General features: G+C 42.2%; 1 protein-coding gene across 3 annotated transcripts; it reads left to right on the top strand.

The window, feature by feature from the left end:
* Window positions 1–19575: 19575 nt before the first annotated feature.
* ankrd50 (ankyrin repeat domain 50) lies at window positions 19576–57703 on the top strand. Of its 3 annotated transcripts, XM_085789220.1 has the most exons (5): window positions 19576–19984; window positions 21495–22670; window positions 36646–36878; window positions 52026–55555; window positions 55874–57703. In XM_085789220.1, exons 2-4 carry the CDS (start codon window positions 22138–22140, stop codon window positions 55550–55552), a joined length of 4293 nt encoding a protein of 1430 aa, XP_085645346.1. In that variant the 5' UTR covers window positions 19576–19984; window positions 21495–22137; the 3' UTR covers window positions 55553–55555; window positions 55874–57703. The 3 variants fall into 3 exon arrangements, with proteins under 3 accessions (XP_085645346.1, XP_085645343.1, XP_085645345.1); XM_085789217.1 differs by having other exon boundaries at window positions 19640–19984; window positions 52026–57703; XM_085789219.1 differs by lacking the exon at window positions 19576–19984 and adding an exon at window positions 20147–20374 and having other exon boundaries at window positions 52026–57703.
* Window positions 57704–72089: the final 14386 nt, after the last annotated feature.

Here is a 72089-nt window from a genome sequence, read left to right as displayed (position 1 = left end):
CAATTTAGTCACAACCTATAAACTTCTTAGGTTAGGTCTCATGCAAGTTCATCAAATTTTCTTGAATAAAAAAAGTTTTGCAAATAAACTGCTGAACTGAACCTGCGACATCCTAAACTTTCTATTTGTGTAAAAATAAATAAATAAAAAAGAATAAAAGCTGGGTGAGACTTGAAATGTCCCTAAACAGTTTCTTTCCCATTCTATTTCCTCCGTCCCATCACTGAGACAACAATGAATGAAGACAGGCCATGGTCTTGTTTGAAGGAAAAAAAGTGTTTTCCACTAAAGCACCAACAATGTCGGTCCACAGGCTATTTTTTTTAGTGCGGCACTATACGAGCAAAAGGAGTTAACATCAATATACTGAATAAAAAGCGTTCATAGAAAACACAGTCTTTAGCACCTGGTGCGCCGTGGAGCCACTTTAGTTGATAATTGCGTATCGGTTGTGGAGGGGCAGAAGTGGCACACAGTGAATTGTCACCTTTAAAGAGGTTGACAGAGCAATCTTCTCTGAAATGCACTGAGAGCTCAGACAGAGAGAGGGGGAAAGAGAGAAGGAGAGAGAGAGAGAGAGGAGGAAAACGAGTGTGAGTGATACAGATGATTTGTATATTTCTCAAGGCGGTGAGTCCCTGAAGTCTCGCTATTGTGGTTCCAGGTAAACACTGGTAATGTTTCCTTGTTACTGGAACACAGAGTCGACGCTGCACCGCTGGATTAGCAGCAATTTAATCAATTTTTGTGAGGGACTCTCAGGACTTAAAGCGTTTATGTAAGATTTAGAAAGCCTGTGTTATTAGTGACACCAGTGGCCATTAAGTGAACTGCAGTGTAGTTGTAGCAGCGGTGTGGAGGAGGCCGACACTTCCTGTTTATGTTATCTGTTAACATTTTACACACAGATTTATCATACAGATACAGGATGTGTATCTTCTATGTGTATATAAGCTGTCAAAGTTATAATGTGCATTTGCTGCATTAATGCAACTTCTTTTCATTTTGGCATTGGACGCTGACCCATAGTGTGAATCAGATGCTGGAAATGAGTCGGCTCACAGTCACAAGCTCATAAGCTAAACCATCTCTGCTAAAAGTTATCACTCAGATGGTGCCGCCATGTTACTATTTGAGCATTTTTCTTGTCTTTTTAAAAAATATATCAAATGCAACAAGGCCTTTGAGGGTTTCTGCACAACATTTGTCATTTTTGGTTAAAGCAGAAGTAAGTGGTCCGGTCGTTTTCGCTAATGCTGCGTTCCAGGCAGGCTTTTGAAATCGTAAATTACAGCTTCAAGTCACAACTTACGACTTTGTAGCGTTCCAGGCAACCCACTCGTGTTTTTCCAACCTGTTTTACCGGTGAAAGTCACTATAACGGCCACTCGTAACTTCCGACCGGTGAACTCGTACCAGATCGAACTGGTACCACTTCACGGTCGGAAAAATACGAGTTTCCTTGAACGCACCATAACAGTCCTCGTCCCTACGTCGCCACATTCATGGCGTCCCTTGGCTGCACACACAGCCCTGCATGCCGTTCTCTCTCCTCATTGGATAAAAACTGTAGGATACGATAAATGTTTTCTCTTCGGCTCAGAGCAGAGCAGAGGGACTGAGAGACCTGTGTTTCGGTCCAAACACTCTATGTAAGTGATTGCTGTCGGAAGATATAACTATTTAAGACTTATATTAACACAAATATATCACTTACTTCTGCTTTAATGTATAATAAAGTTACATTTGCACAAAGCAGCACAATTTGTCCATTATTTATCCCTTCAATTAATTTACATTTTGAATAAATGAAAAAATGTGCAATTAACTTGTACTCAGTCGTGATTAACTATGGACCCACATACGCTTAATCGCAATTAAGCAATCCTAATATATATCTTCATGTAACTGTGACCTGACTCCAGATAAACAGAAGATAATGAACACTGTCATGCTTAATGCACGATACAGATTTGATAATGAATATGATGATGCATTAGTTCAGAAACTCAAGAAATGTAAAGTTTCACACAATAGGCTGCAGGTATCAGACATACTATACAGACAATACCTGACTTGAAGCCTTTAAAAGCAGACGGGTTTTGAGAAGACAGATGTTTGTTAATAATTGATATTTTTTCCTTGGTAACCTCCTGGGAGCCCATTTTTTTTCCACAACCCTGAGCTCCTGGGTGGGTCGCAACACACAGCCTCTGAAACACATCTTCTAATTTCAGCATTAAGTTCAAATGTGTAGAGGAATGGGATGAGATTAATCTTACTTTTCCAGCTGTCTGTGTGTTGCATATTTACTTCAGATTGCGTTCCTCATTATGTAAATGGATTAAAATGGTTTAGTTCCCTGCGTTCGCCCTCATTTCCATGTGTTTACATTTGCAGTTAAAGCATTTAGCAGATACTCTTATGTTATTTACAATGAGTGTGGAAAGTGGTATCATCCTAACTCCTAGATTACCATGATTACAGTACACAGTCTGTGAGAAATAGCACTTATCTCTGTTAGAATAAAAAAAATGATGCTCAAAAATATTGCAGTGACCCAGACAAAGATGTCCACTGTCCTTCCTGCACGTCCCAGAAGAAAAAACAGCCTCCATGGTATAAAGAGATCCTTTTTTCTTTTACTGTGAAGGGTCTTTATGATGCGTTTTATGGTGTCTATACAGTTAAGTTGGCATTATGGGGCTGTTTTACTGCATCTGACTTCAGCTGCCCTTCCTATAACTTTGTGCGAGTCCAACTCCTCCTGCGAGGCGGTGGTCATTAAGTCAAACAAATTAGTCCGAGTGGAAGAGAGAGGAGAAAAGCAAAGAGTGCGGTGACCTCTGAACTCCTTGGCCAGTGAACACTTGAGTGAGTGTGTGTGTGACTGACTGTGTGTGACAGCAAGGGGTTAACCAAAGAATGCATGAAGTCTGCTGGTACCTCAGGATAATTGAGCCATTTGTTGCAAGGTCACTGCAGAGCAAACTCCCCCTCCGAAAAAAAAAAAAAAAAAAAAACCTAACCTCCTGTTATCTGACCAGAGCAACAGAGTTATAGCCTTTTGTAACTTCAGCACATGGTTATGCAGAAATCTATCCATATAAACTACAAAATGAAATGAAATAAACATTTTGTCCTATATTTTTATTATCTGAAAACACATAAGTAGCTATTGTGTGTTTTTCGTAACTGTATCCAATATAAAACAGCATATTTTAAAAGCAACATCTCTAATATTGCATCTGCCATATTATAAACATCCTAATCCTGTTTGTTTTTAAGAAAACAGCAGAAACAGTAGGCCCCTATTGTTGTTTATGAGTGCTAAAAATCACATAATTTGAGCTGTTTGATACTGTAGAGATGGTTTAGCCTACTCATGATAAGTCTCATGCATCAGACTGCACAGACTCTCTTCATCCTAAGAGGAAGTAGAGCAAACTTGGAGCTCCTGGTGAAACCTCACTCTAATTGACTTTATGGCCACCGCAAACACAAATTGCAGCTTCAGCTGAGTGTGTGTCCTTTAAACAGCCGGTATCATGGTTGTAAAATGCACAGAGCGGAGCTAAATACAGGAGGAGGAGGAGGAGACGATGGATGGAGGTTTAAGAAACATTAAAAAAAACAGGCAACAAGAAGGAAAAAAAAACATGTCCTTTGTTTAATTTCACAGAATCATCATCATCTAATGAATCATTTTGTTTCCATCAAGTAGGCTATCACAATCAGCCTTTTCAAGTTTTTTTTTTCATAGCAGCTGTTTCTGTTTGCAATTACACAAACCAACCAGTTCTGGGATGCTTCTCGCAATATTTGCTTTTTTATTATGATGGAAAACAAAACAAGGGAGTCATTAAGGCACACCACTGTATTTAACTGTTATGTTTATTTATTTTTGTACTATATATTTTTGGTGTCTGTAAAGTTTGTTAGCAGTTAGTCCAAGACTGGGTTTGGCACCAGAGAACTCTGTGTTCGTGTTCGTATCCGACAAAACAATTACATATAAAGTTCAAAATCATTGGCAGAGTCTGGAGAATATCATTGTAACCACATATTAATGGTTTTGTTTAAGTATTTGCTGACTATCTGCTCCGTCTAGCTAGCTTAAAGCAGAAGTAAGTGGTCCGGTCGTTTTCGCTAATGCTGCGTTCCAGGTAGGCTTTTGAAATCGTAAATTACAGCTTCAAGTCACAACTTACGACTTTGTAGCGTTTCAGGCAACCCACTCGTGTTTTTCCGACCTGTTTTACCGGTGAAAGTCACTATAACGGCCACTCGTAACTTCCGACCGGTGAACTCGTACCAGATCGAACTGGTACCACTTCACGGTCGGAAAAATACGAGTTTCCTTGAACGCACCATAACAGTCCTCGTCGCTATGTCGCCACATTCACGGCATTGTAGGATACGATAAATGTTTTCTCCTCGGCTCAGAGCAGAGCAGAGGGACTGAGAGACCCGTGTTTCAGACCAAACACTCTATGTAAGTGATTGCTGTCGGAAGATATAACTATTTAAGACTTATATTAACACAAATATATCACTTACTTCTGCTTTAAAGAGGCTGTTTGGAAGTTTTGCTATTTCTACAATGCTAGCGTTAGCATAATCTGTTTAAGACAAAATACTGTGACCTGAGCATAAAACTTTATTCCTTTACTCACAAACAGCTGCGTTGGGAGGGTTACTTTAAAAATGTATTCCAGTACAATTACAAGTTACCTGTTAAAAAATGTAATTAGTAACTTACTCTAAGTATCACAAAATTGAAGTAATGTAACTGATTACTTTTAGTTACTTTTGGATTACTTTAATACCAAACATGCAAATTAAGTCACGCAGCCATCAGGCATCAATCCACGTAGACTAGATCACTCAGGAAACAGGAAATGAAACGCACCGAGCATCCGGTAAATTTCAAAATAAAACACAATGGATAAACTCTTGATTGTAAATCATCTCTTTATCAACATTAGTCACAGCCGCCGGCACAAACCATGAGTCACCGGTCAGTCAGAGGATCCTGAAGCTACAGGACCTCATGAAGGTAGGAAAAATATTGGTGGAGGTGGAAAACCGCAACATTTTTATGATAGAATACATCCGTTCTACAAAAACACAAACAGAAAATAGAAACACCTGTTCCTGACCGTGAACCAGGAGGACACACCTGTCTCTTGTTGTTGCTGTTTGTACTGGCAGTAGATGGACGCTTTCTATTAAAGGGATAGTTCACCCAAAATTCAAATTTCACTCATTGCATGTCCATATGACGGTAGCAAACAGGGCTCACTTTTCTTCGTCCAAAAAGACACACCAAAAAAACATCCAAATACCTCCATAGTGCTCGTCTGTAACTTTTAACTGGATATGCAAAAGTCTCTGGTTTCTGTCTCTGTAAGCACATGAAACCATCGGTGGGAAGATAAGCTATTTCTAAATAGTGTAACTCTTTACCTTTGGGAGGCAGTGGTCGGGTTGGTCCACCGGACGAAACGATTTACGGCACTCTTGTACCTCTATCATCGTCAATTTTGACTTGTGTTTCCAGCTCTGTTTTCTTAATTTACCAAAGTCTTGAGGAAAATATTTGGCTCATTAGCCGCTAAATGCTCTATCACATTCCCCCACCAGCCGACCCACCACGTGTGTCTGTGGGCCATTTTATGCTGGGCAGGTAGTGTGGCTGTGGCTGACCTTCAGGACTGTTTCAGGAGTCTTGGACAATTGATTATTTTCTGTGGTGTTTAATGTCTCATCTGCACCGAGAGAAAGTTCCCATTCTCATTGACTGCAATCTCAAGTGGATTTACTCTTACTTAAAAATGCAGCACAGTGTGTAAGGTACGCGGAGAAGGGAGGACAAGTTGCCCCATAGCACGGTGTATATCTAAATATGTAAAAATTTGGATTTTTCTTTTCTTGAGTCTGAACTGCCTCCCAAAAAACACACACACACAGAACGGAATACAATGAATATGCATGCATTTACTCAATCTTTGTTTCCAAACCTGGATCAAACCCAGGCAGTTTCCACATTTTACCTAAAATAAAAAAAGCAAACAGCTGTGTCGTGTCATTGCCCACACACAAAGATGCTGCCATTTCCATTTTACAGAGCTTAGCGGGTCAAACCTCTGGGCTGCCAAGTAAAAAGCAGTTGGAAATAATAATAGTAAAACAACAACAACTGAACCTCATGATTTAGAAAAGAAGAGAAAATGAGCGGAGACCGAAGCCTCCGTCTTATGTTATATAACAGTTTAAAAATATCACCCTGTTGTGTTTCTGAGTGCTGTTGACAGGTAGAGGAACAAACATCACACACCTCGCTCACCTCTGTCTTCTTCGTCTCCTTCTTCTCCCTCAGCAGGTTTGTCATTAATGATGCACAGGGCTCCGTGAGCTGTTTTACACCATTCACGATTCGATTGCCACGATGTCCTAGATTTTCCGGAGATGACATGTAAAGTGTAAGATGCCTTTCAATGTTAGTTTAGAATCAATTATTCAGAGGCGTTATGAATTTACAATGAAGATTTTGTGTTGAATTTGAGAAGGGAAACTGTAGTGATAGTATTACCCCACAGCTACTGAGGAGCTTGTTTTAACCTGATCAAACATATGAAGACAACAGAACAACACAATCATTCATTAAATCATTCATTCATTCCTTATTTTTAAATATATTTTAGTATTTGGTAGCTATCACAGTGATTAAAGACAGTAGAGTATCAGAAATGAAGCTGTATTATAGCGTGACAATGTTAACAATGATAAATAATGTAGCCCAAAGCTTTCTCTTTCTTCTTCTCTGGCTTGTTTAGCACCTGAGTGATTGAGTTTCTCATCTGCACAAGTTCAAAAACAACACCCACGTTGTCATAACTTGGAATAATCCTTTAAGGAATTATTAAAATGAGCCTTGAAACTACAGCTGAGACTCATGAAAATGAAAATACTTGGGATGTAGAAGTCCTTAAAGGTCTCATATTTTAAAAAACAAAGTCTTGTCTTTTTGATTATAAAGCAGGTCTACATCTAGATAAAGTGCATATTCAAAAATTAAAACGAGCCATCAAGACCTCTATAACTTTGTGATATCACAACAAAACTAGCCACGCCCACCTAAACTGGTTGGTCAACATGTGGACCTCTTGTCACTACAGAGATAAAATAAGTCTTTTAAACTAGCCCCATATGCCCTTGGTGTTTAAAAACCTCAGCTATAACTTTTCTATCAATCAAAACTTTAAAGAAAACACCAGAAAAAGTGTCAAATCTGACAACTTTAAGACCATAAGAGAAAAATCCCAACCTTTCATGGCAGAAATCTGAAGGCTGCAGGGAATCCTGATTAGTGTACATGACACACTCAGAAGTTTTTGGGTTGTCAGGCTATCGTTGACAGTGACAGAGAAGGGAAAAGCCTGAAGGCACACGGGGAGAAACCTTTGCTTTAATGCAGTGCACACTTAAGCTTGGATGCTTACACACACACACACCATGCAGACACAAAGACACACACACATAAATATTTCAGGGTGTTGTTGTTAGTTCCAGTCTGCTGGGCCGGACAAGCCCGTAGGAAAGGGGCAAATACCAGATTCTAGAGAAGAGAAAGACATGAGTTCATGGCCCGTATAGATAAGTTAAAGTCAATAAAAGCAATCTGGCACCATTATTTGATAGTTTGTTGCATCTGGAGGACGTTTTCTGTGGAGAAATTTAAAAAATGTAGAGAATAAATAAAAGACAGCAGCTCAGGTTTCTGAAGTTTTCTTTCTTTCTTTTATTCAGTGTTGACTGTGGATTGTCTGAGATTCGCTTCAGTTTGACCTTTTCCTCAGTTTTTGCCATTATCTCCATGAAGATACTGGATGTTGAGTCAAAACTTTCACAGGACGAGCAAAAAGAAAAGAGTTGGATTTATATGTCTTATAAAACAAAGCTCGACCAGAGGGCTGAGATGAGTCCCCTGAACACATCTCAGGTGTTTTATGGTTATTTCATTCCACTTCTCCCAGTGCAGCTTTATTTGTTTTATACAAATTCTCCCAACAACACAACAAATTGCCTTATAAAATAACTTGTGAGCATTTCCTGATTAAAGCAGCACAGATTCATGTTTTTAATCTAACAACAGATTAAATGACTCTTTAATGTGAACTTTAATGTAAAGTTACCCCTCATGCTTTTTTTTGTTGTTGTTGTTAGTTTTTGACTTTTGACTTTTATTTGGGTTTCTATCTGCATCATGATTGTTTTATGTCACTCTCACAGCTTTCACTATTCTCATAAACAGCTACAACATTTGGTAAAATCTCTCTTAAAAGATTTAAAATGTGCGGATTCCTGCTCAGTCCCACAGAGACAGTGAGCAGCTGTGAAGAAAGTGGGTGGAGACCAAAACAGAACCAAACAGCACCAAATGAAAGTGTTTATTATATATATATATATATATGTGTGTGTGTGTGTGTGTGTGTGTCTGATTATATTATCAGCCAGAGGAATTCAGAAACATAATTAATTTTCTTCTTCTTCGTCTTCCGAGGTTAACGCACTTAATAACCAGTTGGTCTCTTCACTTTCCGATACCAACTCACTGTGTAGCCTCAAATCTGCCAGTATTATCCCCTCATGTCTTGTAAATGCTGTGGCAAACAAAGAAAACTTTATTTAAAATTTAAAAACAAACAAACAAAAGCACCTCTTTTGCAAGAATAGTTGACAACTGAAGCTGCAGTCCATGCAGTCACCACTGTCAAAGAGACTCTGTCTTCCCAAACCTCCCATGCCGACCTCCTTTAATAACCCCAGATGTGCCACAGTTTGACCTTTGGCTCCCATCAAATCAATTATCCTCTTTTCTGTCATAACGATGCCAGATTCTTCTGTATTGACTTGTTTCTAGAGTAAAAATATCAATATGACAGTTCCTGAAGGCGTTTCTTTTTTATATATTGACTGTGAGCTCACAGAACATTCAAAAACTTTATCTTGCAGAGTCATTCAGGCTTAGAAATAAGTTTGATTTATTTATCTTAAATCTCAAAGTGTTGAAAGAGCTCTGTCAGTGGGCTGAAGGGATTAAGGCTTCTCACTGAGGCTTTATTCGTTTCAGATTTCATTTCATAGAATCAGAGTTTTGACATGCCCGATCAGAAAACACCATATATCCTGCTTTTCATCTATCAGTTAAATGCATTTGATTTGGGAGTGGAACAATATGTCACACATATTTTAAGTGAAATGTGATTTTAGGGTTGAGCACAAGATTGATGAGAGTAAGATGGATGTTTACGCAGTGCAATTTGTCAAAGTTTCATAAGCTAATTGGAAAAGATTCAAACTGTCCTTTAGAAAACATGACAGTTTAATTTAGTTGCTTTCTTATTAGTGGACACATCATGTTTCCCCCCCTAAAGTAAATACCTAAATAAGCTTCCAAACCCCTGACATATTTATCACCAGGTCTCTCCGATGCGAGGAGGCGCTGCTGCGAAACACAACATAATTTTCTGCTTTCAAACTCTGTGCGGCTCACTGGCCTTGAAACTGCCAAGTGTGCTGCCTCATTTTCCGAGGGGTCACTCATCTGAATCATGTAGTTTGCTCGTCAACTGCTTGTGTATGATTCTGAGGATGCTGAGCAGGGAAGACTTGTCTGATCTGACAGGGAAGAAAAAGAAAATCTCTATTTACTTCCCAAAAAAATAAAAAGTGGTGGTGGGGGGTAGGGGCTCTGGGGCTGTATAGGCATCACAGAAAAGCAACACATTCTGAAAAACACATGAAACCAAATGGAGAAGAGATTTCCTTTGAGATAGAGCCGTGGTTTGAAAGGGGAAACTGAGCCAATCCAAAATACCTGAACTGAAGCAATCTGGGTGAAATAACCTGAAGTTTCATTCTTCTTTATTCACAGACACAAACACTGAAGGAATTCAAGGTGCAATTGTTGTAACCTGTGTGAGAGAGAGAAGTTAATAGAGATATCCTCTTTAAATAAGCAAATAACTTTTTCTTCATATTCATATTCGTACAATCAATTGAATATTTGAGTATTATTTACTATGTCAGCATTAAACACAACCCCAGATAAACACACAAAGTGCGGTGACACCAGAAACGCTACAGTCAGTCATGAAAGAGTGAACTGCAGCCTTGAAATAAGTTTCAAGAACACAATTCTCTGTAGCCTACTTTCAGGATAGAAGAACATGCTAATGCTAATCAATTATAGGATGTTTGCTTTAACTTGAGGTATTTGGTCATAATGCAAAGTATTTGACCAATTAAACTTCTAACCTGGTGATTATCTGCTCTGAAACACAAGGTCGAGTCCAGACATCAGAAGTAAATCATATTCTATTATGCTAAAGATAACTCATTAAGTATATACATGGTGACTGTTCTATAGGGTTTCTTCACTTGTTACAAGAAAATGAGATTTTAGAAACTTGATTATACAGAAAAATTATTTTGATGGGATGATTTTTTATTTTTTTTGCAATGCAGGCCTATTTGGTTGCTGGGGTGACCACAAATCATGAAATATTCTTCTCTAAATAAATGGTGGCACTAATCAGCAGTGAATGCAACCTAGGTACATGCCAGGTTTAATCAGTTTTTGCACAGCTTATCATCGCCCACAGTAACCAAAATTGATCATGCACTTGAATTATTTGTGCACTTTGTCACACACATACATACACACACACACACTCATACACACGTGAACACCTAGAGAGAAACTCTTGAAGTGCCAGTTTGGCCCTGTCCTGTGATTATAAATTGCAGCTTACAGGCCTGTAGCTTCAGTTTCCATGATTGCCAATTATGTTTCTTTTTTTTTTGCTCAGCCTCCTTTCAGAGGCCGCGTGAAGTGCTTGTTGCATGAGTTATCATGGTCAGCATCCTCATTGTTCATTATTACCACATTATCATTCTGGGTGGTGAGATATTGATTTCTGCTTGTCATTGTGTAGAAGTCGTCCCTGTGAATATGACACTGTGTTTGTTCTGCAGAGACGTGCAGGTGGCCAAATTTAACAAAATAAAAGAGAACCCCTCCCCCTTGTTCCTCTCACTTCATTTTACACTAGGTCACACTACATCAAATGAAATGTCATGTCAGGACACACACTCATCTCCCATATGTATGCACATGCACACCCAGACACATGTATTTACTAAGTCTCCTTGTGTGACCCCTGTGATTTCTTATTTACCAGAATTTGTTTGTTCATTTAACTTTTCCCATTGCAGACATATCAGTTTGTCAGAGCAGTAAAAACACAGATGTAATTAACAACATTAATTAAGATGCCTCCCATTTAGGTAAGCTGTATTTCCTCGCTGACACTGACACTTAATCAAACTGAACCATATTAACTAAATGTGTTTAATTTGTGTTTTTCCTTCTTTGATGAGTGCAAATCTTTAACTTATTTTCCATCATCATCCTGTGACTGTTTTTATGACTTCTATTATAACTACCTGTTATCTCGAGCATGTTTGAAACTATTTTGCTCATGTAATTTAACGTTATATGGACATTTATGAATCATATACTTTCTTGTTTTAGCCATAAAGCATTGCATGTTTGACAGTTATAGTCGACATGTATTTGTGTGAAGTGCTTTAACGGCTGCATGTGTTTATCTGTTAAACTAAATGTTCTTTGATCGACTTTTAGAAAAAAAGAAAAACATGTTTATAACTCTAAAAGTAATGTATGGAAAACATATGTTGGTATCAGCATTAAATCTTAGGGATTGTGTTCGCACCAGTAATGAACAGTGATACCGCACCCTAATCCTGCGTAGGGTCTAAATATAGAAGGAGCTGTGCAAACAACTGCCCGTATGCATGGATGGAAAACTGATGAGATGATACACCAAGAATATTATCTATACAAGAGCAGTGTCATCTAACACTGTGACCCTCTTTGTTCCTTTTTATTTCTGTCATTACTTCTGTTTCCACAATATGAATGTTTATTTTTGGAATAAAATTACCTGTAGCTAACCAATTAGCCTTTTGTGTGAGGCAAACATGAGCTCCGAGATGTCTAATAAACGTGGTTTCCATGACCACAGATGCTGCTTTCAGAATAATACAGGCATTATTTTTTTTCCCCAAACATTACAAAAGATATCTCTGTAAAATAACAAACTCAAACCTGAACACAAATACAACCTCTCCAGTGTCCTCATAGCTGATTAATGTGAGCCAATTAACTGAAACCCTCTGACTTGGTTTCAGTCAAACATGCGAGGACAACCAAGAAGTAGCTGCCATCCTTACTTACCGACACCACTGTGGAGCTGCAGCCAAAAACTTGGGAAAAGAAGAAGACACACACATGAACAGGGGAGACATGGACCCGTCCAACTGAATTTTCTAAAGCAACACTGGTGTTTTCAAGCCAAACCCCAATCACCCAGAAGTGCGTCATCACACTCATAATAACACGGTGGGGAATATTTCTGAATATTCACAAAAGAGACGACTCATGCTGGTCCAGCCTCCTGAGGACTTATAACTTGGACCGTGTTGGTATTTAGTCGGCACTAAGACAAAAGAAATTGCTGTAATTACGTGAATTCGGCAGATTGGTGAGCATGGATGGAAGTAGAGATACACTCATTAAGCCTGGTGTGAAAAAAAAACCAAACAAAAAGAAGGAATAAATGGCGACATTCGTTTCTCTGTGGGGACAAGTGAGGTTGTAGTTTGGCTCCCGCTGATACTGGGATGGCAGCAGATTGGGGTGTACCGCTGAGCACTCTCTAAGAGCCGGCCACATAATGTGATTGAGTGTAGAGTGGTGTAAACATGTGCGTGTACGACTGTAATGACTAAAGTGTTCATTCACATGATCCATGAAACAAAAGTGTGACGTTTTGATGAAAACCATCCAAAGGTGTCTGCAGAGAATTACCTCCAACTGTAAAACTACAACTCCCAGCTTGTTGCACAATCTTCTGTAAAATGAATGAGGCCCATATTTGTGCCACATGCTTGTACACATGGCCCAAATCTGGTCCATATACTGTTCAGCGTGATTGTCAGATGCTTCTTCCACATCTGGATCAGCTCTGGTGCACACGCACAAAAATGTGTCTGGCTCTCTCCATCAATACCAGTCAGTACCAACGAACCATAGTCAAAACAAAAACCATTTTATGAAATTAATTACCTAAGACTATTATGCGTCATGTGTTTTCTGTAAAAAAGTAGTCTGCTTGAACTGAACCCGGGAGCATTTTACCCCCTTGGTGCGGTTGGTTTGGGTTGGCGTGAACGCTGGCCTCCAAACCACCACTCTCTGGTCCGTCTCGTAGGGGTGGTCTCGGTAAAGTGAAGTCTATTCTGGTCTTAACGCCATCCTCACCAATAACAGGAAGCGCATCGTATTAGGCGTCATTTCATTCATTCACTCAAGGAGATGCATGGATTCTGTAAACAGGATTGCTTCTTTGATGAGCCAACTCTGTGATTTTTACATGTTTGTGATTGTGAACTATTATTGTCCACTGATTTCACTGGTCGTCTTCTGTGATACGACTGTCTGATTGCAGAGCGTCTTTGGCAAAATGTATACCTACAGTCTTACCAGCTGTTCCTACAGTATGTGCAGCCCGTTAAAGTCTACTGTCTAGCACCAGCACCAACATGGCACCAACAATTTGTTGTCTCCTCACCTAAGACCAATAACTGAATTACATTTTCGGCAATGTGACTTTTGTGTTACAATTTTTGGACTGTTTGAGTTTGGCCTTTGTGAATGCAAACCGGACCAACTGAGAAATTGCAACAATGTATCATCCTCGCATTGGTTTGGATCACATAACCGACCTTTAGGTGTGAAAACGCCCTTAAAGTCAATATTTTACTCCTATTCTGTAATTCATTTTAAGTAAAAACTGATTTTACCATATTTTACATCTCCTCTCTCAGGCTTCTCTCTGGACACAAAACACTTATTGCAACATGTTTGTTTTCCTCTGGTCTAGTTTACACCTGTATCCGCAGCTCATGCCTGGTCCATATAGGCTACAGCATGATTGTCAGATGCTACTTCCACATCTGGACCAATTCTGGAGCAGAGATAAAGATGAAAATAAATTATCTGGCTGTCAGTCAAAACCAGAAAAAAAAACCCAGTCAGAATCTATATAGATATTAAAGCATTTGGACTAGACTCAGGCCGAGGACGAAGGTATAGATCAGCTCGACAGATTCATGTGATCAAAATGGTAAAAAAATAAATTTAAAAAATCACTTTTCCTTGACCTTGATGGAAACATCTGAGGTGAAGTATGAAGGAGAATTCATAGAAACCGCAGCACTGAAAGGATCTGACTTCACACCTCGTTGTACAAATTAATTAAGCAGTTTCTGGCATGACTGCAGCTGATGTCAATGATTTAATAAAAACATCTTCCTGTGTGGAGACTTGATGAAAAAAACATTGTTTTTTAATTGTCTTTAACCTCGCTAACCTCATTCTCTGTTATTGTCATCAAGGTGAATATGTGGGCTAAAAAGTACACTTATATTATTTTTGGCCCTTTAGCCAAAACTGTGATCATGTTTCATAAAGATTTTTAAGCCTCTGGCTGTTGCTGCTAATTGCAGTTTATGTGTTTTTTATTCATAAAAATGAAGTGGACTGTCAAATAGTGGGCTCCTGTAGGAAAGTGTGTATTGGGTATAGCTCTGAAAAAAAACATTGAAGGGAATAACTTTTAATCAGCCGGTCTTTAATTTTAATCATGTATTTTGCTTGTTTTAAAATGTTGAAAGGATACGGTTGTTTACAGCGGGCGGTGTGGTATCCATCGGACGTGATTGGAAACTGTGGTTGGAGCAAACACTTGAGGAGAGCAGCATCTCGAAGGTCAATTTTAGTTTGTTTTCGTTCGGTCAGGAAGAGGAAATTGTAATGTTTTTAACCACATGCACTGATCCAAATAAAATGGAGATGTAATGACATCTGGGAAATAATGAGCAATGAGTACAAAAAAGCTGAACTGGGGATACCTTAAAAAAGCAAAGACGATCTTTACATGTGTTCTTATGTTGCACTAAATAAATAGCCATTACATTTGGATATGAAGCGAATCAATATTGATTTATGCAAAAAGGAAAAGCTACATTACATTTTGGACTGTAGCTGAGGTATAACAACTGTTAAAATAATGATAATACAAGCTTAACATTTACCTGGAGGTGACTGCAACACCTGGACGGGTTCATCCCCCCTCCTGTTTGTGATTAGTCTTGAGAGTAAAGAGTGATATATGGATTTGTTTATCTCGTCTCTGCTTCACAGGGGGGAGGCATCTCTACTCTCTCCTCGCTCTGCATGGTAACACAAACACAACAACAGACGCATATCAGACACAACAGAAGCTGAATGAACGCCGACCTCTGCATGCTTTTCGGTGCTGGAAACACGCCAAAGTGTCACGGCTCTCAAACAAAAGGGGCTCGAGAGCACAACTCAGGAGGCAGATGTGGAAGTAATAATGTGTCTAAAACAAGGATACAAAACTCCAAGCAGGTAAACAGAACACAAAGGGTCAGGGTGAGGTACAATCCAAAAAAATACAGAAAAATAGGACAAAATAAAACAGAACTGGCTAAAAAAGCACTGAGATAAGATCACATTACACAAGTGGAAACAGACTGGTGTATACATATACTATGGAGATAATGATGGAGTGGGGAAACAGGTGAGCAAGTGAGGCAGGAGGAGGAACAGGTGATTATTCTGACAGGTAGGTCCAGAAACGACAGAATCAGAACCACGGTGAAGGAGCGGGATACGACACAAACCCTCCACGACCACGAGTCCCTGCTGTAATATTCAGCGTTTTGAAAAGCCCAGCAGGAAATCATTCTTGGTTCGTTACAGGACTGATAGCGGACAGCTGGTAAGTATTGAGAAAATGTTTTGTTTTCCCCAATTAGCAGGCTTCCTACTGCTGTAATAGTGTTTTTTTTCCACACTGTTATTATCTCAATGGAGTGCTTGTTTTGCTCTTCGGCAAAACCAAACAGAAAAGATCACAAATGTTCCTGAAATGTTCCAACTGGGACTTCTAATATGTTTGTGGAGCTCACCACAGGGTGTGTTTGTGGGACCCTTCCTTATCAGACGTTACCATCATATTACTGTGGGGATCTCAGATGAGTGCTGTGTGGTTTACAGTTTCTCTGTGGTGTTTATCCTTTTAAATTGTGATATGGAGTCTTACAGGACGCTGGTTCAGTGGGTTAAACTGGATTGTTAAAGTTGGGTCTAGGTATTGAACCACAAAACTTATGTGGACAAATGAAACAGATTAAAAAGAATCTGAGGAGCAAATGAGTAAATATCAACGAGCCAATGAGCTTGCAGCATGATGCTGGTGATTGGTGGAACATGTTTGAGTGCGCAAGAAAAAACAAAACAAGAAAAGACGTATTTACAATGTTTCAAACGTTGAGTTCAATAAGATTTGTAGTTATAAATATCAAAAATAGTCTTATTGTAGTTTTCCATCTCTTAGCTTCTCTGGAGCTCTAGTAACAACAAGTTGGTGTCAGCCAATCAGAAGAGAGGAGTCTCTGAGCCTCTCTTCTGATTGGCTGGCCGTTTTCTGAATGATCTATTAAAAACAGAGCGGATTTCCGAATAAAACACTCAGAGAAACCAAATCCTGCAGGTGTTGGATGGTGGGTCCAGGTGGTGGGTAGGGCTTAGGGTGACTGATTTGTTGTGACATCACAAAGTGACAGGAAGTCCTGACGGCTGGTTTTAAGGCTCAGTTTCTAAATACAGGCTGTGTGCGTTTCTCTGTGGATTGAGGATTTGATACTTTCACAGTATTAATATAGAACTGAGAGATGATCTATAATGAGAAATCTTACTACTCACTACGATGGTGACCTTTAAAAATGAATCTAAAGTAAACCCTACATTAGTACTGTAACGTGTGTTCTACTTTTCTTTTTGTTGAAAGGGATTTGTCAACAAATCTTTAGTCCTTAACACCTGTTGCTGATTTTGGACTCTTCTATTCCTAATTTACATTTGTTAGACCATGACTGAAATGTCACAGAAATCTTGTTCATCATCACTTCCTCCTGCAAACCCACACTGACCTGCTGGTTGTGTCGGTCACAGTCACACTTCTCTCTGACTCAAGGCCTCATCATTCAACGTCATCACACTTCTCAGCTGTAAAATGTGCTCATTCTTGAAGTGAAGATGTAGTTTATGGTTTTGCATCTCATTCTCTGTCTCTAACTGAAAAACCCTGAGAGGACTTTTGCGCCTAACCTCAACCAATCATCTCTGTGACGTCCTGACCTGTTACATTCACTTAAACCAAGCTCTAACCCCAAACATGGAGCTCAGCGCTTCAGAAAACCTGATTTACAGTGGAAACAGACTGACAACAACAACAACAACCACAGCACACGGCTGAATTATCTTCATGTGAGCACAGACAGGATCAGTTGGCTGTCAGTTGTTACAACCTGCTGCCGCTTCACCTCAAAGAAACAGTCCCAGAAGTAAATCTCCAGGGAGTGATAAATATGTTGTAAGATCAGCAGCCTCTGGTTTGATCAAAACACATCAACCTGAAAGCGCTGATGTGTGCATCGTCGCTGCAGAGAGAGGAAAGAAAACAAACTTTTGGAAATCACTTTTTTTTCTCCCCCACATACAGTATATACTATTGCATTTTAAAATGTATTCCTCTCTGCAGCTTAACCGTCACTGATTCCTGTTTAAAACCTGCTGTGCTTGTTGCCGGCTGCCTGTGATGCAAATGGCATCGCTGCAACACAATTGGGGGAGTGGGGGTGGGGGGGATAGGGCATGACATGGCAGAGGAACGCCGCCTCAGATGAGTGTTAAAAGAAAGAATCTATTTCCAAAACACACATCTGCCTGCTGCTCGCTATAACAATGACAACATCTGGCGCATCAGCTGTGAGGTTTGAAAACACAACACAGTCATCACCAGTTCGTCCATGGAAACAACCGAGTCATTTATTGTATTTTTGACAAATACATTATATATATATATGTCACATTAAATTACATTCAGTTGTTTCCCAGTGGATGCATAAATATACAAACACAATTGAGTACAAATAATTTAATTCTATGTTTTAAGGGGAAATGGAGAAAGGCTGCTCTGGGATCCAAGCAGATGTTTCTTTCCCTTTTATACATAAATAAAAAAAATAAAAAAGTAGAAGTGATGACTTCACACAGGCTGCAGATCTATCGAGTGCAAGATCGCATTGATTAGGAGCAGGCTCTTCTTCAGCTGTGCTATGTTGTGCTGTCAATCTGCTGCGTATTAGAGCTGTCAGTGCTCATACGATGAAAAGCCAACAAGGGATTGAAGCCACGAATCTCATAAGTTCTTAAAGGTGGAATTGTTGCAAGCATAATTCCACCTTAAAAACATGACATGTTCACCACAGCTCTGTCAAAGCAAAACCACCAATATTCGACCCAGAAAAGGTTCCTGTATTTATGTTTGTGTGTGTGTGTGTGTGTGTGTGGGAAAGACAAACCACAGATTTGAGCCGTGAGGAACCAGCTCCAAAAAACCAACTTTTCTTTCATGTCTTGCCAGAGTTCAAATCTCTCGCCTACTTGAAAATCAGTGGCAGTCGATTTGTTTCGCTTTTAGTCATTTATTTTTCATGGCAGGATTTTTAAATAAGTCACAGAGACTGAGGGACAACAAGAAGGAAAAGAGTCGCGTGTTATGAGACTGATATCACAGATCAGTCGATCAATCAATTCAGTTTCATCAGGATTATCCACTTTGTATTCTGGACACTAAATATTTTATATATGGGAAATATATTTATATATAATATCTTTGACTGAAAAAAAGTCAAACAAAAAACATTTTGAGTAAAGTTGAACTTGTGTTCTTGCAGGGAATGAAACTTGACAATCAATTTATGACACCTGGACATTTGCTTTTATCATATTGTAGGTTATCGCATTGCAACGTACCATATAGTATCATACCGTAACGCATTGTATCTTATTGTACCATGTTGTACTACGCTGTACCTTAACATACTGTATTGCATCGTACTGTATTGGAGTAACTCCATTTAGAATTAACAGTGGCAAAAATAATCAAAAAGGACAAATAAATGACAATAATCTTTTTTTTTTTTTTTTTTACAGTTTTCATAGTATACTTTCATAGTATTATTAATAATTTTATAAAATAAAATAACAAAATAAAACAATAAATACATTATGAATAATAATATAGTTTTCCTATTTCCCCTTGTATGGCATGAGAGAAAGATTATTTTCATTAATCTATTGGCCTGAAATAAAAAGGATTCAAATAAAAAATAAATAAAATTAAAAAAAAATCATTGTTGAGGTAATTATATGGGAAAATACTTTTTAAACAAAACATTTTATATATTTCACCTTTATATTTTACTAATGGCGTCAAGACGAGGAAAAAACACCAAATCCCACAAGGCCTTGCGGCGTTCACTGGCGTGTGTGTGTGTATGTGTGACTGTGTGTGTGTGTGTGTGCTCTGCATGCAGTTGGGAGAAATAGAGAGTGTTTGGAGGCGGAGAGTCAGTCGGCTCACTGTGGATCAGTGTCGGGCAGCAGGAGGAGCCGACACCGACAGAGAAGAGCGATTCAAAGAAAAAGACATGACCGTCGCTGCGATGCACAGATCCCGGCTTTGAATCACCACCAGCACCGGAGGAAGAGGAGGAGGAGGAGGAGGAGGCGGAGGAGGAAACGGCCGCTCGGCTTCATCCATCCGCTCATCGGCTTTTGAAACGTGGACTGGAGAAGGGTGTTGACTATACCCCCCCTCTCTCCACCTCCACCTCCACCTCTCCCCCCACCAAAAATATATACACACACACTGAAAGAGGAATCGGCAAAGAGGTGAGAGGAGCCGTGCGGGTCTGAGAGAGAGACAGAGGCAGAGAGAAAGAGAAAGAGAGAGAGAGGCGTTTAAAACTGTAGGAAAACAGAGAAACGCTCCGCTAGTGGCTTAATTGAAGTTGAAGGAACAGTTTGGTTTGAGCGCAACAACCGGGGCGACGTTTGTCGGTTATTGTTGGAGGGGTTTCTTTTTCTTTTTCTCCGGGAAGCTGCTGCAACAACTGTGAGCTCCTCTCGTCTGCTCTGCTCGGAGCTTTTCTTTCTTTTGTTTTTTTTTTTAAAAGCCCCCCATAGGTGTAAATGGTATCCCATCTGAAATGGGTGAGGTTTGTTGGCTTGCTCGTACAAAAGACTCTCTTCACTCAGCTGGAGTCGATCCGTGGCGTTTTGGTAGGAGATTATTTATTTGTCGCCTCGCGCCTCAAAACACAACTGACCTTTCTCTGTGTGTGTTATATGTATGCATGTAGCCTGTGTGTTTATATGCAATGCATGCAACATTTTAATTTGGCTTGAGCTTTGTGTGCTGTGAGGCAGCAGGGAGGTGGTGGTGGATGTATGGCAGCCTGTGTAAAATCCATGTTATTTGGCAGCGGTACAAAGTATCCAGCAAGACTGTATGTGTGTGTGTGTGTCTCTCTTCTCTCTCACTGTATGTGTGTGTGTGTTTCTTCTTGGCTGGAGAGTCTATGGAGTATTTGCATTAGCTCCAGTATAAGAGAAGCGATAGAAATTTAAATTATAGGAAGCAGTTTACATCCTGCAGCCTGCAACTCCTCTTCTTTTCTTAAAGATCCCTCCACTTCCTAGTCACTGACCATCACGTGCACTCTAGATTAAACTCCTGCACCTTATTTTAAAAAGACAGAGAGAGAGACAAGAAGAAGAAGAACCAGTTTTGTTAGGTGGTGGTGCTGCTGCTGCTGCTCCACTCCCACCCACTGTTCTGCAACCCCTTGTAAGTGCAGGAAAAAGAGGGTCCTCTCATTTTTGGACTTTTCTCCTGCTTCCCCCCTCCTCCTCCTCCTCCTCTTCCTTCTTCTCCTCTCTCTACAGTGCAGGACGGATGTGGACTGTTTGGGATTTAAAGCCACATAGGAAGGAAGGGGGGGATCAGTGGATAGACTAGAGAAACTGGACGAACCCCCCTGCCAAGAATTTAGTTTGCAGGCCAGGCCGGGCTGTGATGTGATGTGGAGGATGAAAGCACCGAAAATCAACTCGCCCACCTTTTCTTTTCCTTTTTTTCCCTTTTATTTTGGAGCTGCAGGAGGAGAGTTAACCCTATAAGAACGATGTGCATCACTATAAGTAGTGTCAAACTGTTGCAGCGTCAGGTTTCAGCTCGTAGCGGCGGTTGTAACTTCTGCATTAACATTTACAAACAGCTCTAGGAGTAATTCAGATGGTTAATTGTGCATTTGCATGAAGCATTAACTATGTGTTTGAGCCTGTGTCCTAATTTGGCCTCTCTTTTTTTTTTTGGTCTCTCTGTGTGTCTGTTTTCCAGGGAAGGAGCCAGTGCTTAGCATGTTATTGGTGAGACCGACTCTGCACTGGCCGCAGCCCTCTCTCATGCTAATGTAATGGAAACGCGCTCTGGTCACCCCCGGTAGCATCTGAAATGCATCAGCGGAAATATATCAGCAACTACTCCCATGGCTAATTGTATCAAGCGGCGGTGGCTTGAGTTTGCCAGTGGATGCACTCAAGAGCCGGGTGCCCTGCCATGCCCCGCGCCATGCTAAGGCAACACACTCATAATAACAAGGAGCACTCAGTTCAACCAGTGGGAAAGCTCTGGAAAAAGTTGGTGGAAAATCTATGGTTTGAGTCCTGTGTTTCTTTTTTTCCTTTTTTTATTTTGACCTAGATATTCAGTAAGGCTCCAAAAAGCTCGGCTGCAGCGGCTTCTCTACTTGCATCCATCCTGGCTCCTTCTTCTGATCGCCAACACCGAGGACAGTGAAGTGCACGCTGCTTTCTGAGAGCTACTTTTCTTTTCTTTTCTTCTTTTTTTTTTTTGGCTCACGGACAGCATGGATTTCCGAATTTACAGCCGGCCTCTGTTGGAGTTGAAAATGTGAGGGGCAAAGAATGAAGGGACCCCTATGAAGAGGAGGGAATAGCTGGAACAGCAGCACAAGATCAAAATGGCCCAAACCAGTTTGCTGCAGGGGAAACGCTTTTACTGCCGGGAGTGGGTCTTCCATAAGATCCAGCACTGCCTCCAGGAGAAAACCAACAACCTCAGCGGAGTGACCAGCACTCCCAGTAAGCAGCCGCCGCCGCCACCACCGCAGTCGTCTACGCCGCAGCAGTCGCAGGCGGCGGTGTCCAACCCCGGGAGCCTGACAACAGGATCCACAAAGTCGGGCGGCTCGTGGGGGGTGCTGCTGGTGGGAGGGCCGGGCAGCGGGAAGACGGCGCTGTGCACGGAGCTGCTGTGGCCCACGTCGGCGCAGGGAACCCACCGGGGGCTGCAGCAGCAGAGCCTGGCCTTCCACTTCTGCCGGGCGGACGACTCGGACACGCTGTGCGTCGGCGGGTTCATCCGCGGTCTGGTGGGACAGATCTGCCGCAGCGGGCTGCTGCCGGGCTACGAGGAGAAGGTGCGGGACCCGGCTGTGCAGAGCAGTCTGCAGCCCGGAGAGTGTGAGAGGAACCCCACCGAGGCTTTCAAGAGGTAAGGACACACACACACATACACACAGATTTACTCCCCTTCCTCTTTACCTTCCTCTTCCTCTTTTCCACAGGTTTCACTCATCAGCTCACCTTCACACACAGAACAGAGAGAAGGTGTCACAGATACACTACTCACAAAAAGTTAGGCATGTTTGGCTTTTGGATTAAATTTCAGAATGCACCTAAAATGCACTATAACCTTTTCAGGTGAACTTAAAGGGGAACTATGCAGGATTTTTAGCTTAACTATGCCACATTTTTTAAACAGCTGTGGAGTAATTGTGATGGTTTAATAAATGACATGTAACTTGTTACGAGGGAGAATAGAGGCTCTCTGCCTTCCACCTAGTGTCTCTTGGATGAAAAATGTTCCCCGGTAAACCATAATCTCTTGTTTATGACGGATAATAGATAACAAATAATGTTAACTACCGCTGTATTGATTGATTTCTCACCAGCTTTGTTGTAAACAAGTGCACATGGCCAGGAGGAGGGTAAGCAAAACAGTGGAAAAGCGACCGGACTTGCATAGTTCCCCTTTAATTTAACCCTCTCTAAACTTTTGAATGCACATCACACACCAATTGTTCAATGTTTCAATACTTATTGAATAACATGCTGTTCTCTAACAAGGTGATTATCCACACAAATCACAATCACAAGATTTAGTGGTTCAATGTTCTGGTTCAGTGACAGTTTGTATACAGTCCTCTTCTCTCTCCTATCCACCATGTTCACATGTTGACATCATGAGACCAAGACAACACTTTGATCAAATTGATCAAGTTATTGAAACATTGAGATTTTTGTTGTGCTATAGCCACCACTGTTGTTAGCTTTTGTTTGAGATAAAGGAATTATTCTTGTCAAATATCCCTAACTTTTTGTGAGTAGTGTAATCAGTTGATCAACAGAAACATGAATGGACAGAAAACAGGCTGCGGCTCCTTGATGTGAGGATCAGCTGCTTCTCTCACCACTATCAGTTCGTATATATGAGTTTGAGGCTGATTGTTGGACAATTATAGATGGAAAAAACAGCAGATAAATGGAGAATTAATGTGAAATCACCCATAAAACCACCTCCCTGTGTGCTCTTCACTCTCCTGCTCCTGTAACATAACAAATGGTGGTGACACCTCCTGTAGAAACACGCAGGTCCGTTGAGCCTCTGGTGTTTCCAGGTACTGTTGGAAATCTAGGAATTCGGTTTGGCTGGAAATGTAAAATGCAAAAGCCAGCCCCTCCCCCCTCCCTCCCTTCCCTCCCTTCCCTCTCCACCTCCTGACCCTGATGCACCCCTCCCCCCCCCTCCCCTCTCTCTCTCTCTCTCTCTCTGTGTTTTTTACTGCTGCTCACACTCATTGCATAGCTCCGCCTCAGCAGCCCCCCCCCCCCTCCTCACTCCCTCTTCCCACTTATTTGATGTCATGGTTTTGTTGGTTTTCCCCCCTGGTGAGGCATGCTGGGTGGGACTGCCCCACCACCACCACCACCACCACCACCGACACCGCCGCCGCCTCTCGGCTTCTGATTCAAGAAAGGTCCGATATTTTTAAGTTGCAGCCGAGCTCAGGTGCCCCCCCCTCGCCCCCCACCCCCCAGACTGGACTGGTTGAGGAAAGAGCTTTGAACTGCGACTGACTGACTGTACTAGGGATGTCACGATTATACTTGTTTTCACAATTAATCGCGGTATTACATGCAAACAATTATTCGTAAAGGTTCCTAAATACCGTCACTTTCCAAAAAAGATAATGTCGGCAGATCAGCGCAACTCGCACGGAATGTAAACAAAGTTATGCAACATTATGAACCATCACCTGCGGGTGCAGCACCTTGCTTTGTAAAGGTAAATACACAATAACGGGTTCAATTATGTCAATGCCAATTTACCTAACGTAACACTGAACTGGTAGGAATTAAATGTTAGTGCCTCATTTGTAAAAACTTCAAATATTTGAATACTTCACACATTTCCTCTGAAGGGTTAATAATTGGTTCTATATGAATAGATACTTTAAATAATTTGTTTATATAATTGGTAATGCAATTATATTTTGACTATATTTGATTTTACACATTCATAGTGTTGTAAAATGATTGAATATAATAATCGTACCAAGAAAATCTATAACTGTGACATCCCTGGACTGTTACCGTAGCGACTGACCGAGTCACAGCGACGGCAGACACATGAGGTGAAGCTGCAGTACAGTAGAGTACAGTAGAGTCGGCCTGTGGACTTCCATCCATCCAGCGCCTTGCCCGGGCATGTAACATGATCAACACGGACTGTTATTGTAGACACAGGCTTTAGACGGGAGCTGCATGCGCGTGAGCCTGTGTGTGTATGTGGGTTAGTTACACACATACACACACACACACACACACACACACACACACACACACACACACACACACACACACACACACACACACACAGGTCAGGCAGTCTGTGCAACACAGGCAGGAATGCAGCACTGAAAACACACACTGACACACACACACACACACACAGCTCACGCTTCTTGTCTGGCCATCTGGTGACGCTTATTGCACCATCTCAACATCACACACACACACACACACACCGGGGGAAAAAAATGTAGGTCAAACGTTCAGCAAGGTAAATCATTTTTTAAACGCTCACCAGAGTCAACAGCTCAAGCCACGTTTTTTTTTTTCTTTTCCCTAAACATGCTGCTCATTCCCAAGGAAGTGAGCGCTCCTCTTGTCATCTGCTCGTAATCATGCCGACGACTCTGACTCAGGTTTGACCCTGTCAGATGGGAGGAAAAAAATGAAAAAAATGCAGGTTATCATGGGGACATAAACACAGAGAGAGAAGCCCAGCGGGGACGGGGACTTCTCACTTCAGCTCTGCTCTCTGTCACACTGGATGTCCACGGCCCATGTTTTATTTATTTATTTTTTATTAGTTTTTATGTCAGAATGATCGAGCATAATAACAACATCACAGTACATCCTAATGTTAAATTATATAGCCAGGCAACTGGATCACTCGAGGATAATCTCACGTTTTAATTTTCATTTTTATTTCTGCTGACATGTCAGTCACATCGCTGGCTCAACAAGACCTCAGACACACATCGTCGTTGTCCTTATCGTCCTCTCAGGTGTAAAAAAAAAAAGAAAGAAAACATCCCGGGCTGCGGCTGCTGTTGTTGTACACAAATAATCTTCACCCCCCCACCCCCTGCTGGTGGAGATACTATCTGGTTTCAGGGAAGAAGCCAAGATCGTCGGCTGGATCTGGCAGCGACATGAAAAAAAAAAAAAAATCAAACCAGAGCAAGAAATGGAACCATGTAAAACTTTATTATTATTCCAACATTATAACCCACTAATTTACATCAGGGGTAAAGACTCGCAGGAGGTGCATACCTCATTTTGATTGAACAGATTGAGGCCTGTACTTCACTCAATAAAATTTATACGAGTTTCACTCCCCCCCTCTCCCCTCCCCTCCTCTCTCACCCCAACCCCACTTGTAGCTGTGATTTTAAACGTTAGCTAGTGACTGAGTGCATGAGGCCCTGCCAAATTCTTTAGCCTGGTCAAAGACAAACAGGCCTGTTTGTTGATAGTAATCACCAGTCGTGTGTTAATACATCGAAGCCGGTTCAGACACTGGTTTTTTTACATCCACTTTGTCTGTCTGTACGTCTGCAGCCGGAGCGACAGAAACAGACTGTGGATGTTTAAGAGCTCAGCTTTTGGATTTTCTGTCTGCAAAGCCTCCTCACACCGAGCCGCCGCCGCCACCGCTGCTGCTGTTTACACACTTGTTCCCACGTTTTACTGTTGCATTTGTATAAATTACCTTTAGATCTCTGTTTAATGATTGTTTAAAGGTCAAATAATATGAAATATAAGCAGAACTAGAAGCATTTAGAAACATCACAAAGTGGAAAAAGCCCAAGTAAAGTTCCCTCCAGACCATTAATGTGATTAATCAGCCGGCTGATGTGGAGGTAATTTAAGTTCCTAGAAGTTTTAAAGGAGCACTAACTGGAAACACTGGAGCGGCATGTAAACAGGACACTAGAAATACCAAAGGTATGAGGCACAGATTCCCCAGGCAGAGAGGAGCAGCCACCAACCGAACTGTGTGTGAATTTTCTGAATATTTCACATTTTATTTTTCAGTTCAACTGTTGAAGTGAGTTGTTTTTGACCTAGATGCCGTATAAAATGCCTCTGTGCTTTGTAACAGGTGTTTAATTCATCTGGAGACTGTTAAATCTTTATTATCCAACAGTCACAGTAAAGGTATTTAAGTGTTGTAAAGATATCAAGGGTTGAGGAAAATTGGACAAATGTACTTTTTTAAAAATAGCTTTATGTGACTTCCACTGTTGGTGGTTGTGGAAGAACAGGTTGCAGAGGTTGAACTTTACACACACATTGAAATACAATCATGAATTGACTTATTTTAGTCTACAGATGTCTGTTTTTACAAAAATATTCAATGTTCAACGAGTTCTTTTTATACATTAGGTGCTTTTCTTGAACATTCAGAGGTATAATTACCAGTATTTTCTCAGAGCTGTACCAGGATGCACTTTCCACTTTCCTTTTCCATGTATATTACCAACAGCATTATGATGCAACAGCAGGACAGACGCAGCCAACGCAGGTCATGAGCTCAGTCCTGCAGATAAAGAGGCGGCTTCACCTTCCTTTTCTCACCACTTATGAGCTGACGTCTGCTGGTCCAGACTCAGACTGACACTTGAGGTGGGTCAGACTCATTGCCATCGCTGCTATCTGGAGGGCTTTGGCACTTGGACTGCAGTGTATCACCAAGGATTTCACCTCTAGACAAAGCCAAAGAAACACATTCCTGTGTCTCATTAGTCTTTATCAAAGGCCACTGGCTGCTGTGTTTTGTTTTGACTGGAGAATGAGTGAATTTGTGAGTTTTAAAACAACCAGTCAGGCTCTTGTCATCCAACCACGCTTTACTTTTCCCCCTGCAGGACAAAAGAGCTTGGTTTTAAATAGGTGGAATTAACCCAGTCATGTGGGTCAAACTAAAGGCAACAGGTTTTTTTTGTTGTTTTTTTTTCTTTTTTCTGCTGACCGGACAAAGCTGCCTTTTTAGTCTAGGTGTGACTTTATGTGGATGTGCTGTCGGGGGGGCGTTCAGCACCGAGTTAAGTTTATATTGCAGCTGGATCAGTTTCCATTTCTTCACAAAAAGGGCACAGACTTCAGAGATGATGAACGACCGTGGTTTAAATTTGTGAACAAGATGTGAACTTTCTTGGCGGCGTTTCGTCCCCTCAGCATGTCTGCGGAAGAAACTGATGCTGCAACTAACCGTTTTATGTTTTTTTTTCTTCTCTTTTTTCTTTCTTGGTTAAAAATGCTGATTTTCTTGGCAGCGACATCAAACGTTTTCATTGTAACCGTTTTGCCTGTTGCTTCACTCCAAACAACTGTTGATAATTCAGATAAGTAATCAAAGCGGAGGGGATGATTAGATCTCATCTTCTTGCCTCCAGTGGAGGTGGATATTGTCATTTCACCACACACACACACGCCTCCAGCATTTGCAGGCTCACTGCTAACCTTAAATTCTGGAGTGAATTGAAGTTATCGGCTCTGTAGGAAACAGTGAAGTGCACGGCCAGAGATAAAAATAAATACGAAAGACATTTGCGCAGATGACGTGACGTCCTGTGATCTAACAGTTTCCTAAATGAGAGAAACCCTCTAATAACGTGACATTAGTGGGGAACAGTCATTTCACCAATGTGCTGCCTGTTGCCTCTTTGTCTCAGTTTGAACACGTTCAAGTCCGGACACATTTCACTCTGAACTAAAGACTTTTTTTTTCTTTTAATAGGCCGGAGAAGAAGAAGCTTTGTGGTTTTTTTTTCCTTTGTGTTGACTTTCTGACTGTTGCTCGTCGGACGGCCTTTCTCATTGGGGTTAAGGGGGACGCCAAATGAAAGCATCCCTCCCCCTCCTTGTGTCTTTCATGTGGTGCATGGCTGTGGAAAACTTGCTGCAGATCAGGGCCACATTTTAGAAACACAAAAAAAAAAAAAAAGAGAAGACTCTCTCAGTGTGACGCATCAACTCCAGTCGAGCAGATGAGGAGAAACAGCAGCGCTGGTGCGACTGCAACGATGACTCAGCAATCTGGGGCCAGCCTCTGTCTCCACGCCACTGGCGGATAGTGTGTGTGTGTGTGTGTGTGTGTGTGTGTGTTAATGTGAGGGTTTATTTGTGTGGATGTGGATGTGCCTACGTGCTCATGTGGGCATACATGAACTCATTCATATTGTTGTCAACCCACTCAGTAAATAAGCTGGGCAAATTGCGGGGCTCAAACTCTTGTATCAGAGGTTTTGATTCATTCATGAGGATAAAGCAGGGCTGGATCTGCCACACAATCATGTATTTTTAACATAGAGAACATTTCACATTGTATTCATTAGTGTTTGTGCTGATTATTTGATCCATATAATCCAAAGTATTTGATTAACAAACGGGGCAAAAGCAGCTAACGTGTGATTTTAGAAGGAAAAACCAGTGAAAATTTGTCATTTTTAAAGGCTTAAACCCGATGTCAGATGTGAAGTATTTCTCTTTTATATTAAGGTTACATATTGTATAATGTGAGATTTGCATGTTTTCTTTGATTATAAAGCAGCTCCAGGCTCTTTTATTGATAATACTTTGAACGTGTCAAAGCCTCAGTCCACAGAGAAACTCACACAGCCGAGACCGAGCTCTGAGGACTTCATGACTGCATAACAAAGTTTGCGTTTCAAAGTCAAACACAGCTCGTAAAGACAACGTGGGTGTGGTTTAATCAGATCTGATTGACAGCTTTGGCAGCAAAAGCAAAAAAACACTCCTCATTTCTGATTGGTGGATGTAAATATGTGACATCAGTGTTTTCCCACATCGAACCCCTGAGGAATAAACACATAAAAAAACAGGAATATTTCAACGTTGACATAAATAATTGTGTTTATGCAGGGACCTGTCAAAGCTGATTAGGAAAAAAAAAGAAATATGAAATGCTTAATCAATGCTTTAATCAATACAGATATTGATTTCTGATGACAACCAGTTTCCTCAGCACCAGATTCATGTTCATCATTCCCCCCCCTGTGTGCCAGAGCTCACACTGCCTCTCTTTGTTACCAGGGTTGAGGTAGAGGCTGTGTAACAAAATCCCGTCCTGGCTGGCTCGGGAACAGCTCGCAGGTTTACCTGTCTGCGCAGAAAACCTGGCGAAAAGCGTGCGTGCGTGCGTTTGTGTTGTGTTTTGAGGTGTTTGCGGACAGACAGCTGTGTAGAACCGAGAGGGAGCAGAGAGAGGGAGAGAGAGGGGTTTTTTGGAGGCAAACTCTGGCAGGAGAGAGGAGAGAAGGAGGGAGGGGGTTGAAAGGGATGAAATTTCAGATTCCTTTGACAGTATTGAATCGCTGGCCAGGAATGCACACCTCGTCTGGGTTGGGAAGAGCTTTGGGGATTTGGAATAGTTATCTGCGGTATGTGTGCTGGCCAGAGAAGAAGAAGAAGGAGAAGTGTGCCTGTTTACACGTTTGCTAATCATTAATAAGCCGCATTACAGAAGTAAACACGTATGATCCGGATGATGGAAGAGGACAGATTTGAGATTTGAATGCGTTAATTACCAGAGATCCGGTTCGGTCCAAATAATTGGGAGTTTTAGGAAGTGAGTAAACAAAGTGCGTGTGAGAAGGGCAGGTCCACAGACAGACATGTTGAACAGCAACAGTTTGGTGTGACGTAGTTGCAGGGTGGGGAAAGGGTTAGATTGCAGATGCAGCCCCCCACCCTCATAAAAACAATGTGATCACTGTTTGTGACCAGTCCCATGACTGTGTTGAGAACCAAAACACCAGAAGACTGGGTCTCACAGCCTATTACTGGGAAGCAATTTGTGCTTTTTAAATAGTTGTTTTTTTCTGTAAGTAACCCCCCCTTCGACCAGACAGTCGTCTCTCGGCCTTCGTCTGCTGCATCCAACACAGAATTGATCGTCCAGGTCCATTAAGCCCAGATCAAATTCTTGCATTGTCCAGCACCTTTTAGAAGAACGGCAGAAACAAGCACTTTTCAGATACTTACAGGACCATTTAAAGTGATTGGAGTTGGTTTTTTTTCTTCTTTTTTCTCAGTTTTGCTGATGTCATTGTATGAGGTAATCCACCTTTGACAGCTGCTGACAGAAAACACCTGCTCTGACATCACCGGCTGAGGTGTGGTGTTTCTTGCGGAGGAGTTTCAGCTTTCAGACCAGGGGGCGGGACGTCTTTAGAAAAGAAAAAAAAGGGTTGCCAATAAAACATTTTCAGTTTAGTTTGAACATAAGATTGAAATGAAACATAATACAATTGTGTTATTCTGGAAATAGTTTTTGGCCTGTAAAGCAAAATATGGAAGAACCATCAGTATCTGCTGCACATGATGAGTGTCAACCAAGAATTGAATATGAAATCTAGAACAGACAAAGTTTTTACATTTATTGAATATGTTAAAGGACAAATCTGGGCAAATCCAACTCGGGGCTGTATTTTCCTAACATTTTAGGTCTAAAAAGAAGATTTTCAGTTTAATTGCTCCTGTTTTGCGGTAGTTGTGTCTGTCCCCGCATCACCACGGCAGCGATGAATGGGAGCGGATTGAAGTTCTGCTGCTTAGGCTGTTTACATCCCTCAAAGCCGCATTTTTTTTCCACAGACAGCGTCAGATAGCTACTCGAACATGCACCGAGAAGTTTGTTTACTTCAAGCAAGTCAAGAGTTGATATTCCTGTGCTTATGACACAAACGGGAGCTTCCGACTGCACGTAAACACACAGAGCACGTCAGCTTGGGTCTCGCGCGAGACTCTGAATTCTAGACTCTGAGCTAGTTTTAAAAACATGTCGGCTTACCGTGGCGATGCAGGGGCAGACACGACTACCGCAAAACAGGAGCAATTAAACTGAAAATCTTCAGATTCCTTCTTTTAGACCTAAATTGATAGGAAAATACAGCCCGAGTTGAATTTGCCTAGAATTGTCCTTTAAGTACAAAAAGTATATATGAAGTTGACATGAAAATCACCTCAAGACCCCATGAAGTACTAGTTTTCATGTTCACTGTTTTAGTTTAGCACATTAGCATCCCAACATTTGCTAATCAGCGCTCATCAGTTGCAGGTATTTGATCATAAATCAAGCTTCTGGTTATACGCCACAGCAATCCGCCCAGTAGTAAATAAAATATTTTAGTTTGGACTAAAGTGGAGGAGTGACTGCTGACAGACCGAAACATTGATATCACCATCCCGTGGGTCAGGCCAGCAGCGTTAAGAAATACAAAAAAAAAATCATCAAAATTGGACTTTGTCAAATTACGCAACTGTGAAACTGCAGCTGAAAAACCTGAACCGTGTTCATGTGAAAAACTCCCTGTAAGACTTGAGGCGTTGGCCAAACAGCTTCATGTCAGTCAGAATAATGTCGTCACGGTTTCGAGCTCATTTGTGCCTCGACACGACGTGGTTGTTCATGCATAGTAAGGATTTATTTTTAAAAAAAAAGAAAGAAAGAAAACGCTGCCCAATTCTCCACTCAGTCGTTTTGAACAAATGATTATAATGACCGTTTCTGTAGTTTTGAGAAGTAAGTCATTTAACCGCTGCCAGGTTGACATCCTCCGAGGGTTATCTGACTAATGAAAGGCTCTCAGCGCAAATTAACGTAAATATGTCCGTCCGCGGCTTACGCAATTGCAGCTCTGCTCCTGTGTAACCACTCTGCATCAATAAAAAAAACAATAAAGAAGCTTTATTCCACGATTTGGACCCTTTTTTTTTGGTGCAATCAGATAAAACAGCAGAGATATGATGAACAGACTGTGGAGCACACGCGAGCATATGGAGGATATAACAGGAAGAATACAGTTAAACTGTCTGAGCCTGGCTGTTGATAACATTTGCTCTCAGCTCCAGTCGCTCCTATTGTCCTCATCAGTGTGATTACTTTGAATGAGATGATTGCAGTGGAGTTATGCATAATGTAAGATATGCTATAAGAAAAGAGGGGGGTCTGCAAGATAGTTGTCTCTTTCAGTTTTTTGGATGAGCCGGTGCATGAGTCAGCTGTTGTCGCTCAGCTCTGTGGCACTAAGCTCTCCTGACTTCTCAAAGACGCTGAGCAGGCTTCCTCCAAATTGACTCGATGCTAAATGAAGGGGGAGGGAGGGAGGGGTGAGGTGGTGTGAGGTGGTGGAGGTGGGGGGTATGTCTTCTAATGAAAAGGCCTCTGGTTTTTTAACTGATAATGGTGGAAGGCTTTGTCAGTATCACTCTGTGCGGTGATCCGTCTGAGAGCTGAGAGCTGTACTCACCTGCTGGCCATCGCCATCAGTCCATTAACGGGAGCCGTGTAGATGGCCAGACTTGCACTGTGTGTGTGTGTGTGTGTGTGTGTGTGTCCCACCCTTTTTGCTTGTGTTTATGAGTGTGTGTGTGTTTGGGTGTTTGGGAATGTGGCATGGATTTCAGGCTCTGCGCCCGCTCTATAAAATGAGCTGTGTAAATTTGTAAGGCTCTGGCTCGGCGCCCGGTGCTGCCCCATCGGCCCCAGACATCTTCACTAAGCGTCACCCTGAAAGCTTCACTTTGCACATTGTGGAGGGAGCAATGGCCGCCGCAGTCGCGAGCACAACGTGACAGATGGAGGGTGCATTAGATGCCTTCCACATCCCCCCCTCCCTCTCTATCCCTGTTTTTTTTTTTTCTCCTTGTCTTAAATAGCAATTGGCATCAACTTGGGCATATGTTGAGGACTTGAGCGAGAACCAAAATAGTTGGTACACCGTCCAAGACCACCGCGTGTGGCTGAAATACTTTTAATTTTCTGGCTCAGGTATGCTGCAGGTTTTTGTGCGGCGGACTAAATCAGCTTTTCCCGAGCTTATTTTCTCTCCATCTCCCATGTCCTGTGGAGTTTTCTTTGTCCACAGTCCTCGTCTTTTGACTCTTTGACAGCCCCAAAGTAGCTGAATTGTAATAGAAGAAAGGCTCTTTGTTTTGCCCACTTGCTGTCACTGTGGATTTGATTGTCTCAGTAGGCAGCGTGGCCTCAGACACAACCATTCACACACACAGTCACCCCTGTGGATGGACATTCCTTTTGGCAAGGCTCCCAGATGGCACTGCAGGTCTCTGTGGGCTGCGGCCATCAGAAGGAGGAGTTGATTGACTGCGTTTCTGAAAGACTGAGCAACATCACGGCCGAGCGTGAAGGTTGGAGAGCCTGAACATTTGCTTTTCTTTCCTGCTGAGAGCTCAAAGTGCTCTGGAGAAAGTTATGAATACAAGCTGAAGATTGTAGAGGCTTTGGAAAAAAACAGATTTAACTGCCCAGTGTCTAGCTGCAGGGAAGCAGAGGTATATTTTTGAAGGGTTTTGTCTTGAGTTAAAGGGAACAGTTGATTAATGGAGGATTTGACTTGCAATAACGTTTTAATTCTGACGTCTAAAATGTGAGATTTTGCTGCTTTTGGTCTGTTTGCCATGTTATCCACTGAAACCAGACAACTAATCAACAGCTTGATGAATGAAATCTTTTCTCAGAAAGTGAAATATGTTACACAGTGTTGCCTGTTGGTATCACACACATCTTATCATTGGTCATGGTGTGATGGGATTCCAAAATGCTGGAAAATAAACTGTATGCATGCAAATCAGTGCAGACAAGGCCTGCATGTAACTCTTTTTTTTTACATTCTGGGATGCACATAATGCAATATGCAAGAAAATTAAGTCTTTCTTTTGCATAATATGGTAAAAATGTTATTGCTTTGCATGTCTGAGTTAATTTGCCTTACTTTACAATGCACATCCTGTAATAAAACTTTTACATATCCTCACATTACAGCAATGATGCTGAAATGAAACATTTTGCAGTCAGACCATGAGCATAAACTTTTCCAATACAGTGCAGTTCCTCTGCAAGACTTACAGTTTTTTCTCTTTAGTAACTATGGAGAAGACGTTGCAAAAAAATGGCCTCTTCAGTGTGTACTTTGGTCTGAAAGCACCACGGCCGTTTCTGCTCCCATGTGCTTAAGGATAATGAACTTGGGGTGAGATGTGAACCTAAAGTGGTAGATGCTTAAAAAAGGAATGGCTTTTGGAGCCGCAGGGTTAGTGACAGGCTGTTGAGCATCCTGAGGAAGTCTCATTAAAACAGTATTTTAGTGTTTTATGATAAAGCTTACAAGCGATGTCAGTTCCATTAAGGAAGACTGGTAGTTAAAAAAACTGTCCCATCATCTGGAAGGTGACCGATTTTATCTGCAAGACAGCTACCCGTGAAAAATCCTCAGATGCCCCGAGGCCGTCTTCCACTCTTGAGTCAAGTTTTCATGTCGATTAATTGATTTGTTCAACCCTCTTTAAATGTTTAATTAACCTAGACCCAGATTAAAATGTCACTAATATGAAGTCCTCAGATCCTTTATCGCAGCCAGTTGAGCTGGAAGTAATTATACGAGTCCTGGGAAATGACATTCTCCCAAACGTCGTCGTATGGCTGGCTTCAAACCGATGGTGGCAATCACAGTGGAACGCAAGCCCTGCCAGCACAAACATCATTTCACAGAACAAAATATGCATTTGTTAGACCCCTCGCTCCAGCGACTGTTTATGGGTGAAGTTACACATTAGCACTGGAGCAAGAAGATCCTACGTCTGGCATGCAGTTTTCCATTGATAAGGGGATAATTTAGCGTTTAAACCGTGCCACAGGGCTGAATTTACTGTGTGCTCATATTCAAACATCAATATTAATGTTGCAGGGAGATTTGTTTAGGTTTTTGACTTGGATAAAAATCTTGCACGTTTAGGCGTCATGATTGTTGCTAGGCCTAAATACTTTTTTTCTTCACATCTTTGAAATCATCTCAAGGCTGAGCGTTTAGCTCTCGGGCAAAGTTTTTTTGGTGAACAAGAAAGGCCCCGCTGAATTATAAATGACTCTATCTGCTCTGAATGTTTGTGTGAGCTCAAATCATCTGCAGTGGGCCTGTTAATGGTTTCAATTTGGGCTGGATAGAGACATATTTAGACGCCTACACACTCTCTCCCAGTCGAGACTGATGAACAGAGATTGATATGCCTCAAGAAAATCACTCTCTTGTTATGTGTCGTACCGTTGCATCACAGTCGGGCAGACTGAGGAACAGATACATCCTGGAGTAAAGCTTGTGCCATGGAGAGGACGGTGATAACAGAGGAACCATTGTTATTATTATTTCATACCAAACGCACTGGAGATGTTTATTCATTTTCTGCCTCCTACACAGCTTGGATATTATGTTAATAATCTGTTCTGGTTTGATTTAGCTCAACGCCAATATTGGCTCACAAAAGGTCATCAGACCAACTAATACAGATATTATTATACAAATATAAAATTCAACAATCAAGTAATTCTAAACTTTTTCTCTCAAATACTTCTTCCTAACAAAGTTTCAAAGTGTGTTACCAAAGAAACAAAGTTAGATAACCTTGCTGGCTTAAATTAGCCATGCTAGACTGTTAAGCTAGCAATCATAAAAGGCTAAATAGCAAGCTGTTAGCTAGCTTATTTTAATATTTGAAAGAGACATGTAAGGAAAAGAGCTACGCTATCTATTTTCTGAGTTCAATAGCCATGCTAACTTTTTGCTCTCTCATTATAGCAGTCAGCTAATTAGCATAAGTGGCTAAGTAGGCTAGTGGGCAGATTCAGATTAAATCAGATTGTTGTTGGATGTTTCTTGTCACCTGTGTAAATTCATCTGAATTAACAAAAATATTGTCCCTCCAAAGTATTTGTGTGACGAAAACCTCGATCTGATTTAACTCCTCTTTGTCGGTGGGATGAAGACATGATAACATCTCCATCTCTCTCTCCTCAGATGTGTCCTCTTGCCTCTCCTGAGTGTGAAGCCTCCTCAGCAGTCTCTCTTCCTGCTCGTGGACTCTATCGACGAAGGTTGTCAGCTGGGTGAGGGGGAGCAGAGGTCGTCCCCCGGCTCCCCCAGGACCATCGCCGAGCTCCTGGCCAGTCATCACGAGTTCCTGCCTCCGTGGCTGCTGCTCATCTGCTCGGCACGGCGCCAGAACAAGGCCATCACCAAACTCTTCACAGGTAAATATCACAGCTTTTAATGACATACACTCAATTTAAGGCCTCTATTCTCTTAAGGGAAGACATTTCAAGCAAAAAAAGTTTGAACTTAGAAGTGAAGTTATTTCCAAAATAACTCAAAAAAGTATTGCTTCATGTAGCATTTCCAAAGCTCATGCATCATTGTCAGAAATAATTGTGATGCCTTAATCAGAACTGAGCTGAGCTGATGGGAAGAGACACTTTGATATATGAGACAATATGTGAAGTTGTCAGCACTGCCCCGTGCTCCGAGCTGCTGTTTTTCCACTCTTATTATGATACATTTCATCCGATTATGTGATTACAAACAAAACCTCCCTCGTGGTTTCTTTTCTGTCACTGCTGTTCAGACGGCACGGATGCAGAAGGCTCGCCAGCATCACGACATGTCCAAAGAGATTAAGGTCACGGCTGCAGCAACCCCCTTTTTAAAGAGTCACGGCACTTCCTTCACGTCCTTTGACACTGTACCGTACCGGCTGCTATTATCTCCTTGTCATCTCGGCAGCCTACTCTGTGGTGATGAGCTGGCATAACATTCATCAAGAACCTGACTGTGTGGGAGGAAGTCTCCTCCGCAAAGCTTGCGCTGCTGCGTATCCCCCCTCTACCTTTCCAAAACCGCTGAATGTGGGAGCTTCTAGTGCCCTCGGCTCGCCTCGCGAAAACCATTACGTAATATCCCAGCAGTCTCAGCAGTCGTTCCTGTGCTGCTCCCCACTCAGGAGACGCACTGAGCCAGGTCCACAGCTGAATGAGTTACATGCCTCCTTTAATTTATTTACTGCATAAGTGCTGCAGATAATAATTTCTCTATCTCGCATCATTATCATTATTACTATTTAACAAATAAAAACAGGCTCTGAGACTGCAGCACAAAGGTGGATGCAGGCTGGTGTACAATAGGCTGGTAATGAGGAACCTGTATGATCTTGTTTTCTATTTGTCTCTGTCAGGGAGTGTATTGTGGTCAGGAGGGAGATTTTAAGATAATGTAAAGATGAATTATACACAATCGAGCCATTCAGATGCTAACGACCTCTATTGTTATTGGAACCATGGTGACGGACTACCCTCTGATATTTAGCTCCAACAATAAGCTTAAGATTAGCATTTGGTTTTCTTATTCTGGTGTGTGCTCTGTGCAATGCTGCAGTGGTTTGCAGGTAAAGTAGAAGTCGGATGGAAAGATGTGTCAAATCTAAATCGCAAGCCAAGTTTATTTCTATATCCCTTTTTTTTTTTTTTTTTTTTTACAGTTTGCCTCAAATGGCTTTACCTAGCATCATAACAACATCCTCTGCCTTTAGACCCAGGAAAATCCTTAACAGGGAGAAAACGGGAGAAACCTCAGGGTGAAATCCAAACAATGTACTGTAGATAGTGTACATAATCATAACAGCAGCAGAGTTCGTGTGTAAAACTATATTTTCTGTAATTTACAGTCAGTATTGTTAGACTTAATATTAGCTGCACATGTTTTTGTCTAGTGCGGGTGTGGATGAAGTAGGATGGAGGATGAGGGGGAGTAGAGGAAGAAAATTAATAGATAAAAAGATATAGGAGGGAATATTATAAGTAAGTAAATAAACAAAAAGGGGGATAGGAGGTTTCTGTGCTATAGAGCACATCTCTTCCTCCCCTTAGGGATGAAGGGATGCCCTGGTTAGACTGGGATCTAAAGGCCGGGTTACACAGGCTTACACAAGGTTCCTCCCAGACCTGGAGGAAGGATCTGGCCTGTTGCAGTCAGTCAGTTTATCCTGCTGGTGACTCAACTACATCAAACGTTGTCCGGTTCCAGTTCCTCCAGTGTGAAGATTTGCTGATTAACTCTTGCTTTCTGCGTTTTAACAATGAACAATATTCTGGACTGTTGGTTGGAGAAAACAATTCATCGTGGAAGTAACTGCCATATCGAGCCATGATCGCTGATTGCAGTCGGGGTTCAGACCATGTTTCGTCCATCTGGACTCAACGAGCCATGTGCAGCTTTCGGGACAGCGTTCAGCAGCCTCCATGTGCCACGTTTTATAACCTGCATCAACTGTGTATTGATCGGGTCTGATTTCATGGAGCGGTTCGATGTCGCCGTCATCGCAGCATCTGTCTCTCATTAGAGCGACTGTTACGTGTTCAGACCTCGAGTCTTATGTGCAGCTTTAAAAGTCAAGTAAATGATTGGGTGGTTGGGTGTTTGGGATTAAGTGAAAGTGTAGGTGTCAGACTGGTGGAAGTGTAGATCTGATTAGTGTTGACAGTAGCGGCGACGGGCGAGGGAGGGATGAGGGAGGGAGGGAGGTTTAATTTTAGGACACCAGAACTCTCCTTGAGTCTTTTGTGGGAGTCTCGTGTCTAATTCAGCAAAACCAACTGTGATGCAAGCTGCCCGATTCATAATTGCTATGACACACCCACCCACACTTTCGTCTTAACATCAAAGCTTCGACGTAGGTGCCCGTGCTAGATTAGATTCTGGATCGGTATCAGAGTGTAGTATAAAAGCAACCCTCACAGCGTTTTCCAAAAAAACTTTGAGCCCACAGATGAGAGGAACTTTGGAGATTTGATTTCCTTTCAGCTGCAATTTGCATTCAGTCGTATTTTCTGGTTTATCCTGTGTGTGTGTGTGTGTTTTTGGCTGTGCCTCTCACTGTGTGTGTGTGTGTGTGTGTGTGTGTGTGTGTGTGTGCGTGTGCTCTATCTGGCCTGAGCCACAGTTTTAAATCGTCCGATTTTTATCTGGAGTGCATATAAAGTCGACAGTGTAGTCAGCAGGGGAATATACAGCCCTATAAGCCATAGATGTAAATGCTAATGGGGAAGTTTTTATCTGTAACTCACTTCAGAGGATCTCAGGGAGCTCTGTGATTGCCTCTTTTTCTTTTTCTTAACTTGTGTTTGTAGCTGATGAGTCGTCTGTTCTCCTGTGTTTTGGATATGATTTGAAGGGAACTTCATGGGACAATCTGATAAACAGCAGTTATCTTCTTGTAGTTTCTTTTCTTTCCTTTGGACCGGATCTCAATGCTTCCTCTTTGATGATGGCCAGGCTTTTGTCAGCCCCCTTTATTCCACTCGCCTGGCATTTGGTATTTTAGCAGAGGAACAGAAATCGCACATCAGATGTGATGACCCCGTTTGAACGCTGTGAAGGACATATGTTTTTTTTTGTTTTTTTTAGGATGAACACGCTGCTCTAGATTAAAAAAAAAAAAAACTGAACCTTTTCATTGGCTGCTATTGAGTTTGTTCATTGAGACGCTCCTGCAGAGCCACAATGAGCCTTGGCCTTTCTCCTCTGATGCTTTTAGCAGCATCTTTGTTTTGTCTAGATTCAGTCTTCCGCTTTCGCTTCAACACTGAAAATTCTTCCACAAGACCGACTTCTTCTTCTTCTTCTTTTTCTCCACGCACATGCACCCACGTCTCGACTTGTGCACACAAACACACTCACCCGCTTACCGTGTCCTCCATTAGCTTGTGCGGCGGTATTATTATTATGAATACAGCGCTCTAAATGCTCCTTATTCATGCGACGCAGGACCGAAAATAGACCAAAGGACTTCGGAGTATCAAATTGAGGCCAAGTGTCCCCTAAAAATACCCCGCATATTGTTTACAAGTCAGAGATGGCCGTGACCTGCCAAAAAAGCCTCCACTTTCATGCTCCGTGCAGAGCCAACTCCTATTTTATATGAGCGGCCTATTTCGTCTGGGGTGGAGGTTGTGTGGGTTTCCCAGTATACTCTGGTCTGCGGCGATGGGAACTCTGTGGTCATGTGAATATAGTGTCGATAAAGTTTGTGTAATGACCTTTAACCACAAGGTCATTTTGCAGCAAAAGTTGCCAGAGGCTTGAAGAAGTCTACAACAATGCTTTTTTTTTTTTTTGTTGTTAAGACAATGTCGGATGGCTCTCTTTCCCTCGGCTCGCCCTGTTATTCCCTGCGTCCGTCTCGGAGAGGAATGTGCTTTGGGAAGTTTTCAACACCTCTGAGACTGAGCAGGAAGAAGGAGGCTTTCTGACTTCTGCGGCAGAATGCCCCACTCGCTTCCGCTCGGCTAATGCCCCTACAAACAAAGGCTGTTCTGTTTGTGAGGAGGAGTACAAGAATTTTAGTCGCTGGCTGACACACATTTATATGATCACCCAGTTTTGATTAAGCCCCTGGTCTCGGTGGATTTTTTTTAAAAATTGTATTTAAATGGACTGAAATCCCACTCTTGAGATGCAAATACACAAAAACTCAAATGTGCTCAGTGTGTTTGTGGAGATGTTTCTCTAAGTCCCGAGTGACAGCAGACCTATGGGGGAGAAGCTTGCTCTTTCTCAGCTCCCCTACCCCCCGGCCCCCCCTCCGTCGCTCTGTGCTACTGTAAGACCATGATAGGGGTAGCGGAGTGGAAACACTTAGGCAGCGATTTTGGTTTGGAGCCGGGTAGAATCTGTGCCAATTTAACAAGGCCTCCGGCAGCAGGGAGAGCAAGGGAAAGGGGAAAGAGAGAGGGCGGGGTGGAGGTGGGAGACAGTGGGGTTGGGCATTTAAATAGAAACAGCTTCTCAGACATTTATTTTTTTTCTTTTCCAACAGCTCACAGTTCTCGCTCTCATCGTTTTCATACATGCACACCACTGATAAAAGCGACAATTTGTCAAAATTGGACAGAATTTATATTGAGCTGGATCAAAAACCCCTGGGACTCCCAAATTGGAGCTGTGTAATGATTTTTAAAGCTGGCATTTTTTATTTATTATACATTTTTTGATGTCTCTACTTTTTGTTTTTTAGCATTTTCACTTTGCGTAGGGTCACATTAAAACTATTACAGCCTCATTTCAATCATAACCCCCCCCTTCACAGGTTTTGATCCAGCCTAGTGTGTGATCTTTTTTTTTTTTATCGTGTGGAGGCATCACTGAACTGTAATGGCTGCCATCTGCCCAATATTGTTTATGGGGCATGCTTGTCAAAGTCGCTGTTTCTCAAGCAGCAAGTATGTGTCAGCGCTCTGGTAGGATTAGCAGACAGCGCTGCACGGCGCATATGAGTCCTGAAAAATCCCTGAGAATATCTGGTGAGAACATGCTTGTAAATATTGTCTTTTTGATAGACAACGGGTGGAGATTAGTCTTATTTAAGCAAAGGCAAGGCTGGATGTGGTTGAAGGATTGAACCTTGAGGCCGCCCGGCAAGTCCACACATGACTCTGGTATTAATTTGACATTGATATTTACTGTTTGAAAAAGTTCCAGGCTGACGGAGGCTTTTATCAACAGCAGCTTAGACAGAGAGTCAGAAACTCTGCTGTCCTGGTCTGACATGGAAACAGGAAGTCATGTAAGGTCACAGAGACAGAGACCAGACCCCTTCACTGTGAAGAAAGAATGAGGTTTAAGTTGAATTTGACATCTGATCAATCACGTTTAGCTAAATATCAAGTTATTCAAGGTCCCATATTATTATTTTTTCCTGTTTCATACTAAGGGTTGATCCGTTAGAAGGTGCATCTGTTTTTTATGTAACAAAGATTGGAGGCTGGACGATGGGTGTTGGTGGGCGGGGCTTGGAGCATAGTTAACAATCTGCTTGACTGCTTCGTTGTGACATCACAAGGTTACAGAAATCCTGACAGCTCGTTTTAAGGCCCAGTTTCTGAATACCGGCTGCGCTCATTTCATTGTAGACTGAGACTTTTGAAACTTTCACAGTATTAATACGGAACCTGGACCTGATTTATAACCAAAAAAAAAAAAAAAAAGACGTTGAATTCTCGTCTCTGGAGTCTTTGCTAGCTGCCAAGCGCACAGACGTGAGGATGATAGTGATCATCTCATCTAACTCCCAGCCAGACAGCCAATAAGCATAATTCTCAAAAGGATATTTCTTAAAGGAATAAAGACGAGATTTAATAAACATTCAAGGAACAGGAATGTAGAGCATGTAGTTAGCTGTCACAGAAACCAAGATAAGATTCTTTATCTTATCGAGTCCGCCTGTTTTACTGGATCCAAACAGAACCAGCGTTCAGAACAGAGTCATATAAACGAGGTGTGGGGGGGAAAAAAAGTCTTGTGTTAAAAAACGTGTTAAGATCGGAGATAATCTGAGAGAGGCGAGTATTGCGTTTCAAATCCTGTGTGGAAGCATCTTGCGGCTAATCTGTGAATCCAGGAGGAGGAGGAGGAGATGGAAGTAGATGACAATGATACAGCCCAGTTTAAAGCAAAACACAAAACAAAAACCTCTCACAAGCTGTACAACATGAGCGAGGGATGAGGACGGATGGAGAGAGAGGGAGAGAGAGAGAGGGCCCTGGATTTGGGAGCTGTGCTGCCAGTAGTTATAATAATATAGTATCAGTGTGCTACTGGAGCCGTGAAAGATAATAGCTCCCCTCAAACAACCACATTCCTGCTCTGCAGTGTTACAGCAACTTCAATTAGATTGATTTCCACTATCATAAAATACATTATTATTTTCATTCTTTCCCCAATTTTTACTCTTTTACTTTCTTTTTAGTTGGGCACAAGGGCCACTTGGCGGGATGTGAGGATTCGTACCAGCCAAAAAACTTGGAGAACAGCCACACACACACAAAAGCCCCTCTTAGTTATGAATCACAGCTGTAATTAAGACGGTTATATTCCTGGCTCAGTCTGAGGAATGTTTCAGGAGCGTGTGGCCACTTTGAGGACACTCATCCTGTGAGGCATTTTGATGATGGGGGCGGGGTGGGGGGTGAAGGGTGGTTACATTGCTCATTTCCTCACACATTTTACCATTCTCCAGAGTTTGGTCTACTTGTAAAGGCCACAGTGCATAGATAAGTCATTACAAAGTGCTGTGTAATATAACGTGGCGACCTCAGCGGAGGGTCTGGGTTCTTGTTTCCTGTGTTTGCGTCTCATCGGTGGTGCAGAGGGAGCAGGGGCAGCCCACCCTCGCAGGTCCACTACTTCCACTCAGCCCTCCGTGAATGGAGCTTTCTTCACGTGCCCCGCCACAGAGACAGAGCTGATTTACCACCAGTGATGCCTGGTTTAAAAAAAAAAAAAGTGTCCGAACCTCCTCCTCCTTCTCCTCCTCTCTGAGCGGCTTCTTTGTCCCGAGGCATGTGGTTGAATCAGACACAGAAAAAACAATGGTCAACAAAACTTAACATCTCTGTGCATGTGTGTGTGCGTGTGTGTGTGTATACTTTCAAATGTGAGACCTCACTGGAGAGACCGCGAGATCTCCTCCTGGCCGCCTGACAACACAAACACAGTCGTAAAAGCAGCGAGGACGGTTTATTTCTTCTGCGCTGAGGAATGCTCCCTGAAGAGAGACAAAAGGCGGCCCTGCTCACGACTCCTCTGTAAATTACATTTTTCGGCATCGTTAAGACGATTACGTGAGCGTGTGTGTGTGTGTGATATGTCGTCGTCGTTGTCGTGAATGCAACAGATGAACCAGAAACTTTTTAAACTGTGAAATAAAATTTGGAAGTTTCACGAGAGACACGAGATGCCAAGAACAATTTCAGCGCCGAAAGAAGAAGAGGAAGAAGAGAGTCTTTAAGCAGAAAATTAAAGCGCCTTTATTGAATAGTTTCAAGAACCTTAAAAACCAACTCCAGCAGATTTTGGCCACGCTGCAGCCTCCTCCAGGGAGCTTAAATTGCACCACACTAAACCAAACAGAACATTCAACAAATGCTTCCTGCAAGCAAAACCTAATAAAAGCCCCTTCTCTGTTCCCTCCTGTAGTTTTTTGGGGTATTGATCGTCTCTCTTGACCTCGATTCGCAGGCTAACAAGAGCAAAGGACGACACCACCACGTCTTTAACGAGCTTACCCTCCCCTCACCTTTTTCTTTAAAATTGGCTTACACAGACAAGCTGATTTATGTCCATACTCATGTATGAGTTGTCGTCTGCGAGGCTGCATGTTGAGCCTCACTTTGGATGAGCTGAAGACCGTAATCCTCGCTGAATACTGTAATTTACCAGCACGCAGTCTGACAGCCGGGCAAATTACAGGTCTACCGTGTCTGTATCTGTAACACCTTGGGTGCCGCGCTGCAGTAACACGATTCTGAACATGGCCGACGAACCCGGCTGGCCTCTTTCCTCCCGAGGTGATGCCCCCTTTGGTATGTGGCGTGCCCCTGCCAAATTTTTATGGACTTGAGATTTTCTGCGTTTTTTTGTGCCCACAGAGCGTGACTTGTCAGATTTTTCTTTAATTGAAGGGCGTTTAATTAAGTCCTAATTTAACTTTTGTTGGAATAAAGGCGGGGAAGTTCTTGGCACTTTTTATATCTGGTTTTTGCTGCAGGGGGGAAAGGCCTCCAAAGTAAAGTACAGACAGGTTTTTTTTTTTAATACCACTCTGCCTCTTGACCTGCATTGCCAAGGATGACTCTGCAAAGCACCTTTCCACAGCGAGCTCACACAGCTTTTTTCCTCCCCTCTGCTGAATCTGCTGCCCGGACATTTCCATGTTAAAACGTTTCCAAAATGGTTCCAGACTTTTCCTGGCACTTTTTTTTCGTGGTGATGGCAGATAATGGCTTGTTTGACTGGATGGCTAATAAAACACGACTGACATGCTAGGCTGAGTAGTTTCTTGTGCAGGTGAATGGAAACATGTGCCGGTGAGGGCTAAATGAGGTCACCGGGAGGTCAGCTCAGTGTAATGATGAACAAAAACACTGGGGCAGAAATTGAGGAAATTTGATCCCGAGTGGGACGTGGGACTCCCAGCGCTACAACGGCTTACTGCCACCACAGACCTTCAGCTTTGTACGTATCTCCAGAGAGAAAGTGACAAAACAGCATTTTTTTTTTAAATGACACAGCTGGTTTGAATTGGTCTTATTGCATTTAGCATCATAAAACCTATTTAGCTGTAACTTTTTAAACTTAAGGGCAAAAATGAAAAGGATTACGTGGCATGAAAAGACGGATTATTGGCCCTACTTTCTCCACCCGATTGCAGAAATTGGAAACATTGCACAGTTTGAGTGATGTTAATAGTATTTATGTTCTGTTGGTCCTGTTTAATCTGCGTCTTAACACTCTGCTCCTCTGCTGGAATTTTCTTTTTTCTTTTTTTTTTTCGCTTGGATGAAATTGGATGATCCAGACATCTGTGCAGCTGCGGGAAGCTCTTGTGATATATAGTGACAACTAGAGTGGATATCCATTATGGGATTCGGCGAGAGGAGGCACATGTGAGTGACCAGGTGCACTGTCTTATGACTTAGTCTTTTGTAACCGTCTTAATGAGCTTCTGTCATTCAAAGGCATAAAGTACGGCGGCTCCTCTCCCTGCAGCGCTCTGCAAACTTTATCATATGATGGATGTTTTATTCCCCCGGTGCAGGTGGTTTGATAGCTTCATCTGAATGCACCTCTCAAACTGAGCCATGCTGCGTGTGCTCAGTGTTGCCCCAACACCCCCCCCCCCCCACCCGTTCCTCCCTTATCACCAGCTACACCATCATGAGCCATGTTCAGTTGCACCACAACAGGTTTGACTGGAAAACCCTTCTCACGTCCCGTTTGAAACTCAGCAAGAGGCGTGTTTGGGCAGGAGGTGTTTTCATGTGCTCTGCCTCCAGCATTACACAAATTAATTGTTAAAGTGTAATAATTTCAGCGTCTCGCCCGGTGGTCGTTCGGTACGTCAGGAAATAATATAGAGCGCGTGTTAAAACGAAGGCACTAATCTGAAATGATTTCCTCCTGCCTGCTGCAGTTATCTCTCTCACAGCTGAATTAGGGCCTTATCAAAGCTTCTCAGCACTTTGCTTTGTCTTTTTCTCACTTGTGAATGAGCCACATTTATCCCCGATAAAATAGAAAGTGTTATCCGCATTCATCTGCTCGAGGAGAAATTAGAGAGTGTACACAATCAAACGAGGGGCTCAAGAGTTATTTTTCAAAGCGCTAAATGGCAGTGCACTTTTCAAAGGAGTGTTGTTTGCAGACCGTTGGAGCTGACTCTCATCCACATACTTGTGTTTAGGAGGTTGGTCCTCTGGTGTTTTTTTGGAAGCCGGGGGAAACTCTGCAGCTGTCGAACAGACGTTTGTCGAGCGCGGGGTTTACTGGAGAGCCCGAGGAGAGAGGGGCAGAGAGAGGCTTGGGTTTCTGTTTTCTTTATGGATCCGATGACTTAAGATGGTGTCTCTTCGCCGTGGACGGGCCAGAAATCTGTGCACCCCCTCCGAAATCCCCAGGTTTTGATGAGCCACGAACCCTTTTTTTAAGTTTCCCGATTGCGCACACGCACGCTGCCTCGTTTGTCATCTAAAAAAAAAATTAATCTCGAAGGCAAACAGTCCCTCTTTTGTGCACGGGGTTCTCTGTCTATCGTGGCCGGCATCCAGTGCTGTAACGAGCAGCAGCTGGCTCAGAGGCCTGTACTCGGGAGCTGCATCCCTCACCCTGATGAATGTGTCATTTGTTGCTTGTTTAGCAGTCGCCTTTGTTAAGACTCTGAAACCATCCTCACACATATAAATAGCCCAAACACACACACACACACACATGCAGCTACAGTTTGTGCAGCCCCTCATCTAACGGTGCAAAAAAAAAAAATCCAGGCCTCATCATGACTGCTGGGTTCTTTTGGAAAGAAAGAAAATTGTTCTTGGAAAGCATTTGAACCTTTATAGCCAACCAGCATTCTTGCATTCTTCTGTAGTACTTAATAGTAGTTCCTGTTACACCACAGTCATCAAATACAGGTTGTATGACTTTTCCCCCTGTGGTTGTTTTTTATTTAATGTTTTTTATCTGCAGGAGTAGGGCATGACTTCACAGTTGACATCCAGGCCTTATAAAGTGATGTGTGCTTATGAAGTGGAAACTGTGGCTCATCTTCCAGCAACGCGAGGCAAAACGCGGTTTCCGACTGGAGGCCGCTGCTTGTTCAATTCTTTTATTTCCAGCTCACAGAAATTGATTTTAAGAAAGTGTTTTTCATGCTGATTGCAGTCAAATCTGTCTCCTCCTCCTCCTTCGTCCTGCCTCCTCTTCCTCCTCCTCCTCCTCCTCCTCCGGCTTTCCAAGTCGCTGTGTCTTCATAATTGGTGTGTCAGCGACCGTGGAATGTAGGAAAAGCTGTTTATCATAAACTACAGCACAGCAGCATTTTTCTTTTGTCCCCCCTGAGAAAATATCCATGATAGAGAAGCATCTCCCAGAATCTAGCTGTAATGCACACTTAATGTTTTCCTTAGTCCCCCTCCTCCCTCCTCCCTCTGTGAATAGAGCAAATCTGAACATCAGCATCAAGACTGAATATTAAATGTCACATGTTTTTCTGAAGTGACTGGCTAAGTGAAAATGTTTTTTTTCCCCCTCTTCTCAGTCCCCTGAAGTCTTTTTTTTTTTTTTTTAGGTTCTTGTTTTTCCCCTTTAATGGCCTCTTCCCTCTTCCCAGCTAGTGGGTTTCCTGTCCCAGCTGGAACGAACCCAGAACGGCCAAAGAAGGATCAGGGTCAATATGGAGAGGGTGGACCAGTCAGTGACGTCAGAGCTTCAGATGTGTGTGTCTTTAAAATGTCACATATTTTACACTCCCATGTGAAAGGCGGGTTTGTGTAGTCACAAATGGAAAGCCGATTCAACTAGATTTGATATCATGTCCCTGATTGTGCCACAGCCGCCTGAAAAAATAGTTCAAAACAGGGAACTGAGCTGGTTTGGCCTTCACTGTGAACAAAACAGCACAGAGAGCTTAAGATAGTTAAAACAAAAGGCAGCAGAAAAGTCCTCAGATGACGGCACAATAGCTGAAACTCGATCTTTAATGCTTTAAGTCTGAGCCAGAGGAGCTCAGATGAGTACACAGAGACCAGGAATGCACATTTGGATCATGTGCTACCTTCAAGTGTTTCTTTTCTGTACCTTAAACCTAAAGGGAGCCATCTCCACACTTATAATAACCCATTACAGTTCCCATGTCAGAGTGAGTTAAGAGTCAGGAGCAAAGGTTTGAAATATGCCCAATCGTTAATGGTTTTTACTCCTTAAAGGTAAAAGTGCTCAAGTGTTTCTACTTTACCTATAGCTGCTCTGCATGCGCACCATGAATCTGGCTCCTGGAATGTCAGTGAGGGGAGGAGGAGGAGGAGGTGAGGGGAGGTGAGGGGAGCAGGAGGGGGGAGGTCATGAAAGCCAGAGTAAAGAGAGAGTAGAGGGTGGAAAATGCACACAGGCGCTGAAAACAATGACAGACTGAAAGTGGGTTAGGGGCATTGAGTTTCTGTAATTATCAGGCTATTATGCTGCTGGAGTCTTAACTTTATGTAGCTTTTATTAATTTAAAGTGTTTGCACAGCTGCTCTCTTGTTAAACATTAAACATTAAACATGAATATTCAGAATAAACAAAATATCAGTGTGTTTTATGGTTGTTATATTCATCTCGATTTGGTCTGGTTTGAATTATCTTGTCCATATGATCCCTATTATAATAAAGCCCTTAATCCCCAGAACTTACCCCTTTTACTTCTCCGGGGCGCTGTCATAAAATATTTTATGATAGATAATTGTTACTTATCACGAAGTGCAACTAAAGAGCGTCTTTTATAAGAATTAATCCACACAAAAAAAAAAGAATAGTATTTTCTCTGATTCTCACATTTTAAACAGCTTCATCACAGGTAGAAATGGGATGAAGGCCTCAAGGACAAAGTATAAGGAGGATTATTGTGAGGCGCTGGTTGTGTGTGTGTGTGTGTGCTTATCTTAAACAAACTCAGGAGCAGATGATAAAGAAAAACCCATCACTCCTCTGTTTAACCAGGATCTGCTGTCCAAACTGTCAGTACCTGCTCGGGAACTCTTGGTTAAATTCATCAGGGTTGTTATCTGGCTTGCAGGTGTGGTTACCGTCGGGAGAGTGTGGAATAAGTTCTCACAGCTCTCTCTCTCCCTCTCTCTCTTTCTCTATCTCTCTCTCTCTCAACCCACACAAATCGCAGCAGATGAACAGAGCGCCGCCTCCGGCTCGGTGACAGAGTCTGATTCATATTGTGTACAGGGAAAAGTTGCGTTATATAATCAAAGCAATCACATTTTCACTGGTGGGGATGAAAGTGTTGGTGCTGAATTTCTTTCAGCAAAAGCTTTTAGAGTTGTTTCCTGTGAGTACATGAAATGTTAAGTCAGTAAAAAAAAAAGAAAGTAGAAGAAGCCTTGAAATGAAAGCTCCATCACCTACCTCTTGGTGGGACTGCAACAGCAGGGCCCCATATGCAAATGTGCAAATGTCGCTGACTGACTGATTAATCAACACAGTCCCATGGCATTTAGCTGACTAATGGTGTAACTTCATACGTTCGGTCGGGCGGTTCACTCACTGGGGCTGACTAAGGCCAGGAGTTTCTTCATTGGCTGTTTCAAAATGAACTGGCACAGCCGCTATAACAGAATTTCTCAACTTTTCAGACCCACGTCTTTTCAAAATGGCACAAATGTTTCTGCTTTTTTTTCAACAAACCTAAGCTACTTTCCATTGAAGAGCTGCCACAAATGCCCTCTCTCTGTGTCCACTCTGTCTAATCCCTGGCAGAGAAGAAGAGCCACAGTTTGTTTCCCACTGCACTGTGAGAAAGATACGGTTGCTTCTGACTTTCTCTCTGGGCAACCGTTTTATAAATGGTGGGTTAATAATCAGGCGGCGTCATGGTTATAAAATCAGGATTTTAGCAGTCCACGGCGTCTTGGAAAAGTCTTAGAAGTGACATTTCATGCTTGTTCCATTGTGTGACAACAGAAACAGCAAAAACATGTAGATCAGATCCACTTTCCTGGGAAATTGGCAGCGTTAAAATACTGTACATGTGGAGCACAGGGTGTAGGAGAGCAGCAAACAGATAAGGAGCCAACACCGAGAGAGCATCTGGTGACATTTTTCCTGTCCCAGTAACCCCCGAGAACCATGGGAACTGTAAATAAAAGTATGCAAAAATGTTCCCCTTGCCCTCGGGTTGCAGGCAGCACAGCCCATGAAACAGATTGTTTTAACATGGAGGAAAGTTCACTTTATGCCCATTAGCCGAGACCATTATGGGGCTATTTTTTCACGTCTTGAAGAGGAACTCCTATTAAAGATCATTCATTAAGACCCACTGTGATAATTTCCTTCTTTTTTTTCCAGAAGAATGTCTACAGTAAAGGTCTGTGATGGGAGCATGTAGCAGGGTAATAAGTGAGGCACAGGAGAGATGTTTTACAGGCCATTGATGTGCTACAGGCATGAAAATAATGTCTCCCTTGCTCTCCCCCATTTTCATTATTGTACATCTTCAACCCCTACTGCAGATTTGCTCCTGCTGATTAAGCACTAATAACCTCTACAATCAGTGAATGGACTGAATGACCAATCAAGTGGGATTCAGTGTTGAAAGAAATCATACTTTTATGCTTAGTGTTCCACATTTTGCAGACAATTATGTTTTTTTTTTTTTCTGTGAACTCTGGCACTTCTTTTTTCTATGCCTTTCACTGGTTATTTACCTTTGGGTGTAGCAGTACATGGATAAGCAAGGGCACAGGCAAATTTTAATGTAATATATTCATTATTTCACTCATTTTCATGCTTAAATTATTGCTGTTTTTATCCTCTTACAGGCATACTCTAAATTATTACAGCTGAAATTGCTTCTGCACCAAACATAATGCAGAGCACTAATTGGCATGAATTTGTTTTCCTTGGTGCTTTATGGGCTAAACTGATAGCAAACTCCCGCTGATCATGTCTGCCTCTGCCAGCCATAGGGGTTGTGCTCTCAATTCCTCTGAAAGGTTTTTCTCTATAGCAACATGGTTTTACTGTTAATTATCCTATGCTTTAGGAAATTAAAGGTCGGCTTAACCTAATTATCCAAAGGTACAAGATCAGTGGATAAATACTGGGTATGATCCCAAGGTCAGGAGCTAATGACTCAAGAAGCACCGTAGGGAAAGTTACACTAATCGTTATCATCAGCTACGATTTCTTCACAGTTCCCATCCTTGAAGTTATTTTTAGTACTACTTCTCTCACCTTCTAGATATCTACCACATATTTAACACCTGTCATTAACCTGTCAAATGTTTGTTTCTTCTTTTCTCTTCTAGGATTCCGCAAAATCAGCCTTGATGATCTACGCAAGGCCTACATCGTTAAGGATGTGCAGCAGTACATCCTCCACAGGCTGGACCAGGAGGAGGCTCTGAGGCAGCACCTGACCAAGGAGACGGCCGAGATGCTCAACCAACTCCACATCAAGAGCAGTGGCTGCTTCCTGTACCTGGAGCGAGTGCTGGACGGCGTGGTGGAGAACTTCATCATGCTTCGTGAGATCCGTGACATCCCTGGCACTCTCAACGGCCTCTACCTGTGGCTCTGCCAGAGACTCTTTGTCAGAAAACAGTTTGCCAAAGTCCAACCCATCCTGAACGTAATCCTGGCAACCTGCAGGCCACTCACAGTCAAAGAACTGTACCATGCAGTCTGGACCAAAAACATGACACTGACTATGGAAGAGTTTCAGAAAAAGATGGACATTCTGTCCAAGTTGTTGGTCGACGGCCTTGGGAGTACTAAAATCCTTTTTCACTACAGTTTTGCAGAGTGGCTACTGGATGTTAAGCACTGCACCCAGAAGTACTTGTGCAACGCAGCAGAGGGACACAGGATGTTGGCAATGAGTTACACCTGCCGGGCAAAGCAGCTTAAACCACTCGAAGTGCAGGAATTTGCACTACACCTCGTCAATTCCAATCTGCAGATTGAGCCGTTTAATCTGGCTCTTTGGATGGTTTGGAATGGGACTCCCGCTAAAGACTCTCTGACCACCTCCATACCAAGAGAACAGGAGGTTCTGCAACTTCTGGTCAAAGCTGGAGCTCATGTTAACAACGAGGACGATCACGCCTCATGCATTGTGCAACAGGCCCTAGAGAGAGAGGACTCGATACGGACATTACTTGACAATGGGGCATCTGTGAACCAGTCCGACTCCAGTGGAAGAACTCTGCTGGCCAATGCCGCATACAGCGGAAACCTCGATGTGGTCAATTTGCTCATATCCAGAGGGGCAAACATGGAGCTGGAAGACAACCACGGACAAACAGCACTTACCCTTGCTGCGAGGCAGGGCCACACCAAAGTGGTCAACTGCCTAATTGGTTGTGAGGCCAACATAAACCACACGGATCATGACGGATGGACGGCCCTCCGCTCAGCAGCTTGGGGTGGACATTCAGAGGTTGTATCCGCTCTGCTCTACGCTGGGGCCAAAGTGGACTGTGCCGATGCCGATGGTAGAACTGCTTTGAGAGCCGCTGCTTGGGGAGGTCATGAAGACATAGTGTTGAACCTTCTCCAGCATGGAGCCGAGGTCAACAAAGCAGACAATGAAGGAAGAACGGCGCTCATTGCTGCAGCGTACATGGGGCACAGAGAGATTGTCGAGCACCTCTTAGACCACGGGGCTGAAGTCAACCATGAAGATGTGGACGGGAGGACGGCCCTCTCGGTCGCTGCTCTCTGTGTCCCCGCAAGTAAAGGCCACGCTTCTGTCGTGAGCCTTCTGATCGACAGGGGAGCAGAGGTCGACCACTGTGACAAAGACTGCATGACCCCTCTCCTCGTGGCTGGCTATGAAGGACACGTTGATGTGGTCGATCTGCTTCTGGAAGGTGGAGCCGACGTGGATCACACGGACAACAACGGGCGTACCCCTCTTCTCGCTGCTGCATCGATGGGCCACGCCTCGGTAGTCAACACATTGCTTTTCTGGGGGGCCGCTGTCGATAGCATTGACAGCGAGGGGAGGACTGTGCTGAGCATCGCATCTGCTCAGGGTAACGTGGAGGTGGTCAGAACTCTGCTGGACAGAGGTCTGGATGAGAATCACAGGGATGACGCAGGCTGGACCCCGCTCCACATGGCTTCGTTTGAGGGTCACCGCCAAGTGTGCGACGCCCTTATTGAGCAAGGTGCTCGCTGTACAGAGGTAGACAACGATGGTAGAATACCGCTGATATTAGCTGCACAAGAGGGACATTATGATTGTGTGCAGATTCTTCTGGAAAATAAGTCGTGCATTGACCAGAGGGGGTATGATGGGAGGAATGCTCTCAGGGTGGCTGCACTAGAAGGCCACAGGGACATTGTTGAACTGCTGCTGAGTCACGGTGCTGATATCGATCACAAAGACGCAGACGGACGCCCAACGCTCTACATATTGGCACTTGAAAACCAGCTGGCCATGGCGGAGTATTTCCTTGAAAATGGAGCAAATGTGGAAGCCTGCGACACCGAGGGCAGAACAGCCCTCCACGTGTCCTGCTGGCAAGGGCATGTTGAAATGGTGAGGCTGCTGATTAACTATCACGCTGATGTGAACGCCTGTGACAATGAGAAGCGATCCGCCCTCCAGTCTGCTGCGTGGCAAGGCCACACGAAAGTCGTACAGTTTTTGATAGAGAATGGCACACATGTGGATCATACATGCAACCAGGGAGCGACGGCACTGGGGATCGCTGCGCAGGAGGGTCACATCGATGTTGTGCAAATACTTCTTGAAAACGGCGCCGACCCCAACCACGCAGACCAGTTCGGACGCACAGCAATGAGAGTGGCAGCAAAAGGCGGCCATACCATGATCATAAAACTTCTGGAAAAATACGGGGCTACGACTTTAAATGGCTGCAATCCCTCCCCCGTACACACCATGGAAGAAAAAACACCACTGGCTGTGACTGGTAAAATGCAGTCCCTCACTATCAAATCAAGTAGTTCTGGCAGCACAGGAGCTGGAGATATGCAGTCATCTGGCCGCGGTATACCCAACGGCCCTGTCCACGCATTCAGTTCGCCATCAGAATCTCCCGACTCCACTGTAGATAGACAGAAATCCTCCTTGTCCAACAATTCCCTCAAAAGTTCAAAGAACTCCTCCCTGAGAACCACATCATCCACAGCCACAGCACAGACCGTGCCGATCGACAGTTTTCACGGACTGACGTTCACAGAGCAAATCCAGCAGCACTCACTGCCTCGCAGCCGAAGCAGACAGTCCATCGTGTCCCCTTCCTCCACCACTAAGTCCATCGGTCAGCAGCCGTCATCTCCATCCAATGACTTTGACTGGTCCCAGTTAAAACCTGGTCACAAGTCAACAAAGGGAAGTAAGAACGGGACATCAAATGGGAAAGGAGACAAGAAGAAGCTCAAGAACAGTGGCTCAATGCAAGGTCAGGTGTTGGAGTACGAGATGACACAGTTTGACAAGAGGATCGCCCTCAACAAATCAGTAGCGAACATTTCAGTGAAGGATCCCCACTGTAAGATCATGATCGGTGGGTCAGTGCAGCAGGAACGGGGACAAAGCCAAGACCAGTTCTTCATTCAGCAGCAGAGCGCTGCCGAGAAGAAGAGGAACGGCATCATGACCAACCCCAACTATCATCTACAGGGTAATCAGGTGTTCCTGGGTAGAGTATCAGTTCCTCGGACTGTGCAGAACAGAGGGCACCAGGATGTTCTAGAGAACTATCCCATTGGGGAAACCGAGCTAAGCCTTAAACAAGCCCTGAAACTGCAGATTGAAGGATCAGACCCTGGGTTTAACTACAAAAAGGAGACTCCGTTATAGCTGGTAAGAGTTACATTTCAAAAAAAATAATCCTCCTGTATGTGCCCGTTCAATTACATCAAGCATTTGTCTCAAAGTTGACGTTGAGGTCAGAGCGACAGCACGTAGGTAATAAATACTTTGGCTTGTGTGTTCTTTCACAGTGGCTAATATAGAGACTAATAACAGACTTTTTAGTTAGATACTGGTTACTTGCACTCAACAGAGCCATCATTAGCTGGAGTTAATCAGACTTGCATGAAGAACGCCTCAATCTGGATGAAGCAGACTTTTTCCCTCCCAAACAAAACGTTAACCCAAATCATTCCTATACCGTTTCAGATGTTTTGAATGCCATTCATCATGCACACCATTGGAGGGAATGTGCCAAAGCAACTGTTTTCATCTGCATAAAAAAGACACATTTCTTTTCTTCATCAGTGGAAGACCTCAAAATAATAATACCTAGGGAAGATTGTTGATTTGCTGCCTAAGGCTTATGTGAACTGATACTTTGATGTGCCTACATCTGTTACAGCCTTCTTCATGTACTCATGCAAACTATCATTTTAATTTAATGTAATGCTATTTAATAAACAGTGTATGCACTTTTAAAAGAGTAAAATGACAGACATGCATTTGTTTTATTCACTATGTATCCCATCCATGTTTTATCAACACAATTGTTTGATGGAAACATACAATGCTTTTTTATTATTATTATGTTATATGTTTGTTCTGTCTTTTTTTCACACTGACAGCAATGTAACACAGAATACATTGTCACAAACCAGAGGACATAACAGTAACTGATGCCATGGTATGAACTTAAGCGCATTGATAGTCTGCCTTTCTAGAGACCCCAAATAATCTGTGTTAACCTTGATCAGTGCGCTACGCCTATGTTGTGTGTGTGATATGTTTATAGCTATGGCAATTTACTTCATGGGTATATACAAGCATATTTATTTTTTGGAAAAAAGCCACTTTTGCTGCATTTTATTTGTGTTGCATTACGCTCTACCATGGTGCTGTGTTCAAAAGTTGCCTGCAGTTATTTTTGGACTCCCAATTTTGTTGGCTTTGTGCATTTGTGTATTATTACAAATATCTAAGGAAGAGAGGGGTGCATTGAAAATGTTAAAACAAAAAAAAAAAAGATGTTAATTTTGTCCCTATGGGATTTTTGAGTTGTTTGTGTGTTATGTTTTTGTGTGCATAAAGATATTTAAATAACCCATTGTGTACCGTCAACAAATGTTTGGTGCTAAAATGCAGCGATTTCAAGTGACAGCAGTGATTTAAAAAACAGACAAAAGAAAAAAAGCATTTGTCCGCAGAGTTACATGTATAACCTACTGCACTGCAAGAAACAAAATCCAGGCTTTGTTTCCTTATTGTCATGTGATTCATTTTCAGTAATTCCTGGTGGATTTATTTTTTCAGGGGCATGACACAAAACGGCTCAAAAAGAGGGCTCAGCCAATAAGACGACTTGTAGCGGTGTCAGTGATATTGTTTGAAATGCAGAGTTGTAAAGCCAAAGTTGAAACAACATACTCTGTCCCACTTCCCTCCTCCCCCCTGTGTGAAGCTGAGTATCAGCTCGACAGGACTTAACCCTGTGGGAGCAGGGAGACGGAGGGGAGGAGGAGGTGCCCGACTGTGATACTGAGGGAACCGAAACATCTGTTTCTCATGAACTATGTGGAGCTGCGTTAGCGTTTACAGGCTGTGTCATATTTTTGCAGGCTTTTCATAATGTTAACAGTGAGCTATTTTTCGCCAAGAACTGGGATCTGTGGGGGGGGGGGGGGGGTAGTAGAAACCTATCGCATGCACAAACACTTATAAGCCCTAGTGAAAGCTCTCAGCTCTTCAGTACTACAGTAGCTCAAAAGTATGCCATGAAGGGTCAATAGAAGGATTCAAGGCAGGATCGGGTCTAGAAACAGTGTTGGAAAACATACTGTATAGTCTTATTAAGCAGTTATCTTGTTTGTCTTGACTGTGTTTTGTCTGTCATCTTTGATTTGACTGTCAGTGATTGGATTGTAAATAGCTTCCCATGTACATTCAACTTTCAGTTAAAAAGAATTCCTGTATTATATGAAGTGGAATTTTTTGATGTATATTAAAGTGCTTAATAAACATATTTGCTTTACTGCTGAAGACGACATCTTTTGCACTTTTATATATTACCTGCAGGTTGTCGATATACAAAGCCCAAATAGTTCTCATTTTGGGGGTATGCAGACATTTAAAGGTCCCATATAGTGTGAGGATGTATAGTTTGATCAGAAAACAGCTCTGGGATCTATAATTATACTGTGAAAGTATCAAAGCCTCAGTCCACAGAGAAATGCACACAGTCTGTATTCAGAAACTGAGCCGTAAAATTAGCTGTCAGGACTTCTGTAACTTTATGATGTCACAACAATGCCACTCGCCTTGCAGGCTTTGGTTTCTCTGAAATCTCTCAATATTTAATCAATCACACATAAAACCGTCAGCCAATCAGGAGAGGAGGCGCACTGACCTGTAATAAGCCTGAAAGAGTAGAGTTAAAAACTACACAGAGATGGTTTTTGGTAAATAAAACTGCAAATATATCCTCTTATGGATCAACACTTTAAATGAGAACAGGATGAGAGGAAAATATGGGACCTTTTAAATGAACATGTCTGGTATTTATAGTGAGGATGATGTTTCACCTGCTGTCTTTTACCCGTTGAAATGACGAATCCTCCTGAAATTCAATGCTGGTTTGTGATATGTGATGTCTTGGACAGAAAATATGCTCCATTAACTCACCAGAAGTCTGCATTCTTTTTTGAAAATATGGATAGTGAAATAGAAAAGCTCAACAGTTGATTGAGAAAGCAGTGGTAGCGACCAAAACCTGACAAATCCGCACAGACGGTGATTATTTTTTCTCACAGATATCCAATCCTTTAACAGTTACCTCTTGTTTTCTTTGAATTCAACGACCTTTTTATTCACTGAACTGTTTTTTTTCTCTCCCCCTGTATTGAGGCTGCAAAAAACCACAGGCCATGCTGTTAATACCTATTTCACTGTTGGTCATTTGATGGTGGAGGGCCAAACCAGGACACTGCAGGCATTACAACACATGGATCACGCTGAAGTGGAACAGGCAAGCGTGCCAAGTGCTATCGCAGCCCCCCCCCCCTTCCCTCCAGTTCATTCGGTTCATCTCAGTTCAACAGGAGCTGCAAGAGAGATCGAACACAGAAAGGGTTTTAAGGATTTGTTTCATTTTAGAGAATCACATTATATCTAATAAGAACTAGAATTGCTTGGTTTATCAATATGAATCATAGAATGAGTCATTATAAAATAGACAAATGGCCTCACAGAACTTGAGCTTTGTTTTGCATTTTAGCTTTTGGCTCAAAGAGTAGGGATTGGACAAAGATGTTACTCTGACTAATTAGGCCTAATTGCCATCAACACAACATTTCATGACACATTGTGCCACGGAGAAGCCGTGGAGGCGTTCAAATGCTTGGACCTTCAGCGCAGCCTCTGCTGCATGTTTTGAGAGGGTGGGTGTTAATGAGCAAACCATCTGGTACTGATGTCATGTAGCATGCACTGTCCAAGCTTGGAGAAGCTCCTTGTGAAACCATCTGCCAGTGGCCACATCTGGTTCCTCTCCACCCATGCCCTTGTTTTGGATACAGTGCTAACAAGCTCCCACGCAATATACATAACATGGCGACCGTCGCAGCCGGCTCGTCCCAGAAGCAACTTTAAACTCAGTGGCCTCCATTCATGCAACGTGCCATCCTAAGCCATATGTGTAGGTTTATATTCCAGAAAAACACTTTAGCAGGGGATTTCTCTGATTAGCACTTTTGTTGTAGCTCAAAGCAAAAGGAACCTCTGAGTGAAATCAGCTGTTTTGTTGTTTTATGGCGCTGAAAAACCACATGCATATGGCTGAAAGCTGCCTCAAGGTAATTATCAAATTGAAAAAATGCCGGTGTGTCCTTGCGTGGAGCTTTTTTTTTTCTCCCAGCCTGTCTTTGGAACAAGGAACTTCACAAGAATGCTAACACAACAACAGATTTCTCTGCAGTTTGGCAGAGCTGTGCGCTTAGTGTCTTGCTTCCAGATAACTCTCTGTGTGATCACATGCTGCGCTTCAGTATAGCTGATCACAGGACAGATGCTGTCACAAGACAGTGATACATTAGTCTTTTTGACATGCCTTGGAGCGCTACAACTGTAGTGTGAGACTAGTTTTCTCAAAAGCAGGAGGTTGTCAAAAACTTTTTTTTTTTTTTTTAGGCTGGTGGACAATCCAAGCTCAGTTTGCCAAAAGATGAAAAGAAATATGTTTGCACAAAGTTAAACATTATGTGTGAATGGGCTCCAAAACTCTTGTTGCTGTGGGGAGATTACTGTTGTCATATTTATTTTTTTCCCCAATCCCTGATGTTCATTGCAACACCAGTGGATCACCATCAGAGGTTAGTCAATCTATTAACTTAGATGAGAGCCTTCATGTCTAGATAAGATATTGGACTATATACTGGCTATAATGAACCCTTTTCTGCCTCCATCAGCGCCTGAGTGAGGCTGTTTAAGGCCACATTGTATCAGACCATTTTTATTTCCTAAATGTTAATTGCTGTTCTGGGAACCTGGCGTCCGTACAAGCATAAATAGTCAACTTCTGCGGATCAATGCCAGCAGTGATTTGGTGGAGGCGGCAGCCAAGTGGCAGACAAAGGGGTATTTAAATCTGTCCATCCATTTTTTTAAATAATGGCACAAGTGCAGCCATGCAGAGCCCTTCATCATACCGGGTTTCAAATTGGATTGACTGGAATTGCAGGCGTAGGAGCACTGCTCAAACACAGAGATGAAAAAAAAAAGGTGATCTCTTTTTTCCAAGCTCGCAGCAATTACTCGACAATTCAGAGGAGGAAACGACTGCACTTTAAGTGCTTTGAATGGAAATTCATGTTGTGGTTGGAGGTCCAATGGCTTTGAGAGAGTCTTTAAATACATTCGCCAGTACATTTAATAAGTGTTTGGCTGTTTTCATGTAATTTTGAAGTTAGGGTCAATTACAGTTTTGTCATTGTTTCCCCCTCCTTTGGAAATGCTGTTTCTATCCTTCATGTATCCAGCAAAGACGTTTGTTGACCACACCTGTTCTGAGAAAAGCCCCGCTCCACATGTACACACACCTCAAAGTTAGACTGTGTAACTCCTGCAGGAAGAAACAGCACATTTATTCCCTCACCAGTGAAACTCAGCTGCTATTTAAGTTGCAAACAATTATAATGGCTCTTTCGCAAAGTGATGCAAATCACCATACATCCTATGCCGACTTTTCATTAACAAACACAGAGTTACTAACCTTTTTTTCTCGACAAAGGAGTTGCAAAACCAGCTCTCAGGTATGTGTCTGTGTGGCCCTGCCGTAAACAGAAGAAATAAATAAAAAGGGTATAGGTTAGCGAAAGAGATAAGATTGCCTCGGTTAACAATGGTAACCTCTGTATTAAAGTTGTGCATAACAATGTCAGTCTTTTGTTTTGAGCTATATGCAACTACAAGGATGTAAAGCATCCAACTGCAGCAGCTCAGGCAAAGAAAGAGCTTTGTACTGGAGGGAGAATGGAAAACACTTAATGGTTTTGGCCTAGTATATAGTGTATCAGCTTACACTTACACACCATAAAGTCTTAGTGACAGGTGCACAGGATCAAAAATACTTGGCCGGGGAGAAAACAAAAAGTACTGCATGCTCCATCACTTGTACTCAGTTTTTTTCCCAATGCTTCATTCCTCAGACATTCATTAGGCAAAGGTCATACAGCGAACTGTTTGTCTCACGCCTGGAGACCGAAGCATTGCTAATAAATAGGGAATAAGTGATGGACAGTGTGAGAGGCTCTGCATTTTTTTTTCCATTTAGATGCTCTGCAAAATACTTAATTGCATGAAGCAAAGAATGTGTGTTTTGTTTCCTGTTTCTTTTTGGTATTTTGGCATCATTATTGGACAGATGAGAGTCACGACAGACAGTAAACAAGTGGAGAGAGTGAGGTCGGGGGGAGCGTGACATGCAACGGTCGGAAGTACACATTAGCAGCTACATGGTGTGGGTTTTAACAATTTGGCAACCAGGACACCCCAGTTGTTCCCTGTTTCTTACAGCGTAGTTTCTCAATGACGGTATCGCTTCACAGCTACTTTATCAAAACTCCTCACAGCCAGTATACAGCCACTGAGTAACTCTCTCAACATATGTAAAGCAGATAAGTTTCACATGATGATATACTTGGAAAAAAGAAATCCCAGTATATATTGAACTGACCAGTTGCTGGGAAGCTTGTGACCTTTAACACATCCTACAAACAACCGATGATATGGACATAATCCATAACTCAGAGAACCACAGTTACAGTAACCTCAAACGCTTTCAAAGTGAGTCAGAAAGCCAGAAATCTCTGATCCTTCTGAAGCAGTCATTGAGTTATTAGTATCGATCTAAAACCCCTTTCGTTCCCCCTGCAGATACATTATGATCACTTTGTGCAGTGGGGTGTTATAAATCTTATAGCTATAGCTCCTATAAACTTTTGGACTCCCACAATGCCAACAAGCAGTAATCACGAAGTTGGTTTCAGATGTTGTTGTGACAGCCAGCGCGTTGAATTTTATACTCTTTACTGGCAACGGTTCAAACATGGAGTGTTTGAGTTGAACAAGGCCATTCTGGGCTGGATTTGTGTCAGTGTAGTAGAGCAGGTGGGAATGAGGGTATTCAGTGGCCTGAGCTTAACATTACCAGACATGCTTGTACTCATCCGTTTTCATATAGGCTACAGCTCTTGGATCTATCAAAAGGCCCGAATGCACTCGTATGAAAGCAAATTCTTACAAAAGGTGGGATTTCAAAGACTTTTTCATAGATATATAATTATACCCTACTATCTGTTGCAGTGCAGCATTTACTCAAAAGTTGAACTCAAAATTTGGAAGAGAAAAAAGAAAGCCTGCTTAAAAACAGGCAGCTTTCATAGCGGCCTCCGCTCAACAACAATGCAGCAACTCATGGCCAACAAAGCTGGAGAATGAGAGATTACACATACTGTATTCCTCTTTGTTGCCTGTTTACATAATCCCTACAGTCTCTCATCAAGGAGCACGGATGAAAAGCTTTCATCAACTCCCAGTGGAAAACCTGTTTTCTTCTTTGAAGCTGAACACAGTGGCCAAACATGCACACAGGTGCTCCACTTTCACTAAACGCTGAATAGGATCATTAACACACCTGAATGTAAAATCTAAAGTTAAAGTGTCTGTTCTTGGGAGGGACAAAACACTCAGGCACCGGCCTTTTGAGCGCGGCTGAGTTGGCTATAGTGCAGCAGCACAATATGCATCATTAATCATTACGGCTGAAGCCAGGGACAATAAATGGGGCGAGAGTTTAACCCGATGAAAGGACTGTAGCTCCACAGGCCGAGATATTCTGGTACGAGGCGAAAGCAGCTGACTGTAAGTCAGAGAGCTCGGTATTTCGTAGGCCCAATGCTCTCAGGCATAAACCTTGTACCTCCAAAATGTCAGCTGGAGAGGAAATAAGAAAAACTGCTCGCTCTTCAGCTTGAAGACAATCAGGTTTCGAGGACAGACAGTGTTTTTGAAAAGGTTTCATAGGCTCAAAAGGTCAGAGATTTTTCCTTACCTCCATTTCACCCTTGTTGGAGTTACAAGGTTTGCCCTTGACAGAAACAACATGTGGGAGGGTGGATTCTCTCAGAAGCAGCTGGGAATTGAAAGCTTTCAGTACATGCAGGGAAACCTCCCAGAGAGTTAGCTCTGTTTTCTGTGTCCTCTCTACAGAGTTTTACAAAATCATAACAGACAAAACTAGATGCAGACATGAACAAATAGAAAATCTCAAAACTTAATATTGCACACAACGTGAAAAGTTACACAATGAAGATATAAAGTTCACAAATAAGGCAGAAAACTAAAGATTAAACCAGACATATTCAGCTTGTGGCAACGTTTCAATGACTGGAGCAAATTGAGAGTAACCAAGTGTGCCAGGTCCAATACTGGTCTCATTGTTTATTCAATTTCTAAGGTACAAAGTTGGTAAAAGCTCCTTTTCCAAGGTTTGTCTTAATACAAGAAATTTCCAAAAGAGGGCTGGGTTTGACAGACTCACAATGAACTTTATAATGGTAAACTGTAGCTTTTCAATTACAGTCAAGGCCTGAAGTGATCCACTGCAACCAGGTTGAAATCTGGTAAAGTTTGTCACTGATTAACTTGCAAATAATTTTGACTGACTTTTCATGACTTTTCATGATCTATTATGTTTTTAAATTTAAAAATGTACTAAATCATGACTGTAGCTAATGCCCTATTGAAATTATATATTTGTTTAGATTATCTAAAAATTATAATTTCGACGTATTTGTGGAGAAATGTACATGCACCGTTCCAACATGGCGGCCGCGTTGACATATTCCACTCAATAGAGCTGCATCTAGTCAGTAGATATACTGTATATCCATGGCTAAACATTATGTTGTAGCCACTTGGCATGCTAGCATTAGCATCTAGCTCAAAGTCGTTTTAACGACCCCTTTGTGTGCGGTGGAACATTGAATGTATGTACACACTGTATTTCAGTGGAAGTGGACTTTTATTTGTTTATATAACTGTACAGTAATATAGTGTAAGCAGTATATGATTAATCAATAATTCTGAAAGGAAGAGGACCCAACATTGAACCTTGAGGAACTCCTCTCTTTGACTGTAATAAACACAGACAACTAAATCAGCCGCAACACACTGAAGTGTTTGAAAAGGAATTTCTTAACCAACCACATGTTGTTTCTGAAAAGTATTTTAACATCAAGTTGAGTTGTGCATCAAAGACCTTGACAGATCAATAAATGCACTACTTTTTTTTTTACATTTTATTTTATTTATTTTTTATCTAGACCTGAAGATCATTGTTACCCTGTGAGCCCCCCACAGCCTCTTCCTTACTGGTTTTACTGTACCTGAGCATTATGAGTGCAGCACAAACAGAAGCAGATGAGAAGCAGATTTCGCTTGAAACACAGCTTTTGCCGATCAAGCTGAGAAAAGTGAGCACCACCTGGGTGTTTTATTGGTACTGAGCTGCTAAATCGGCTTATTATGCAGAGCTATTATCGCCGGGAGTTGAGGAAATTTCACAGAGTTGGCAATGGTTCCCCCTGTCTCTCGCTCTCTGGCTCTCTCTCTCCTCTTGGCAGTTTCCTTTATTTTTTATTTTTTCGGTCTTTCTTACTTGCTTTCAGTCTGTGTTTTTTTCCTGTCATTCTCTTTCTCCCTGTTCACCATCTTGGGGTTTTTCACTTTCTACCTTGTTTGTTTTTCCAACCTGTCTGTGTTGATTTTGATTTATCTCTCTTTCCTGGTCTATTATTCCCTCTCCTTTTCTTCCTTTTCCAAAACCCCTATCCTCTTTGTGTGTCTATTTTGTGTTTTTCCTGTCCCTGTCTCTTCTCTCGACTTCTCATTTTCTTGCTTTTCTGGTCTCTCTTGTTGTTTTCCTGATGCTTTTGCTTCCTCGTGGCTCACTCTCCCCCATCATGTCACTTCACCCCTGCTGTTTATTGTCACAGTTTTCCTCTTTGTCTTTAAATTTTCGTCTGTCTCTTTTAGACTTTTCCTCTTTCTCTTATTTGTCATGTCCGCCTTCTTTGTCGCTTTGCTCTCTTTGTCTGTTTTTTGCCCTCCCCTGCCTTTGCTTGCTCTCCCTCCCCCTGTTTCTTCTCTCCGTCAGCAGCCCTCCACACGGGTGCTGCAGAGTTCACCTCAGGACAAAACCCTGCTCTGCTGCTGCTGCTGCTGCTGCTGCTGCTGCACACACACCGTTTGTCGACCGAATCAAAGTCCTGGGTGTAACGGGGCCTGGGGACAGATGGAGAACCGTGAGCATGAAACAAAGACATTCTCCAAGTTCCTCTGACGCACAGACTTAGGGCGAGAAATATTGAAATGACAAGACCAGTTAAGGCTAAGAAGCCACATGATATCACAAATGGATGCTGTTCAGTTGTGTTTTGCACATTAATAATAAAAAAAAAAAAACTGGCAGAGACTTTGCCCTCTTGGCTTCAATTTTGCAGTCTGTTTGCTCCGTCTTGCTTCTGCCAGTATTTAAATTTGTTTTGTCAAGAGTGCTTAACAGATTTGACCTGATTTGACTTTTGTAGCAGATGTTAATCAGCAATCTCAAGACTTTGCTGGATATCGGTTTTCACAGTGTGTACACCACAGCGCAGTTGGAAATTGAAGGGTCTGATTCCAGGTGGAAGTTTTGGGACAAACATATAAATTTTATCCATCTAACACTAGACTGATGCAATATAAGATAAAAAAGAAATCACTTTATGGGGGGAAATCGCTAGCAGTGTGTTGCCAGAAAGACTTTTTCCACAGCTCCAAATGCTGAAATTTAACTCAACCAGTGTGATTGGCCACGCTAGCAGCATTTCTCTGGGGAAGTTAATACTGCCTGTCTATCATCTTTCCAAAACTCAATGTGAATGTGAAATATTTTGAAAGCTATCGAAGGAATTTTATATTTGTTGTCCCCAGAGGATGATCCCATACAGATTTGCCACTCCACCCCCCACCGACTTTTTATCTGACACTAGCCTACAACAAAATTTTCACTTCAGAACAGAATAGTATCGAATAGTAGTATAGTATAGTTTCCTTGTATCCTACAACCTTTATCCAATGAGGAGAGAGAACGGCATAAAGGGGCGGTCCTCTCTGTGTGTGCAGCCAAGGGATGTGCGTGAATGTGGTGACGTAGGGACGAGGGCAGGGACTGCTAACTCCATCGGCTGACAGTTAGCCAAAACGTCCGGATCGCTTACTTCTGCTTTAAAATGACTTCAATAAATGGTATTGAATTTGTCAGGTGAAATAACTATTGATAATGCTAATTTTCCAAATGTTTACTACGCATTCAATGTAACAGGATAAAATAATTAGTTTACACCTTGTTTTCGCTAATCATGCCAGCATATTTCACATGAATGCTATACTAACATTAGCAATCAAATCTGCCTCAGCTTTGTGCTGTTAATTAGTTAGTGGTGTTACCATGGATAGCAGCTATAGTAGCACTCCTATTAACATTTAACAGAGCACTATGCTTCATGCAGTCTTCTGTGGGCAAAGTGTGATAAGAATCTATGAATAGTAAAAAAAAAAATAATAATAATCTGTCTGTTTTTCTTTGCTTGACTATTGCAGCTCTGTTAGCACGGCAACAGACTTTTAATCTTGTGTTGAACGCCAGAGACACATTTGCATGTGAAACAAGTTGCTACACAGTTGCTATACAGTAGCTATTAGTTAGTGATGCTTGCTGGCTGAGGTGTCTGTCGTTTTGCTGTGGACATTCACTTAGCACTGTTCAAATCACTGGCCAAGCTTTTGTGTGTGACACCAAACCTTGAAAGTAGCTGCTATTCAGCACAACCAGTGCATGACTCTTCAAATCTGGACTCCCTTACATGTGAATTGGGCCTGACCTGGCAACCCTGAACTTTTTCACATTTCTCTGTTGCCCTCTCTCCTCATTAGCACTAACCCTATTCCAGGTCAAAAGAGTATGCACCCCAATATACACACACACTCTTTTTCTCTCAAAAAGCCACACACACACACACACACACACACACACACACACACACACACACACACACACACACACACACACACACTCACTGTCTTTCTGTGAGCTTCTCTTTGTCTTGTTTGCTTTATCCATGTGGCTCCCGTACACACTCATGTAATGACACACATATTGCTGATCAGCCCAGCCGAGCAGGAGTCTGACCTCATTAAGAACCATGGCAGCCAGCCAGGGGAGAGGCTGTCGTTGAATGACCAAGAGGAGCTGGTCAGGGAGCAGGAGGGACCGATGTGCAGCACGGAGGAGATCTAAGAGTTTCACCCTGCTGTGGTGAAGCTGGGATGCTTTCATGCATGGGTTGGTTTAGTCTTTAATTCAATTGGCCTTAAAATATGGGGGTGGATTGTGGATTAATTATATTCTCTTTTTTCCATTTGTTCATCATTTCAGCTTCATACTGTATAGTATATGAGATTTTGATAAAAGATGACATCTTAATGCATCTCACCACAGTGCAAATCACAGAACGCACTCCAGAAGATGAACCAAATGGAAAAAGACTTGAACTATTGTGCTATTATGAAATCTTTCTTTTACTAGTTTGGTTGGTACACTACTTTGGCCCAATATCACAACAACTATTTGGGTTCATACATTCATGTTGCCCTGAGGACAAATCATTGAACCTCTAATTTTCCTCTAGCACCATCACAAGGTTGAGTGAAATGTTTCACAAACTATTTGATAAACTGCAGACGTTCAAATCCCCTTAGGCTTCAGTGTAATCACTTAGGTGGTACCTAAACTTCTCATGCTGTGGTTTCTTGAAGTCAAAATTTTGTCAACAAACATGGTGGGAAAAATCAACATGTTTCATGATAATTAGAAAATATTAGCATGCCAAACTAAGACAGTGAATTTTGTTAAATCAGGATTGGCATTGCACTATGAGTGTGTTACCTGATGTTGGCATTTAGTAGCTTCACAGAGAAGCTACAGTAGCATGGCAGACAGACTACCGATGTGTTGTATTTTAAATGTGCTTTTTTAATGCAGATTCTCATAAACAATATATGAAAAATATTGCAAATCTGATCAGAAAATAAAAAGTATGGACATCTGCTGCAGTATAAAATACAGAACCAATAAAGAGCAATAAAACACTAATGACTGCTAATGACATGTTAAGTAGTAGATTATTATTATTAATGGCCAGATGAATAGACAATAGTTTGCATTCCAAGCAATGAAACCTTTGTAAAATATGAAACATTTTCAAAGCAAACAGCCCAATCCAAAGCCTTTCCCCCCTTCTTCTGTCAGACACTAGCTCCCATTCATCATGCCACTCTTTCCATGGATTTCAGCTGGCATGTCTTTGCATTAGCGGCTGGTGAAAAATCTCTTGTTTCCTCCTTTCTTCCCCACACTTGCCATTTACAATTTTCAAGTTGCTGAATGGAAAAGAAAGTACAGTCAATCACACACAGCCACATTCCTACTTTGTCTTCTGGATTTATGACAAAAGTTAACCTCAGCTGCGCAGCTGCTCTATATTCAACAGATATTTTACAGGTACCGCTCTAAGTAAATGGAACAGTTATAGAGTCTGGAGGGCCGACATGCTGCCAAACATCGCAAATGATAGATTGCCTCTGCACTACAAGGATGTATAGGCTTTCCACTGCCGTCAGAATATGTCCAGCTGAATGCATTACCAAACCTTATGCTGGAATCACTCAAATCCCAACCAAGGCCCACAGACAGATTAACATATAAATGAAACTACAGGCAAGATCCTGCCCTTCATTTCCTATCTGTTTAGGCCAATAATGTAAAGTCAGAGAGGTTTGGAGGAGGACGAGGCAGTCAGGTGTCTCCTGGACTGGATGTCAAGCTTTGGTATCATGGATAGTAGGAAACCTTGTCATAAAACTGAAGGCCTTCAATTGAAAAGCTTGAAAGCGGTTTGCAACTGTTTAAAGCCAAACAGTTAGGTAAATGAGTTTGTGTCTTACTTTTTAAATGTTGTTTTCCCAAGTCAAGAAGCAAAGTGTGTGGAGCTCATTTCACATCATTACTAAAAATACTTCTGAGCTTTGCTTGACAGAAACAAACCTATAATTAACACACCGCGTGGTTTTGTCTGATAGCTCGAGGATTAATTCCTCAATAAACTCTGAGAGCTGAAGTTGTTGCCATGTGTTCATTTTATTAAGTTGAGTTTTGGCATTCGAGAAATTAAAACACGCTGTCTTAACAAAAAAAAAGTCTCCCATGTACAAAGTAATTTAATCACTTATTAAATATTAAAACTATGTCTCATCCTTATGAAGAAAAAACTGTCTCCTCCCCAAATGGATTTTCTTTGGGCAAAGAGAAATGACTTCACCTCATACGTACATATTGCCGTGGTGGAGTATTAATACAACACTTGTTTTAAAAATGGATGAGCTGGGCAGACTTTGCAGTGCAAATCAACCCTAATTAGTTCGTCTCAACTCCCAAAACTTTTCTCTCTATAAGCAAAGGTGACTCCTTAACTGGTGCTCTGCAAAGCCTCGCTAAACCCGCTGTTTGTTGTAGCCTTCAAACCAAACATGCAGTGAGTGCAATAAACAACCAGCACATCCAACAAAGTCGCTGTATAATTACATGTTACAATAAAACATGCTGCTGTGTTGCTATTTTCTTCAGGACACTTGTGTAAGTAAACAGTGTTTACCAGATCCATACGTAGAACAACAGTGTCATTTTATGTGGTAGGTTAATTATGGGGCATTTGACAAATAAGGTGTTCCTAGTTTTGAATTAGATTATGATCGGTCAAACATAATACATACACATACGTAAGTCTGTCTGTCTGTCTGTGTTGCCCTGCTGCAGACACAGATCTGAAAAGATTGAGGGACCTCACAGAAATAGGACAATGAAACCCACATGAATCAGACTTTAGGAAACTACATTACATTACTGTAAACACAACAGGTCCTCAAATCCTATAAAAAATATTTAAATTAGAGATGTTATATAAGAGTTGTAGTTTAAGCAACTAAAACAGCTTGATGTGTCAGTTGCTATCAAAGCACTGACAGGATTTGAAGTGCTATGAAGTACTATGGAAGGATTCAAAAAGTCACTAAATGTATAAGAGTGCAAGTTCAAGCCTTAACTGACAGTTGATTGTCAGCTGAAATGTTGTCATGAGAAAAAACAAAGCATCACTTTTTGTCTTTATTGTGGAGAATTGACCTTTGTTTCATGCTCCTGAACAAGCAGCCACCTCTTATAATGTTGGTGATCAAGGTTGCAAACAACAGAAGATACGTTTCACTTCTGTAATAAAGTCTCATGGAGGAATTCAACGCAAACGCATGGGTTTACAAACTTGCCAGTTTAGGCTGTCGAAACCGCAATTTATGCCCTGTCTCCCACCAACAGCCAAGTTGGATGTTTTTTCTCCAACCACTAAAGGTTCCCATACCCTCAGCCGCAACCGCTGATGTTACCTAACTGTACTCGAGGAGTTTTTTAAGCATAAGTATGGTGGTAATCTGTGGTGGTATCTTCTTACAGTCACAAATGCGATCCTGCTGCACAAACGTATTCTCTAACACATGAATCTGTGGTTGACAACTGTCCCCAACGAATGGACTATTTTCCTCAATTTGAGGAGTTCAAGTTTCTTAAAGATGAATATATTATAAACTGTATCTATTTGTGTTGTATTGAAGTACTTTAAAGGCTCCCATGATCCTCTCCTGCAATCTTTGGTTTCAGCCTGTACCAGCCAAATGTAAAGGCCAGTGACCAACATGAAGAAAAAGAAAAAGAAAAAAATTTCTCCCCCCCAAAAATTCTGGCATGATTGTACTGGAAAGGTACCAGAACATTTCCAAACACTGGTAATCTTCCTGGCTGATGGTTAATAACTACTGTACTTTTTCAGTTCATGATAAAAGCATAGAAAATAGACTAAAAGCCTATTTTGGCAATTTTGCAACAGGTCTCAATACCATGCAAAATCCAGCAAAGAGCAGGATGACTAAGCTGAACCGGGTGAGTCATTACTGCAAGGTAAGGGGCTGCAGAAGGCCCTCAGAGTGCAGACCACCCACTCATGTCCCCCATTAAGACAGCCGGCTCTTCTTGCACATCAACGCCCCTGCAGCAATTTACTGCTCAGCTTGCATGGAAGGCAAATGAATGGAGAACGACAGAGCATTAATGAGACACGGGTCAATGAAATGTCAAAACTGGACAATGAAGAGAGAGAAAAATACCCTGAACTGCAGCTGAAATTCCAGTCTTTTACACCTTCAGAGGGGAGATGTGAACGAAATTAAACTACCTACATGTATTTTGTTCTGTTCGCTTCTCGTTTCAAACTCAAACTCCAGTCTCATTTATATGTGGCTGCAGAGAGGTTTGTTTTTATTGAGATGCACTGAGTCCTCTCCTCTACACTCCCATGATATTTCATTTTATTATATGTGTGCATCTTTTGATTTATTGTCCATTCTCTGCAAAAAATATTAACTTCAGTGGGTTTTCATAAAGTAATGCATGGATAGAGAGAGTCCACAGCTGTCTGTAAGAAGTCACTGTCCTGTTCACAGAAAACCCACTGGACCTCGATCTCTCACTCACCCTCATTTATTCAACTCAGTGACCTGTGTAGGGGCTTCATGTCCTGTCACACAATGTGTCCTTGTTTGATTCATTGCACCTTCACCATTGTGTTACCTGCTGGCATGAGGGGACCTGACAGGAGACGGTGCAGAGCAATATATAGGTCACTCTGTGCAGCAAGATGAGTAGGTTTCTACAACATCCTGTGAG

Source organism: Trachurus japonicus, chromosome 10 (genome assembly GCF_045865225.1).
Source record: "Trachurus japonicus isolate A0001 chromosome 10, Traja_1.0".
Taxonomy (NCBI): domain Eukaryota; kingdom Metazoa; phylum Chordata; class Actinopteri; order Carangiformes; family Carangidae; genus Trachurus; species Trachurus japonicus.
Note: the sequence above shows the minus strand (reverse complement) of the source record. Positions and strands in the feature narration are given on the sequence as shown.

Bases quoted from the DNA above. Each gene is read 5' to 3' on its own strand.
- ankrd50 (XM_085789220.1), top strand. From the start codon at position 22,138: ATGGCCCAAACCAGTTTGCTGCAGGGGAAACGCTTTTACTGCCGGGAG. The intron at 22,671-36,645 runs GTAAGGACACAC...CTCTCTCCTCAG, and splicing joins CCCACCGAGGCTTTCAAGAG to ATGTGTCCTCTTGCCTCTCC. The intron at 36,879-52,025 runs GTAAATATCACA...TTTCTCTTCTAG, and splicing joins CATCACCAAACTCTTCACAG to GATTCCGCAAAATCAGCCTT.